The sequence below is a fragment of the Pagrus major genome, chromosome 10 (genome assembly GCF_040436345.1).
Source record: "Pagrus major chromosome 10, Pma_NU_1.0".
NCBI lineage: Eukaryota > Metazoa > Chordata > Actinopteri > Spariformes > Sparidae > Pagrus > Pagrus major.
In genome coordinates this window covers 15006046-15078134 of record NC_133224.1, presented here as the reverse complement: position 1 = coordinate 15078134, position 72089 = coordinate 15006046, and the positions used below count along the sequence as shown (strand labels likewise).

General features: G+C 40.3%; 3 protein-coding genes across 6 annotated transcripts; all 3 read left to right on the top strand.

The window, feature by feature from the left end:
• Positions 1–13594: 13594 nt before the first annotated feature.
• Positions 13595–28944, top strand: ache (acetylcholinesterase (Yt blood group)). 2 transcript variants are annotated; one of them, XM_073475357.1, is made up of 8 exons: positions 13595–14027; positions 15318–15541; positions 15640–15900; positions 17045–17267; positions 17869–18078; positions 22464–22653; positions 24922–25100; positions 28823–28944. In XM_073475357.1, the coding sequence occupies exons 1-8, from the start codon at positions 13595–13597 to the stop codon at positions 28942–28944; spliced, it is 1842 nt and encodes a 613-aa protein (XP_073331458.1). The 2 variants fall into 2 exon arrangements, with proteins under 2 accessions (XP_073331458.1, XP_073331456.1); XM_073475355.1 differs by having other exon boundaries at positions 17869–18114; positions 22461–22653.
• A 10809-nt stretch (positions 28945–39753) lies between these two features.
• LOC141003934 (schwannomin-interacting protein 1) lies at positions 39754–60327 on the top strand. Of its 3 annotated transcripts, none has more exons than XM_073475415.1 (7): positions 39754–39908; positions 42623–42882; positions 45224–45348; positions 49626–49743; positions 49893–50018; positions 56011–56128; positions 56307–60327. In XM_073475415.1, the coding sequence occupies exons 2-7, from the start codon at positions 42625–42627 to the stop codon at positions 56405–56407; spliced, it is 846 nt and encodes a 281-aa protein (XP_073331516.1). In that variant the 5' UTR covers positions 39754–39908; positions 42623–42624; the 3' UTR covers positions 56408–60327. The 3 variants fall into 3 exon arrangements, with proteins under 3 accessions (XP_073331516.1, XP_073331517.1, XP_073331519.1); XM_073475416.1 differs by having other exon boundaries at positions 39754–40071; XM_073475418.1 differs by lacking the exon at positions 39754–39908 and having other exon boundaries at positions 41660–42882.
• A 6577-nt stretch (positions 60328–66904) lies between these two features.
• LOC141004167 (P2Y purinoceptor 3) lies at positions 66905–68338 on the top strand. Its single transcript, XM_073475668.1, has one exon. The coding sequence runs from the start codon at positions 66905–66907 to the stop codon at positions 68336–68338; it is 1434 nt and encodes a 477-aa protein (XP_073331769.1).
• Positions 68339–72089: the final 3751 nt, after the last annotated feature.

Here is a 72089-nt window from a genome sequence, read left to right as displayed (position 1 = left end):
TGACAGTTGTTTTAGGGTTTTTCTTTCGTCATCAACTGCTGATGTTTTCCTTCGTCTACCAGTTTGACATCTGTTGCTGAGTACACCAGTGGTTTCTTTCTTCTTCAGGACAGTCCAGATGGTTGTACTGGCTATGGCCAATGTTTGTGCAATAGCTCTGAGTGATTTTCCATCTTCTCTCAGCTTCAAAATTGCTTGCTTTTCCCCCATAGACAGCTCTCTGGTCTTCATGTTGGTTACACCTGTTTAACTATAAATGCAGTCTGCAAAGGCAAAACCCAAAGCTGAAACTGAGAGTAGACATTCAGCACTATTTATTGTTTGAATAATCAATGTAATAGGACACACCTGGGCAGCAAAAAACACCTGTCAGTCACATTCCAATAGTTTTGCTCACTTGAAAAATGGGTGGGTTCAAACAAAAGGTGCTATCTTCTAAGTTTTGTAACAGATCTAGATGTAAATACCTGGAAACAAGACTAGGTCAAAACATTGTATATGGCCAGATTGTGAATTGTCAAGGTGCAAAAATATGGCCAATTCATTACTGGTGTAGTCAGTGGTAGAGTTTATGATACGATTCCTGGATATAAAGGTGGCATGTGCAAAAAAAAAAAAAAAAAATACTCCAGTATGTACACTGCTAAAAAAAAGAAAAGTTAACATTAACTATCAGGTGGTACCTGCAGCCTAATCAGGTTGTACAGATAGTCCAGCTCCTCCAGGATGGCACATCCATATGTGCGGTTGCAAGAAGGTTTGCTGTGTCTCCCAGCACAGTCTCAAGAGCATGGAGGAGATACCAGAAGACTGGCCGTTACCCAACAGCTGAACCGATATCTATTCCTTTGTGTGAGGAGGAGCACTGTCAGAGCCCTACAAAATGATGTTTTGTATCGGTGCATCTGACACCACCAAGTACCGCCACAGACTGTCCAGGAGCTCACTGATGCCCAGATCCAGGTCTGGGAGGAGATCACCCAGGACTCCATCCACCGACTCATCAGGAGCATGCCCAGACGTTGTCTGGAGTTCATACAGGCACACGGGGGCCATACACACTACTGAGTCACATGGTGAGTTGAAGTGATGGATCCGCCTGTGATTTAAATTTTTTACTTTGATTTTCGGAGTGATTTTGAATCCACCCCCCAATGGGTTCATGATTTTCCATTGAACAATGTTAATTCATTTTTTTGAGCAGTGTATTTCACTCATTATTAAAAACAGCTGTAGCCTAAAAAAATGTTTAGCTAAAGGTACAGATTATTTCCACTTGATTTAATTAACAAATTTCCATTTAAGCTTAATCATTCCCCATTCTGAGTTACACATTTCATGTTTCTCTTGTAGTATTGTCATTGCCATTTATAATTTCATCTAATTCATACTTTATTTTACTTTTAATTTCTATTTGGACATTGAATTTTAATAATGACCAAAAATATCAACCAAGATAAATAGTATAGAGCTGTGAATTTCTGGATGGAGGTGGATGAGGAGACATGAACTGCTTCTTTTCCGCCTGTACTGGGCCAGATGATGCACCTTTGCTAGGTCTTCGGAAAGATTTCTTGTGTTCCTGCCCATGCGTAACCTACTTATTGCACCTGTGGCAAAGCATTGTCCGCATTGTTTAACTAGATCTTGGAACGCACTCTCGTCAGAGCAGGGTCTCTGAAAGTGTGTGTTCAAGCTGAGACAGCTGCCCTGCCCCTTGCACAGTGCACTGGTGACAGCCTCATGAGAAAGAGAGTTCTCAGAATAAAATACAGTGGCACTCAGTAAAAACATTGAATACATGTTTCGAAATCCAAGAGGGAACAACATCAGCCTGAAGATGTTGCTCCACATAAACGTGTAAATGAGCCTCTCCTCTGTTACAGGTCTGTGTCTGAACCACATTCACAGGGCTCGCCACTGGCCACACAGAATGGACAGGCTGTTTTCACACGAAGTCCAGCATTAAAGCAGCACTCTTACACTATTGTTTTTTCCCTACACAATCAGGAAATAACCTTTTATTTTTCTAATTAACTGCTTTTTTGCAACGCTGCCACTCGCTCTCTTCATTCACTCTGTTGCTCGCCCGACCACTGCTGCTCTGTCTCTGTCTACCTTGTTGAGTTGGGGAGTCGGTGCCAACTTCTAATAGTTGAACAGATGTAGTTGTTTTAATAAACTGTGACGAATAAATCCTGCATTGTATGTAAGAAAGCATCATCTTCCACCTCCTTGTCATTTCTTCCAAGCAACAGTTTGGTCACTCCTCATGTTTTCATTGTCAGCAGACTTCTGTGTGTGATGAGAGGAGGGCACCAGCACTGTAACCTACGTGCATTTACTGACAGCTCAGTGGGAGAGTCCAGAACCTGGAAGAAAATGAAATGCTCCGAAACGCAAACTCTGACTAATCCTGTACCTTACTCACTCATGTACAAATGCGTCTGTAGGGATGGCCCCCACTGTTATGTGCTGTGGAATTTCGGCTCGCTTGACCATTCAGGAGCGACGAAGAAGACTCAGAGAAACCGATGACTTAAGTTAAAGTAGTTTGTACAAACTTTCAAGGAGGAACAACATCAGTACATCTGTCTGTACAGAGCAATATCATGTTAATCCTAACAAGTCTTCCCAAATGCTCAAATTATATCTATAGCTTCAGGAAGCATCCCTCCCATACATGGTTATCTGTTTAACAACATAGCAAGGGAAGTTAATGTAGATTTTCTCACCTCTAGCCAAGTGAGGAACAAGAGGAAAATAGGTCGCAGACAGTAAGTTCTGCCAACATAGATAGATCGAAGGCCTCCTTACGAGTTTTACACAAACAATCAGCTTTGTTTGGCTTGGTTCATCAGACATCTGTTCTGTAGACGTATCTACAGTAGCTCCAAATCGCTATGACCCCTTATCGTATGAAGACAGAATGTCCTGGGAGAATCATATTTTTCTCCCACATTATGGTCCACCCAAAAATAAATAAACATGAATAAAATAGCTGGATATTACCATAACATATTCATTGAGATTTCAATCTAATATCCTTGTTCTGGAAGGTGTTCCAAGCATGAGAAACTGCTCACTGTTACATATCAACATATGTATCCTCCCACCCTAAAACTTCTCACTATTCCACACAAATTGCATTCTTACTCCAAACAAACCACCCTGAATTTTTCAAAGAAGAGGACTGATCATCCATGAACAGTTATTTATTACCTGATAACTTTAATACATCTTAGTTTTGCTTTTCAATTTGTCAAACTGAGACATGGCATGGTGCTCTGAATAAAATGTTTGAAAAATACTGCACATCCATAGTGTGAACAACCTTCAAAATCCACTGCTTCTAGAACCCCAGGCATCCTTCATCCTCCCTTCTCCTCTTTTTTGCCTGCATCCTTATTCTCTACTTTCTAGAAGCCTCACCCCCCCTACTCCCTATTACATCCTCAGTGCTGTTGCACCTTTCACTGCTATTAATGATTGTGATGTATATCCCTGCCATTAAAACATATTTTCCTCTTACACTCCTACATTCTCTTCCCCTTCCCTCTCTCTTAAATGACACAATTGACAGGTATTACTGAGGAACCAAACAAGTGCATTGTTGAATGAATGAATTTACAGAAAACATTTAGCAGATCATCATCATCAGGTATGAGAGAGAGACTGCTGTTTCACTGATGGCGTCACCTGCTCAGCTGTCCTGCTTCCACACAGCGATATTGATGGGTGGTGGTGGTGCAGAAGGGTGCTCACGTTTTTCCACTCCTATGGGCGACACAAGTCAAGCAGTGCTTGCGGACAGTAACTTGTTTGTCTACTGTTTTTCAACAGCAAAAAAAGAGATAAAATTCAACACCAAAACCAAAATGCATGGGAAGTAGTAACGCAAAATTTAACTGCAAAACCGACAATCAACAAACCATAAGTGCATATTGAAATGGATGGTGTTGAAGTTTCTATCCGTGATCACCATAATCCCCACATTTGCTCATATACAGTACGATATCACTGAAGATGTATATACCTCAAGATTGATGTTGTTATCCTAAGTGGCAGCATCTCTGAACATTTGCCAGTCTGTGCACATTAAACAGTCCTGTGGGGCTGCTGTAGCTTCATCTGTCCACTGCTGGAGTAAGTAGGTAGGATCAGCAGGGAACTGAGGACGTGGGAGGGCTTTGTAGCTGCCAGGAATATATGTATAGACATGGTCCAGGGTATTTCTCCCTCTGGTGGGGATCTGGACATGCTGGTAGAATTTAGGTAAAACAGTTCTGAGATCTGTTTGATTAAAATCAACCGCTACAACAACAATTCCATCTGGTTGCTTTGTCATGTTATTACTTCTGGTCATGCTATACAATGTCTTTATTGCATTATCGAGTTTGCTTCCAAAGGAATGTACACTGCAAAAATACAAACACTGGTGAATTTTCTGGGCAGAAAATTTGAGCACCAAGCATTATTTATGTAGACACAGAGTCTGCCTCCTCTTCTTACTCACTGTAATCGTCTAAGTGAAGATGTGGGCACAACAATCTCTGAGTTGCACATCATCAACTTACGTCCTTACGTCTTACGTTTGGACATTAGTCAGGGAAGGGCTGAGTAGATGAATAGCATTAGGTGCAAGTCAGGTCAGCTTAGTTCTGATCCCAGCTCTCACAACCACCTGTCCCTAACCTGGGAACAAATGTGCAATCTCAATATTTATAATGCTCTGGTTGGTACCCCTCCCTTTCAGACAGATTTCCATCCTTCCTTGTTCATGTCAGGCCAATTATATTCATGTATCTAGTATGAGGCAGGTTCAATACAAAACAACCGAGATGCCTGCAAAAGGGAGGTCAGACAGCACAGAAAAATACGTACATGGAGCCAGAATATTTTCACATCTTACTTGTGAATCAAGGGTTTATCTCAACCAAACTAGAGTTGGGGATTGCTGTACTGGTGGAAAGACCATTTCATTTTTGCCAAGTTTGAATGATCTGAGTTTTATGATGACCTGCAAGGTAAAATCACTGTTTTTGTCAATGGAGTCTGGTGGGTTCGAGGAGTGCAGGGGGGACACTTGGCAAAAACAAGCATGTTTTATGGTGCAGCAAGTGGAGCCCATTAAGCAGCTGATGGCTGAGGCCTCTTGGAAATTACATTGAATTGAGACATTCCAGTAGGGCTGCCCCTGACCAAGGATTTTCTTGGTCGACCAGTGGTCGTCATTTAGAGCGATTAGTCGACTAATTGAGGCATATATATATATATTAAAAAATATATATATATACGTATATATATATATATATATATATATATGTATATATATATGTATATATATATATATATATATATATATATATATATATATATATATATATATATATATTGTAGAGAGATTTACACAATAAGTAAAACACAGTGAGCTGGATATTTTAGCTTCCCCAGTACACACAAATAGTCTAATACTAGCGCATATAACAATAATAAAATGTATTTATCTCTGCTTTCAAACGTTCGGGCCGCCATGGGCAGGTAGCTAGGCTACTTACATGTTTAAGGTGGTACATCATGTTCGTCGTGGAGGAGTGATAGGCGAAGTTTTTCTTGCAAAGTTTGCATGTCACCTTCTTGGGGTCATCCTTCTTCTTTTCAAAATGATCCCATATTTTAGACGTCTTTCCCGACATGGTTGGCTATTAATCGTTAACTGTATAATTGATGTCGAAGGGACCTGCCGTGTTAAAAAAAACCCACTGACAGTGAGTGAGTGTCACGACTTCCTGTATCTGGCCCTTCAAATTAAAAGCCCTCCAGCCTTTTATACACAGACCAGCCGCCAGTCACATAGATTCTGACTTAATTTTGACAAGACACGGCTCCAAATGTTTTTTGGTTTTTTTTCCTGCGACCAATCGACCAATGACATTTTGGTCAGCTAATGATTTTTTGGTCGACCAGTGCTTGGTCAACTATTTGGGGGCAGCCCTACATTCCAGGCTGATCCGCATTTGCAAAGTTGTCTGGCAATGTCAGGCTAACTAAACTTCCAGCGCTGTTCAGCCACAACATTACAGTATGCATGTCCTACAGATGTTTGTCATGTAGGGTACTGACTCAGGGTTAGGTATACATGTGATGGACTACATTATCTCTCATGAGTGCTTCATCCAGGTCAGGGTTTGAATCTGATCTGCACCATGCACCACATTACTGCAATGAACTCACACAAACACAGTGTCATACTTCATTTTGTGTTTGTATATAAATGTGCAACAATGCTTGGAGACAGTTGTCTCCCACCTGTCAGGTTTGAGACTGCTGTTTATGTTTTGCAATGTATGGTTGCCATAGTGACAGGATTAGTTTGGAGGTGCTGTAAGGGATAGGGGCAGCTGTGTGTGTGTGTGTGTGTGTGTGTGTGTGTGTGTGTGTGTGGGATACTATTTCTGAACGCAAACCTTCTCAGTTGTAAAGAGAATCTATTTTGGTGAACAAACAAGGTGATATTATTATCAATGGACTTTGAATATTAGGACTTGCTTTCAAACATGACAACATGGTGTGAGTAAAGGTAAAGAGGACTGTACTGAGTTACATAGAGAACTCCCACAAAAAATTCAGGCCTTGCCACTTCATGTCATATCGTCTTACCTAAACAAATGTCTCACAATATTAACATTGCCGTACTTTCACAGCAAACATTATCCAGTGGATGTATCCACTCTGACATGTCTGTGTAGTCATGTTGTACTTAGCTTACATAGAGTTTACTGATGACCATTAGTGATATTCTTTCTGCAGCGTGCGCTGATATTAAGGGTGCATTCCGAATTGCATACTTATTCTTTTTACTTTTAGTATGTACTGCAGCTGCCTTTACAAAGAACATACTGTTGCATGCAGTATGCATACAATTGGGACCTCCTACTTAGTCATAACAGTGCACCTGGAACTTTGACCCTCTTGCTCCTATATCTGTTGCAGCCTTATTGCAAAATTAGTACAAAGTACAAATAAAAATGTATTTACACTTGAATACACTGTCATCTGTTATTCCGGCATTTGTCATTTCTCTTTGTTTATCTTCACGCAACACACCATGACGTATGTGATATATCCTCCTCTGCGCAGAGGATTGTGTGTCAGAATAGCCAGAAAAGCATGTGGGGCTTGCATACTGCAAAATGTGACCGGATGTAGTTGGACATCCTGGTATTTTTGGCATACCGCATTTCACATACTTCACAGTGGGATACACTAAATCTTTTTCTGGCGTACTAAATAGTATGGTAGTATGGGTATTGGAATGCAGGGTCAATCTCAGTTAAGGTTGATACTACGAAAAACCTGCAGATGCTTATTTTCACAGCTCGAAGATCACTGGCAATGACCCCCAACAATGAAATTTTTGGTGGTTAAGAGCCTACGTATATGTTGCATCCATTCCAGACGACAATGTAAAAACACGTATAGAACATGAAGAGAATACACACAACAGGTGAAGGGCAGATTTTTCCTGTGCACACTCTTTTTCTCTCCCTCTCGTTCCCCTTCCCACTTTCTCGCTCCTTCAGGGGGGGTAAAGGAAAATCACTTCATCATATTTATTGATAATTATCAAAGGCAAGCTTCATGTAAACAGATAGGGTTAACCATCTTAACTAAAACTATAATTTCCATAATTTTCAGTGTCTTATAGTTATTAAGTTTCTTCCAAAGAGGAGATGAATATCTGGCACATGCCAAGTTCCACATTAATCCATCCAACGGTGTGCCATTTACTAGGGTTTTACTCTGATGCCTTTTTATAGTGCCCCTCATGGCCACACACCTGTCTCAGCCTTTGTTGCTGAGCACGAAGGGGCTTTAGACACAAACAAAGAAAATAACTTTCCCCTTCATCACAGTGGAAACTTAATCATCTCAGCCATTGTGGTGTGATTTATTATTACTACATATGGGAGTTTCTGGATACAAAGTCATTCCAGCAAGTTTCTCATTATATGCCTGTAATTTGACAGATACGGGCTTACCTTTCATTTCACAGACTTGAATGCATTGGTCATCACAGTGGTGTCTGGATGGCATAGCACACAACATATTTAATAGTCCTGAAAACATATCTACATTACAGATCCTCAAAGTCGTTGGTGATAAAATGTAAACTTGATGAAATTGTGCTTTTTTGGGAGCCAAGTCAGAAGGCTCACATAATATCCTCACAAGACTGGCCAGGTTAATGAGACTTTCCTTTACATATGACACTGCACAAGCAGAAGTTGGTCTACGTGTTCTGGATTCAGGGTGCATGCTGTTTTGTTTCTCGTGTTATGTGTTAGCCAACGCTAACAAGCTATCTGTGTTCACACATAAAGAGAAGTGAGTTACACTTGACATTATTACTGTGAGTTTGATTGCCGGAACACTTGTGTTATTTAAATTACTTGCACGAGTTTAACAGCAGATTAATTCCACAGTCAATACCACAGTTAGTCAGAATAACTTAATATACATAAGCCGCAAGAAAGCAAGCAACAACCAGCACAGAGGATGTGTGTTCCTGTTCAGTTCTGTTTCTGATGAAAGATAGCACTCACTAGAACTTTGTTTCTGTCTGATATCTTGCAGTGTCTTTTCTTTATCCTGTCTCTTCTCTGTACATGCTTGAAGTACATTTCCCCTCCATTCAGCAGTCAAATAAAAGAGTTACAGTAGGCCGGCATTATAGTGGATTGGCACCTCCACAAAATCCACTTTTTAATATAGTGCCGAAGTCACGCCCCTTCCAGTTCCCCTTATGAGACCTTATTGCTGAAAAAATATGTATGGACAAACAATTTTTTGATCCCATTTGTATTGTGCCATGAATCACACATATGTTGTTTGTCAATTTAAAAGATAATTTTCCAAATCAATAAAGTCATAGTCATAAAACTACAACTGTGAAAACACATAATTAGAAAGACTACACAGCCAAGTCGCATTAGTGATGTCATGTCGTTGATTGGTCACCAAAGGAGCCAATCCTGTATATTAGCAGCTCACAAAACTGAAAAACTCTCCTTTCACATAACTGCAGTTGTAAATATGCCAGTTAATGCCAACAAGGTCGTTCTTCAATCCAAAACAGCTGTGTTTGTCCCCCCAGTACAGTCTGTTCGTACAATTAACCATACAGAAAGCCATATTATTTGTCTGGTAGTTGTGTTAGAAAATTCTGAACACCACGAAAACAACGGAGAGGTCAAGATCAGTGACTGAGATTAGCTGAGGTGACGCCCAGCAGAGAGCTTGTGGCCAGCTGTCACACTAAGCAGCCACACCTCTAATCATGCATAACTTTAAGCCTTAATATAATTTAATACAATGAGTTGTATAAGTTCACCTTTCGTACTGTTGTCATTCACAGGGAAATCGGCTTAAGAGACCAAAACTTGATGCTTGATGTAAACACTTGCATTAACTGAAGATGAAAAATCTACTTTATGTGTGTGCACAGCACACTGTGAGAGTGGCACTCAGTCTTCGCAACACAATTCTGCACTTACCATATGAGGAGGAACCATAATGTCAATAATGAAGACTGACAAACAATTTCTGGAATGTGTGAATCATTTCAGAACAGAAGAAGGTATAGATCACAATTCTTTTGGACATTATTTTTTTCCTCACCCCAGCTCTGCTACTTTTTCTAGATAGATAAATCTGTGTTGAGTTTTAGGGTTTAACTGGCCCTTTCTATATTTTCACTGGCCCTGCAGCCAATAATTTGTAAATAACATTTTTTTCCCCCCACAACTTAATGATTTAACATTCTGAGAATATGCATAGATAGAACAGTTAGAAAAAAAACAACATAATGGCATAGTGAGGCAGTCCACAAATTTAGCAAGGACGGGAACAATAAATCAAACATACCCTAGGGACTCTGTGTGTTCAGAAAGTAGCAGTAGCCAACAACACCATCATTTTATACCAGTCACTGCCCATGAAAGTCTCATTGCTCGCTTAGACTGCTGTCTGTGTAGTTTGAATAAACTGAAGGCCATTCAACATCATGACTTGTTTGGTTTCTACTTGGGAGATTTGTGCAAGAGGCAATTGCCTGCCAAAATCCACTGCACTCATTAGACTAGCATTAGTGTTAGCTTAATAAAGTCACTGAGCAGTGAGCAGCTAAAACATATTAGTGCTAGACTGCTATATGTGATGACACACTCAATAACAGCCCCATAATTTATAAGCATATAAACTTATTGGTTATGTCGGACCCTATAAATATATTTGTACTAGTGCTGTAACATAGCATAGCAAATGTTGGTCACATTTTACAGTACAGAAATAAAACATAATAAGGTGTATTTTGGATCCAATTAGACAAATCTAGAAATAAGATGTTCTTTATTAGACAGTAAACAATCACAATTGCATCAAGTCTCGACAGTTACTAAATTTGGAGAGGTTCTATCTGTATATTGCGGTGGATCCATGTCATGTTATGTGATGTGATGAACACTTCAGCCTGCAGAGTTATTCACCAAACAGCCTTGAGTCCACAGTATGAACAGAAGCAGTGATATACAGTATGTTGTGTGATTCTTCTTTAGCACTGATATATTCATCTGTACTGTAGAGCAGCAGGACTCTGTCAGGCTGTTGTTTTCTTGGTGTTGTGATGAATATTTAATTAAGTAAGTCTGTTCTGGAAAGCTACAAACCTGCCTACACATCTCCATTCACTGTACTGCCCACTGATAACCTGCACCAGGGTGTGTAGACATCCTCATATGTCTTAAACTGAGTGCCTAAGACATGGAGAATCGGTTCAATCCAGCCTTTACATATTCATTTAAAAACTGATTTGATTAAATTATATGATGATATTGTGTTATAATTTTACAATATTCTTTCAAATTTGTGATTTTAAGCAATTTTCTAAAGTATCTAAATGAATCACAGTTATAATTCATTAGATAAACTCCCTTACTGATTTCTTTATAAATCATTTACATACATCATTTTGATTACTTGGACCTATAGGGCCACATCACATCAGATTAGTCTCAGTGAAATTACTCTGAGCTCACATTTCCAACTATTTCTTGTGTGAGAGAGTAATTTGTGAGTAATTTGTTTTGTGTGTTTCCAAAAGACATTTCCTTCAGGGAAGAAACATGGTTCACACAATGTGGATGCACTGCAGACGTGACAAGCTACGTGAGATCTATTTCATCCATCGTTGAATTCTGGAATGTGTCACCTGAAAATTTTAATGCAACACATACGTGCACTGCAGTCTGATCGTTGCGGCGTCCAGCCATTATTGCATGAAACAAAGAAAGAGAAAGCTGACCCCTTTTGCTTGGTCTAAAGTGCATGAAGGGCACGTCCAACTACCTTTTGCCAGTTAAACTGCAGAAAGTCTGGCATAAAGGAGCTGTATTTAGAATCTGAATTAGTAATGGGTGTGTGGGCATAACATAATTTAAACCAGTGTCATCTCCCATTCCCCTTAAGAGCCAGGTGCGCTAGGACCTGGCACAATGCTATCAAACAGTGGCACTCGTCTTTGCTGAGGGGCAGGGATGTGGTCCTCGACTGCTGGACCCTCGGCTCTGTCCCATCAACAACTCTGTTTATAGTGAAGCACAAGTCTCAATCCGTGGATCAGACTGGACGGGTCATAAAAATGATCATTCTGATCAGTAGCGGGTGGGATGCAGATGGGTCTGCTAATCTGTCTTTAATGAGGAAAATATTAATGACATTACCTGCAACGATCCTCCAGCAGCAGAAACCATATGTGTACCTCTCCCTTAACATGCGCATTTGCACTCGAGAAACAGCAGATAAGCTTCATTGATTATTTAAAACTCCAGACTCGCCGTCAGGATCATCAGTATTTCATGTTAATTAATGTTCTGTGTTCTTCTGCACATCACACACACAGTTCATACAGTAAAATAGTTTGGTGTGAAGCAGATTTCCTCCTGATAAATCCTGAGATCCTGTCTGAAAAAAAATCTTCTATTCTAATCTACTATTTTCCTTCCTGTCAAGTTTACAACTACAGCTTTTGATTTTGCTCATTAAATGTGCCACGTAATGTGTTACCAATCATCAGAGTGTTTTTAATAGGAACAGGAAAACAACAGGAAAAATACTGTGGGCTTGACTTTAGACCAGCTTTTCATTGGTCAATTTGTCCAACAGCTGACTGGTCTGAGATGTTTCAGAGATCCTTTATTAAAGAGAAGTGGGTTCACTCGTAGAGGAAAAACTGAACTGAACTAAACTGATGACATTGCCAAAGATTCTTGTTTAATGTACTTGAGAAGATGGTTTACTCTAGACAGGTTTAAGACACTAAACTTTGTGACAAACTGAATTTCTATCTCTTGTTGTTTATTGTTAAATCAAGGAAGGCTGGTAATTTTTTTATTGAACTCTGGAGTCTTTATTTTTGGTGATTATTATCTGAACTAGTCTAAACCTAACTTGCAAATAGCACCAGGATAAAGTCATACTGCTGTTGTAAATACCCCTACCTTTTTAAAGAACATTGTGAAAATGTAGATGACAGTTCTAACAATAGGATAGCCCTGGATAGAAAAAAATGAATTGAGAATCAAATCATGGACTTCGATTAAACAACTAAGTCAAATCGATTCGTGCTACCGGGCTGCTCGCCCTTCAGGCTCCTGGCCTGTCTGCTCTTTTAAGCAAAGAGACACTCCAGCAGTGAAGAGCTGCTCTGGAGGACAAGTATAACCCAAGAAGAGCAGCAGTCAGCCAGTCAGGAGGGACGGCAACAGCCGAAGAGTTCAGGAGGGAAACTACAGGAAGCAATCCCCTGTGTTAGCCCCTGCGCTAAGCACCGAAGGAGAAGCCCGTCACAGTTGTTGTGGTCTGCATCATCACACAGCAAAGGCCATGTATAGAATGGGCAGGGGATTGTTTAAAACATTGATAATGCTTGGAGTTGCAGTTTGATGTCTGATTGATTGATTGATTGATTGATTGATTGATTGATTGATTGATTGATCACATAGTTTGCTTCCCCGTAATCAATGAGAGAGCATGTTTCAATGTCAGGAAAAAAGATAACCTAAATTTTGATAAGCACCACCGTCAGGCAAATTTCCACTTGTACGAAAGCAATACAGTATGCAAATCTAAATGGCAGATAGCCGTCAAACTCTTTGATTGATTCACCACTCTAAGAGGATTTAGCCTTTTGGATGAATCTGAATAAAGAAGGTTTGATTCCATCTTAGGGCGAGAGATGTGTGTTGTATTACACATATAAAAAGTAATCTATAATTATGATATGGGCTCTCTGCCTGTCTCAACTAATCTTTGGTCTACCTTGATGACACTTCCAGACTTCCTACTTCCTACTGTTCCCTCATCTGATTTCTCCCTCTCTCATTCAGTCTGTTCTCAATCACTCTCGTTTACTGTAATCACATTACTCCCCCCCCCCCCCCCCCCCCTCTCTCTCTCTCTGTAGAGCAGCGGGGAAGCAGAGCAGACCCTACCCTCCTTGATTGGAGAGGAAACCACGACCACTGCTCCAGCCATCATGCAGACCTCCATCCTTCTCCTCCTTTCCCCAATCCTCCTCCTGTCTATCTTCATCCCCACCTGCTCATCCCAGAGTGAGGCAGACCTCATCGTTCAGACACGTGCTGGTCGAGTTCGTGGCATCCGCCTACCAGTGCCTGACCGCAGCTACGTCACTGCTTTTCTTGGCATTCCCTTCGCTGAGCCGCCTGTAGGAAAGCGGCGTTTCCGTCGTGCTGAGCCCAAGCATCAGTGGACAGGGGTGCATGACGCCAAGTCCTACCCCAACGCCTGCTACCAGTTTGTGGACACATCATTCCCAGGCTTCCAGGGCAGCGAGATGTGGAACCCCAACAGAGACATGAGTGAAGACTGCCTGTACCTCAATGTGTGGGTGCCCTCCTCACCCAGACCACACAATCTCACTGTCATGGTGTGGATCTACGGCGGAGGTACTTGGTCACGACTTCTGAATGATTCAAAATATAAATAGGTTAGACATGACTCATTCTTCCAGTGAGGACATTGGGTCAGCAGTGCATAGCAAAAAACAGAAACAAAGCCTCTTTTAAGAGCATTAATAGTATCCAGCTAATATTGACAATAGGTATTGAGAAATGCAAAAAACAAGACTCTCATAATCTCTAATAATTTGTAAGTTCATTTAGTAGACATGTATGAACAGGGCTGCAACCTTTTGTTCAAAATTCACGTTCACTATTGTTTGAAGGTGAGACGTATATGATCTATAATCATCTGTTTAAATCCACATTTTACAGTGTGTAAGTACACCAGAATGTGCCTTGTACTTCAGCAAGGGGTATAAAAGATTTAAAGTTAAAAGGGTAACTCCATCAATGGTACACATTGAAGTGTGTTTACAGGTCTACTACTGCATATGCAAAAAAGGAGCATAAAGCCTTTTGTGGCTGCGTGTAATCTTATAAATTGCCTCTACTGATGTGACTCAGTGGCTTATTGGCATTAGGTAATGTAGGCAACTTTTTATTAAGCCTCTGTGCTGATGATAGTCATAGCGTGAGGCATTATATTTTCGGGTTGTCTGTCTGTCTTTCTGTTTGTCCCATTCTTGGGAATGTAATATCTCAGGTATGCCTTGAAGGGATTTCTTCAAATTTGGCATAAATGTCTACTTGGACCCAAGCACCCAAGGATGAATAGATCAGCCAGTGATTAGAATTTGGTAGTCAAAGGTCAAGGTCACTGTGATCTCACAAAACACATTTGTTGGTCATAAATCAAGAATGAATTATATTGTATATTATTATATATTATATTCAAAAGGTTGAAGGTCAACTTCACTGTGACATAATGTTCCTCAAACAATTTTTTGGCTATTATTCAACATCATAGCTCACGAACAGCAACTTGACTGGTGCATGGAGGTGTACAACAGCAAGACTAATTCTAGTTTGAAAGCTGTTGGGTTATATGATTTACCATGGAGGAGAGAGTTTCTGTTCCTAGGCTTACTGGCTTAGGTCAGTTTTGAGGCTGATGTTGTAACAGTATTTCCAGGAAGTTTCATTTTATTTTAGGGTTAATGCAACAAAGTCTTTGATTCAGTCCATATAAAAACACATTTAGATACCTCTGTCAATTAGAAATGTACTGGATGGTGGATTCTAATGTTGGTCTCCTCCTGGTGTTTCAGACAGCAAAGTTTCTCTCTGTTGTGATACAATGGGTTAATACTTCACTGTGATACTTAACATGTCCAGGGTTCTACAGTGGTTCTTCTTCTTTGGACGTGTATGATGGCCGTTACCTAGCTCACAGTGAGACGGTCATTGTGGTTTCCATGAACTATCGGATTGGTGCCTTCGGCTTCCTCGCTTTGCATGGTTCCTCTGAGGCTCCTGGCAACGTGGGTCTGCTGGACCAGAGGATGGCGCTGCAGTGGGTTCAAGACAACATCCATTTTTTTGGTGGAAACCCCAAACAGGTTAGTTTCTCTCTCTCTTTTTTTTTACGCAAAAACACAAGTGTGAGCTAATTTTGATCCTGATCTCTCTATTTGCCCTCTGTTTACATCTCAAACAGGTGACTATCTTTGGTGAAAGTGCTGGTGGTGCTTCGGTCGGTTTCCACCTCTTGTCTCCAGACAGCCGGCCTACCTTCACCAGGGCCATCCTTCAGAGTGGAGTCCCCAACTGTCCCTGGGCCTCGGTCAGCCCCGCTGAGGCCCGCAGACGGGCCACATTGCTGGGCAAACTGGTTGGCTGCAACGGAGGCAATGACACCGAGCTGGTTGACTGTCTGCGCAGTAAAACTCCGCAGGAGCTCATCGACCAGGAGTGGCAGGTAATACAGACTAAATTAATAATCAGCCTGTGAAGTTCCATTCATTCTCCTTTTTAGGCCATAACACAGGCAGTTTCAGAAGGGAATGCAGTTGCTCACTTTCACAAATAATTTGCTGACATCGTTTTCAGTTTCCCCATTATAAGATGCATAAATATTATATTATTTTTAACCATGTAGACCCTGAGAGATGGTAGTTTGACCCATGTTGCTTTAGTTTGGCTAGTTATTGGTTGTCAAAATAAAATTGTGATTTTGTTAGTTGTTTTGTGAAGCTATCCATTAGAAAAAAATAAAAACACATCATTGAGACACTAGGTGACATATTCCTTTATTACCATCAACACTGACTCAAATAAACGACCAGAGTACATAATGTAGAATAATCTACTGATGGAAATAGTCCCCAACAAATTCACTATTTCCTCCTGTTTGAGGAAATTGAGATATAGTGTCACAGAAATGGTAGGGAAGTCAAAAAATATTAAGAGACAGACTAACACACTGTTGGTTTGCGTCCTTCCCTGAGAACTGTTGACAATAAGACAAGTATAGAATAACACCAAACTATTCCTTTAAATTCTAAATTACTGGGATTACTTGGACTTGGATTCAACTTCAAGAATACTTGTTTGTGTCTGTTTTTGACTAATCCAGCAAGATACATACCTGACAAATAAAGCATTTTCATCACTTTTAAAGATCGTATGAACATCAAATATTGTCATAAATTAGTCCTGATCATTGATTTACAATATTGCCCACAATATTCTAATATTACAAAATATTAAAGGGATAGATGCCTTAGTATTAACAGTTTATTGTCTCAGGGAATTAGATTGTCATATTGCCCACCCCAAACAAGAAACCTGAAGAAATCTAATTTGACAGTTCTTTATTTATTTCTGTTGACTTCTAAATCACATTTATTGCAGTGTTGAAAATTCAATAAGTTCAGTCTTTATATGCTGGAGACTTTCAGATGTCAATTTACATTTAACATTTAACCCATTTTATTCAACATTTAATTTCCCATTTTCGGTCATGTGACATTTGGTTTGTTGTGTGTTTGCATGCCTTAACTATTTCACAGTCACTCAGATTATCCCACTGGTACATGAACCTGTCATCCTGTTCTGATCAGGTCCTGCCGTGGTCAGCCCTCTTCCGCTTTTCATTTGTGCCTGTTGTGGATGGCGAGGTTCTGCCCGACACTCCCGAGGCCATGCTCAACTCCGGCAACTTTAAAGAAACTCAGATTCTGCTTGGGGTCAACCAGGATGAAGGCTCCTACTTCCTATTGTATGGCGCACCAGGCTTCAGCAAGGACAACGAGAGCCTCATCTCCAGAGAGGACTTCTTGGAAGGTGAAGCTCAGCCCAACTCAGCTGAAAAGAATGGATAGAGACACAAAGAATACTGCAAAATTCTGTTGAAGAAAAGGCTCTGCTCTAATTTGAGGTCAGGTTGAAGTAGAATTTGTGGTGCGCTCTACGAAAGTAAATCAAAGTTACACAAAGCTCATGAAAAAATGAGCATAGATTGATCCTGCGGTCACAGCAACCAGCACAGTGTTTTCGAGTTAATTATCCATAAAATAATTATGTGTTCACTACTTCCGTGTTCAATTATATGGTAAAATTTGTCTTATAAAAATTACATTTGTGTGTGCGTACCTTGGTAATTGATTTGGTGAGATTTAAATAGATGTGCCTTGGGTTACATGAAACAGTCACACACCACTACACCAGAAGTAAAGCAATAATTTATAAACCGCAGAGACTGACAGTTCTCTATGGTCATTCTGTTATGACATATCATTCAGGTGTTCGTTGACTCTGTATGACTTATAAGAGAGAACTGTAAATCGACAATCAATTTAAACCAAAACAATTACCGCCATGATTAACATCACAAATTTAAAACATCTGAAAATGTACCTTAAAACTTTAAACATCACTCTTTCAGGTGTCAAGCTGAGTGTACCACATGCTAATGATATTGGCCTGGAGGCGGTGGTGCTACAGTATACTGACTGGATGGATGAGAATAACGGGTTAAAGAACCGTGACGCCATGGATGACATTGTGGGTGACCACAACGTCATCTGCCCACTGGCTCACTTTGCTCGCTCCTACGCCCAGCACAACACCCTCAAGGCTAACATGGGTGGAGCCAGCTCCGGGGTGATAAACAGTGGAGGAAACCCACCAGGTAACATATGTGTATGCTCCATTTCATTCAGTTGTCACCAGTAGAGGAGTGTGGTTTTACTCTACAACTTTATGAGTGGAGAAATTGTAAAACCTGAAAGCTACTCTTAGGACAGAACTTTGTGCTGTCCTCTAGATAAGCTCGTGTATCAGCTCAGCTTATGTCAGCCTCTTCATGGCCTCATCAAAATCAAAATTTGTGAAAAATATTCATTTTTTTTCTATTCTTAAAGTAATTTACCATGACCTCTAAATATTTGTAATTTTAAATTAACTTCTACAACACCACTACAATATGACTGTATTTGAAAATACATGTACAGAGAAGCATATTAGTTAGCAGTTAGTAGGTAAACAAGACTAGCTCAAATCCCAGTATATGGCTGGAATATGTACACTGATCAGCCACAACATTAAAATCACTGACAGGTGATGTGAATGACATTGATCATCTTGTTACAATGCGAAGTTCTGCTGGGAAACCTTGGGTCCTTGCATTCCTACTGACACACACCACCCATCCAAACACCATTGTGGACCAAGGAACACCCACTCATAGAGTGGTGTAGTTTGTAGTCCTAAAACCTGGAAATTGATGAGCATTTTTGCATATCTGGTTCCCTCGTCTGAAAGTCTAAGAGCTTTTTAATTTGGTTTTCAGTCAAATACCTGAAATAAGGTCCTTGGTTACCACAGGGTTAAGATATTTACATGTTTTGTTTTAAGACATAAAATACATTACTATATGTCCCACAATGCATTTATAAATCACTAGCGTATCTTAAAAATGGCGGTTGCTAACAAGTGTCTAAATGAGACTACAGAGGTTGTCTGGGACATAAACGTCACCACACCGAACACAGAGACTCATCTACTCACTAGTCCGTCTTTACAGGTTGTGGTGATGTTTAAATCATGTGACCGCTATGTCGTCTGTTTATAGCCTAACATTAGCTTTTTTAATTCTAGTAATTTAACTTACGCTTCAAAAATCTCAAAAGTGGTGTTCATCTGTGAAGATTATCTTGATGAACAAAACCTCTTAAGTATTAAACTTATGCGCCATAGACCTTATTTTCAGCAAAAGTCCAAAATTCAGTTAAAAAATTCCAAAGGTTTTTGTCAAGGGAACCAGGGCAATGCTAACTTCCAGGTTAGCCCACGAAAAACGTCATTGTTACACCACAGCCACAGCACTTCCCGATGGCAGTGCCCCCCCAGCAGGACAGTGTCCAAATTGCCCGAATCGCAACCCAATCTAGAATTTGTTGGATGTGCTAGAACTACTCTGATTCCATGAAAGCCCAACCCCCCAAAATACAGGATCCAAAGGATCCACAACAAATGTCCTGGTGCAAGACACTGCAGGACACCTCCAGAGGTCTTATGACCATGCCTTGACAGGTTAGAGCTGTTATGGCTGTGCAAGGGGAAGCTGCACATTAGTGTTGTAGTCAACCAACCGAGACCAAGACATTACCGAGACCAGAGAGTACCGAGACCGAGACAAGGCCAAGACATTTGGAGGTCGAGACCGAGACAAGACCAAGACTTTTAGAGGTCGAGACCGAGACAAGACCAAGACCATATATATCAAAGGAAAATCATAACAAAACATCAAATGTGAGTTTTCTTTTTTTTTAGCTGGGGGAAATATTTACACTACCAATGATTTTTAAGTTATCAGCGGTGGTCTTGACCGGTCTCAAATGTTCAAATAACTGTCAGAATTCAAAATTTCACCATCGTGGCCTTTACCGTGTCAACTCTTCCTTGGTATTCACCATTGAGGGTGAAGAGTTTCTTCCTCTTGAAAGTATGATTTTTCCCAGTGATACACCGTGAACGCTGTGTTATCACTGTGTTTACCAATAAACAAGTGGAATATTCCGCTTTCGGACATCCCGTGAAAGCACCTTTGTGTCTAGCATCCAGAAACACACTGTAAAACTATTCTCTTTAGGTGCCTTTATTTTTTATGACTGCATTTAATAATAATGCTTCTTGTTCAGCATTTCTGATTAGCTGCTGTTTGTGATACCTAATTAAATTTTAAATGTCAAATTTCTAATGTTGCATTTGGTTAACACTCAAATATAATTTGTATTCACAGTAACACTTTTTTGCTTCCTGAGAAACTAATGATAATGATATTCTAACTGTCCAGTTAAAGGTACAGTGTGTAATATGTAGTGGCATCTAGCAGAACAGACTTGGGAGAAATGGAATATAAAATTATTAGTATGTTTTATTTAGTTTATAATCACCCAAAAATAAGAGTTGTTGTGAATTCATTACCTTACAATGAGCCATTTATATCTAAACAGGGAGCCAGTCTCTGTCCATAGAGGTCGTCATGTTGCACCTCCATGTTTCTACAGTAGCCCAGAATGGACAAACCTGTTGCTAGTGAGGGCCTTTGACGTTTCGCATGGGCGCTGGAAATGACCTGGTTGGAAGACGAAGAAGAAGAAGAGCGAGTGGCTGCTGTTTCCTGCTAAACAATCTGTATTGTGAGAAGTTTGAAATCACAATCTGATAAAGTATGGATGATCATACTAGTTTGTACAAGAAAAATGACAGGATCGCGAATCATTCTCGAAGAAACGAAAACTCCAAGACGCTAGAGATCGGGACAAGTGAGGGCATTAACAATAATAAACATTGGAGCTGCCTTTCCCAGATGGAAATCTCTGAGGATAGAGAAATGTTTACAGATGTGTACTGCTTTCTGCTGGACAGGTCAGAGTAACGTTAAAGATTACAACACACCGTAATATATATTTCCCTCCACTGCTAATGGTATAAAACCTACATAGTGTACAATGTTTAATAGCAGTACATTAGTTTCACTGAAAAGAAATGCCGGCACGTATAACGTTAAATATTAGCACACACTGTCTGTGCCTCTCAGAGAGCTGGTGGTAATGTTACGTAAGCAAGATTTATTTAGATGTATTCCTTGTCTGTTGCAGCGAGAGAACACATGGAGCGATAACTAACTAAGACATTTAGGGCTGGGAGTGTGCCAAAGACAGTCAAAGTAATGGCTTAGTGTGACAGATAAACTGACAAGTCAGCACATCACCGAGTTAATACATTCTGTGAATGATTTTTTTTTTTTTTTTAGTTATAACCTATAGTTTTATAGACTAAATAACTACATACATCTTTACCTCATCACTTGAATTAGTAGAAATACTCGACGCTGTTGTGAACGAGACCGTATTTAGAGAATTAGTTTCTTGTCCATGAGGGCCACCGTAGCTTTTGGAGCTTCGCCAACCTCTCCGGAAAGGGAGGGTTGAGCGAGTGAGTGTTGCAATCTAGAACCGCACAACTAGATGCCGCTAAATACTCCATATATTACACACTGTACCTTTAAATCAAATCTGTTATTTGGCATTCAGTGACATGCTTTTTAAGGCTTTCACAGAATAATAATAATGTAATAAGAATATAAATAATTAAAAAATAAATATACACAAATAATGACAAAAATATCAACATTCAGGGAAGACAATTAGCCTATATTTTATTTGATGGGGGACGGTAAGGAACTAAGATAATGGATAGGGGGTCGCTGGGCCAAAAAGGGTTGAGAACCACTGCCTTAGAATGAGCAGGTCCTCTTCCATGAAATCTGCCATGTTTCACTGTCCTGTTTCTACAGCAGCCCAGAACTGACGTACCAAGCACTAGCTTGAGAGAGGGCCCTTTCTCACATTTTTAGCAACCACCATAGGGAAGGCTGAGGCGAGTGGATATTCAGTTGGTTGTAGTATGTAAGTTCATCACTAGATGCCACAAAATCCTACATACTGGTCCCCTAATCTTTAATCCTTCAACAACTGAATGTGAAAGCACACTTTATGCATACATCATTCTTCATCAATGTACATGAACTGAACAGATGTAATATTAAGAATTTAAAAAATTAAAATCAATGAAAACCACTGTATATTATTGAAATATATCACATGGGTCTCAGTGTTGGCAGATACTCAATATCAAGGACTGGGTTGAGAACTGAGGTCCAAAAAAAAACGTACTTAAAAAAACTTTTCTCATTACTGTTTTCATTTCCCCCTAGATTTCTGACAGCCTTTAGCAATTTTACAATATTAAACACTCAACACAAGATCAAATTTTGGTTTTAAATTTACTCAGGCACTTAAGAAAAAGGTCAAAGGAAAAATAAATGATCAAGAAATGACTCATGCCTGTAGAGACAGTGATTTATCCACCAAACAAAAACTTTACCAGCATCGGCAGAAAATGGTGATGTCAGACTTTTGCAGTGTGTAAAAAATAACCACATGTCCTTTTCTCCTGCTCCTTCTCGAGGAGGTGTCTACCTGTACCTATTCGACCACAGAGCGTCCAACCTGGCCTGGCCAGAGTGGATGGGTGTGATCCATGGCTACGAGATTGAATTTGTCTTCGGATTGCCATTGGAAAAGAGACTCAACTACACCCTAGAGGAGGAGAAGCTGAGCCGACGCATGATGAAATATTGGGCCAACTTTGCACGAACTGGGTGAGGCATAACAGAATGGAAAGAATGAATCTGCTATATACATATTAACTATAATGAGCAGCAGAGAGAGTTGTGTACACAAGAGAGGACACACCATCCTGATTAGGTTGCCTGGCTACAGAATAGAAGGTGGTCAGTTACAGATCAGACCAGATGTTACACAGTCTGCTTCCAACAAAGTAAACAATTCCCACTGCTCATCTGAGTTGTGGAAGCTTCGCCAAGTCATATAGTCCAGAAGATTTTATCCTCAATTAAATCATCCTGTTACTTCTGGGGACTCCCATGGCATTCCCAGGTGTGATGGGAAGGCCACAGCATTGGTTGGTTGGTCAGTCCACCACTTTGGTCCATAATCAAATAGCTCAAAATATATTGAATGGATGTCTATGACATTTGACACAGATGTCTGTGGTGGCCTGATGATGAATTCGAATGAATTTGTTGATCCCCCCAGACATTCATGGTCCCTAAAGGATGAAGCCCGCTGACCTTTGTGATTCTCTGACTTCACCTTGAGTGCCACCATTAGGTTGACAGTTGGGGATCTTACTGAAGTATCTCTGTACATATTTAATATAGAAATTGTAACTATTGTATGAATTACCACAGCATTTTTTGAAGGTATCCATGGTGGCCTGACAATGTATTGTACTTAACTTTGGTGATCCCTTTAGCATGTTTAAATAATCATTGTGGACATGTTAGCATGCTCACATTAGCATTTAGCTAGACTGTGCCCAATCTCACCAAGCCACTAGCACGACTGTAACACTTGGTCTTGTTTTGGGTCCAATTAGAGGCCCCTAAATACTTAACAGGTAGATATTAAAGAGGCGGAAGAGTGAACCTATGAAGGGAAAACATCACCATTTAATAGGTCATCTGCTGAGCCCAGTCTGACAGATCCTGACATTATCTCATCTTTTGTGATCAAATGTTCAGGTCAGATACAAGTCAAGTCAATTTTATTTATCTAGCCCTAAATCACAACGAAGGTTATCCCATGACACTTACACTTGACACATGAAATATGACACAAAAACTCTTTACATACATTTAAAGAGACAGGAGCTAAACCAGAGCATTTCAGATGGAGGGGGAATATGGTGCTGCAGCACTGGACAATAGTAACCCAAAATAAAACTATGAACCTGGAAATTAGCATAATATCTCCTTTAACTGTGTCATACTGAACACAAGACATTTTTTTTTTTTTTAAGACAAGACTTTATAGATCCCTCACCCAGGAAATTCACTCGTTACAGCAGCTTACAGGTTGTTTGAAAGATGAGAAAATTGAAACAAGATAAAAGGCAAACATAGAATACACAATAGAATAATAGAAACAAATTCAATACTACTGTTAATAAAAAAAAAAGAATATATACACTCTATTCACTTTCCATGTACAAATATGACCAAGGTGGACAATTACACAGGATAATTGCACTCGGAATTGTAATACACACATAATGTGTAGTGAGAAAAAGTATATAGGAAAAATGAAGGCCACCACGGTGTCATGCAGGGGGTGATAGGTTGTCCATGACTGATGTAAGCTTGGCTAACACTTTCCTCTCACCCACCTCCTCTGTTGAGTCCAGAGGACGGTCCAGGACAGAGCTAGCTTGTTAAGTCTTTTTCTTCTCTTTCAGTACTTCCAGCTCCCCAGTAGACCACTGTGTAGATGCCACCACAGTATCATAAAATATTCTTAAAGTAATAATCTTGAAGATTTTCATGTAAATAAATATCTGCACTATCAACTTGGAGGAATAATTTATGCTTTAAATGTAATTATAACAGTTGTAGTGTCCTTTTCTTCCATGTCAAAGAGTCAATCACCTATTTTTAGCGGGTTCACCTGTATTTGAAAAATAACCCTCATATTTTTGGTGTAAAAATTGTCCTTTCCTACCCAGACAATCACATGTTCCTTTTATAGGTTTGCTCTGTGCCATGCCATGCTTGTACATTTGTTGTAAAAACCTGACTGATTGTTCAGGTTAGCGATGCTGGTGGCAAAATTATACCATAAGTGAGTAGACTAAGTGTTAGCACTGACATTGCTTGGCTATACGGCTAATTCTTGCTGAATTTGACAACCTCTGTTTTTAGCTGAGTGGACTTAAATAACTGGCGACTGAGTGTAGTTTAAAAGTTTAAAATCATTATTTTATTCCATTTTATCTATTTTCAATTGTATTATCCCTCCTTTTTATAACTGTGTCTCTTTTACCTGGCCCTCATTCTCCCTCCTTTCAGAAATCCCAATGTGAACCATGACGGGCTGGTTGACAGCAAGAAGCGCTGGCCTGTGTTCACTATCAGTGAGCAGAAACATGTTGGACTCAACACTGAAACACTAAAGATCCACAAAGGTCTGAGGAACCAGATGTGTGCTTTCTGGAACCGCTTCCTGCCACGCCTCCTCAACATCACTGGTAAACACGGCTTCTTAATACTGCTACTTCTCAACACATGACATCTGAGAGGTGTACTACAAAGCAAGATTAATGACTTAGCATGGAATATTAAGCCTAAAGCCTTAGTTTTAAATGTCACAAAGGTGGCTCTGTTTTACCTGGCTAGATCACCATGGTAACTTATGCTGCACACTTGTTTGCTCTGGTTTTGTTCAGAGTTTCAGCTTTGAAATTGGTTAAAAAGGTGCCTTTTACTAATTAAACAGTTTGGAAATAGTGTCACTTTATAAACAATAGTCATGAGCCAATAGTCATATCCTCTGCTGAGGGAGTACATTATTTATGCAACAACTAAAGGTCAGAAAAAACACACTATACTGAGTTTTTGCTGCAAATGTTGATGCTGAGAGTTAAAAAATCCAATAATGATCAGCTAATATTAATTTCCAATATATACACATACTGTGACATAAATAATTGCGAGAACACCTGGTTGTCACATGATCAAAGAGATGATGGGCTCTTTACCACTAACACCACCTTTTGTTGAAAATCCAAATTTTCTGTCTAATTGTTATACTTGATATATTAGATTTTAGGCTATTAGTCTCATGTTGTGCAATGAAGGGTCAACCTGTCAGCCAGAGAAGTGGAATATGTTCAGTCTTTACTAAGAATTCCATCAATTTTAACAATTGTGACACAAACTGTATTCAAAGAATATCACAGTTGTATGAAGTCTAATTATTTGAGGTAAGGACACTTAAGCCTTGCGCCTGATTAGACAGTCTGAAGGCAAAAGGTTAAAGTATCTCTCTGGAGTTTTATTTAAAATGTTTGTATTTTTCACTTCACTTCTGAGAATATTTTACGTAAGACACAGGTTTCTGTGTCTGCGGGGGTAGCTAGCTAGCCAGCCAGCTAACTGCCCCCGCCTTTGATTCTAACTTATTTCATCTCAATACTTTGTACTTAAAAATTTAAGTGTGAAATGCAAGCAACAGCCTTCACCATGTCTCTTTACCTTTTATCTCTAGTTTGCCTTAGAATAGTACTGTAAAATATTAGGCTACATTGAGTGGCAGAAACAATGTTGATTTAAATTTATGATAAACGATTTTCATAAAATGGTCGCTGGCACATGGATGTATGGAGACAGTAATGTGATTGATTAAGTTATACAAAGATGACATATTGCTTCAGTGTACATCAGCATGAATGGTCTGCTGGTAACACCATACTCAAAGGTATAGTCATTTATTTTGGGGAAAAACTGTTGATATTTGAATTTGAGGCCAAACAAACGCACCCATCCTATGAATGCTCATTCAGAAACTCTGTCCCCAAATTCATGGCCGGTTCTGTGAAACATAGGCTGTGTCTCAATTCAGGGGCTGCATTCTTCGAAGGGCGCATTTGAAAGCAAATTACGTCACAACCCCGCGCGAAGGCTGTCCCAATTCGAAGGCTCCTCCAAATGCACCCCACAAATGCGGCCTTCTTTTCCCTCTTTTTGGAGGATGCACCGCTACTATCCTTCGCGGCCTCCCATTTCCCAAGATTCTTTGCGCACCCGAAAAAGAAGAAAGACAGAAAGAAAATGGCGACATCAAGTGGTGTAGATCGTCACTTTCACGGGCCTGGACGGCAGAAATCGTGATGTAAGGGTAATGGCGGGAACATCTGGTGACGCAACCAGGAAATGCTCCGAAGGCTGAACCATCCCATTTAACAACGGTGGACGCGGCTTTCGAAGGTACCTCCGAAGGACTCACCTTCGAAAGGCTGGGTCCTTCGAAAGATGCAGCCCCTGAATTGAGACACAGCTATAGCCACACTAAAACTACCCACCAGTCAGGCAGAAACACAGCAACCTCTGCATCTGTCTGCAGCCCTTTAACTCTCAGAGGTCTCTCCACCTTTTAAAAGCCTTCGCCCTGGCCTTATCATAGTCCTTATTTTTCAATTTTTGTTCTGCCGACCTTGACCTCTCTCTCTGTCTTCATTAAACCCGTGTCATATGTAAAATATTCTCAGAAGTGAAGTGAAAAATACAAACATTTTAAATAAAACTCCAGAGAGATACTTTAACCTTTTGCCTTCAGACTGTCTAATCAGGTGCAAGGCATAAGTGTCCTTACCTCAAATAATTAGACTCAATTTCATACAACTGTGATATTCTTTGAATACAGTTTGTGTCACAGTTGTTAAAATTGATGGAATTCTTGCAAAATAACAATAACAACAAATAGCATTCTGTTGTAAGTGTTTTTTTATTGTCAATGTGTGTAAAGACTGGGTGGAGGGAAGTGGATATGGCATCCTATGTGGATCAGTTGGTGTTGGATGCATACTGGTGAGGGTCCAGGCTGGCAGAGAACTTCAACAAATTCCTGGAAGCACTCTCTGAGAGAGTGAGATGTTAAAAATGTCAGTAATAACATCATCTGGCTAATTGGCACATGTTTATAGTCTACAGTCAGATATGGGAACAGGACCAGCACTGTTATACATATATGTTACATTTGTAAGATTAATTAGTAAATATCACAAACCACATCTACCCATTAGGATGATTAGTACAGGGAATTTTAGGTGCAAAGTACACATCTTTCTATTGCTATACATCACGTAACAGTGGTAGACTACAGATGATTTTTAAGAGAATGTACATTATTTGTAGTATCAGAGGTAGTATCAGAGGCGCAGCACTGGCGAACCGAACCTGTGTGAATGGATAAGCCGGCGGCGCGGAGCGGGGGCGTGTCGATCTGACAGTCTGATAACTATACAGATCCTTCACTCAACAAAATAAAGAGAAATGTCCCACAAAACAACGTTACAGGACCAAACAACAGTAACGTAGTAACAGGTAGTGTCTTTGGCAACTTATATGAGGAAAAAAATACCGCAGTTATACATGGAGAAGTGTCTGTCCTCCTGTCTGTCATCCTGTCTGTCCTACCGACTCTTCATCACATTTCTGCCCGAAAAACTGCGTCTGTCCCCGGCAAAAAACTTTAACTCACCAAGTGTGTTTGTCTTGGATCTCAATCACAAAACATTATAACAGCATCCATATGATTATAAACAGTCAGCGGGTACATGTTTAGATTAACAGGAGGATACCGGGGGAAACACGTTGAAAAAAACACTCAGACGTCATCATCATGACGTGTACCGTCACGCCTCTTTTGGATCCGCAGCGCTGGCTTTCTGTATGAATTACACACTGGTGCAGCTGAACCTCCGCTGCGGCGATAATGCAGCGTCTCTGTGTGAAAAGGGCTAGTATCTCCATGTCTCCTCTAGTATGTGTGCCTTTATTTCAGTAGCTCATCACAGGTGTAAGCAACCTTAGTCTCCAGGTAACCTGTACCCCATGAGTTAAAGTTAACAAAAGTGTTAAACACCACTTTTGGAACAGGTTGCTTACTGCTTGGTCCCAAGAAGTAGGATGAAGGATAAGCTGAAATACTTCAGGGATGACTTTTATGACAGTTATCAGTATTTGTCCATCACAGTCACAGTAAAACATTGCTCTTTGCTGTCCTCTGCAATCTTTTGCATTTATGTCCTCTCAGCGCCCTGGCTCTTTTTACTTAAACCCTCTAGAGGTTGGCAACATATCAACACAATGGAGAACCTGTGATCATGACACATTAGTTCAACTCCAACACGCTATAAAAGCTCAACTGTTAACCACTCTTTCTGCTGTGTTTCTGTGTTTCTTCTTTCAGACAACATAGATGAGGCAGAGCGTCAGTGGAAGGTTGAGTTCCACCGCTGGTCCTCCTACATGATGCACTGGAAGAGCCAGTTTGACCACTACAGCAAGCAGGAGCGCTGCACTGACCTCTGAGAGCCTCGGCAGAGAAATGAGAGAATGATGGGAAGAAAGGGGGAAGCAGAGAGAAGAAGCGCGGCCATTTTCCTCCATAGCCCCTCAGTGAAGTCTAACTTCATACAAGTTTTTTTGTTTTCTGGTTCATTACACACACAAACACAGGCACTGTTAATCTTTATTACTATTATTTATACTATTTATTTATGTGTTGTTTATTTTATTTATGTGTGTCTCTGTGGAAATGTAGGGCTATGGTGGGAACTTGTCCTCAAAATAGTGTAATATTGGAAATGTCAAAGATGTGTCAATACCTCGGGTGTGTGTGTGTGTTTGTTTGTGTGTGTGTGTGTGTGTGTGTGTGTGTGTGTGTGTGTGTGTGTGTGTGTGTGTGTGTGTGTGTGTGTGTGTGTGTGTGTGTGGCTTTAAACCCCCTTGTTTAAGTCAAATCTCAACAGACCCATAACACTGCACCACTACCACTGCTGGTTAACTGTAGAGTCTCTTGTCTTTATGTTGATCTCTTACACTCCTCTTTTGTTTTCTGAGGATTCCATCTTTACAATATATCAGGGTTTTGTTTTTTGGACTCAACAGCATTGTTTATTTCTATCTCACCTTTCTGTCAATGCCTTTTACTCTTGTTCTTGTTCAATACTACTGTTATGCCCACTATCTGCATTACCTGTCTTGTTCTGCTTCACTTGGCCTTGTGTATTTCTCATGTGGTAAAGCCATAAGCTGGGTTACACTGAAGTGTTGTAGACTTTATGCTAGTTTGATGTGAATGTAGGTTTGTAAGATAGATCTTTCCATTTGTACTGTAATTGGTGCATGACATTCAGCCTAAATGATTGGTGCCTAATTTAGATTACATTTCAAAATTTCACTTTAAGTCACCTTGAAAGTTAGAACAGGAAATACCTACTGATACTGCAAAAAAAACTTCAAATATAAAATATTTAAGATAAAATATGCCTACAAATGCATCACATGTACAGAATAGGATAACGGCCACTTTAAAAAATAAGTTCTGCGTTTAAAGTCCTTTGATTTTTTACAGTGGGCCTGATCCTCTTCTGTACAAATACAAAGGGGAAGTGATTAAAGGAGTTTAAAAAGATTGTGAAAATGTAGCAGAGAACATTACAGATATCTATCTGGTTCAGGTTTGAGCTCACTGAGGTCATGTCATATGTATTTTTTTCTGGGAAATTGGGTCATTTAGCAATCTAGAAGAAACTTCTTAAATTAATCCAAATTAAATAATAATGATAATAATAATATTAATAATAATAATAATAATAATGCATAGTGTGAATTGTATATGCTGCATTCAGTATTTTAAACTCAATATATTTAAATGTGACTACAAGTTAAAAAAAAATCAGTATTCCACCACCAAAATGTTATTATAGATATTTAGTGTGGAAAGGTCTGTTACAGTAAACAGCATTTAGAAATCCATGTTTCAGAGTTAACTGAATAAATACAATATGGGACTCATGACCTCAGTCCTTCTAAAAATCTTGGACCGAAACACTGCACTGAATTTTGTGTGTTTGTGTTTGTGTGTGTGTGTGTGTGTGTGTGTGTCATCCTCTCAGTGTTGTGCACAGCTTTGCAGTATTACATTATCATTTCTGTATGACACATTTCCCTCTCTGCCTCATCTCTCTGTCCCGTCATTTATCTTACTAGTCCCCCCTCTCCCTGTTTCTTTTCCTTCATTCTGTTTTTCCACCAACTGCCCACCCCTCTCTTCCCTTTCCACCATCTCTAGCTAATCTTCCCATCCTCCATCCCTCCTCCATCTCCTCTGTCCTCTGTTCTCTTCCTGCATCTGTTCCTTTCTCTCAGTCACAGTCCTGTTGACCAGCCCCTCGCCCTGCTTTTCCCCAGGCCACCCTCCTCTTCTTTAATCTTCTCCACTCCGACTCTCATCTTCATCTCTAATCAACCTCCACCCACCCTCCTGTCTTTCCTGTTCACTTCCTTTCATCCTTCACTCCCTCCTCCTCCTTCACCCTCTTACTCTTGTGTCAGACCTCCTATTCCCACTCTTCTGTCCTTTCTTTATAGCCCCTCTCATTTCTTTTTCTCCTTCCACCTCATCTAACTTTTCTTCTCTTCATCAGCTCTCTCATCTCTTTCCTTTCTCATCCATCTCTCAGCTGCATCACTCTTCCACTTCCTCCCCTTCCCCCTCGTGCTCTCCGTCCCTGCCCCTTCCCCCATCTCTCTCCATCCTCCTGCTTTCTCGTTAGTCTAATGGAGGCAGAGTAATTCACTTAGCAGCAGGATAATGTGACAGAGTGCTGGCTCAGCCTCTGCCCTGCCAACCAAAAGGACAGGATGGATTGATGGATGAAAAATGAAGTTGGAAAGGTAGAGAGATGAAGCAGGGAGAAAGTGACGGGGGAGGAGGAGAGAGAGGGGAGATGGAGAAGGCAGAAGGAGAGGTGGAGATGTGATGGAAAGATGAAAAGACAGTCAGAGAAATACATCATTACATAATGCCAGTCCTTCTAAAGACTGTGTGTATGTGAGTTCAAGCTTACACATGTGGCACTGATAATGTAACAAAACATTAGAATGTTATTAAAAAAAAGTTGGAACACTCCAAATGACACAAATTACCAGTCTATAATAATAATAATAATAATAATAATAATAATAATATAAACTATAATATCCTGCTCAGATTTGGGTTTCAGGGATGAACCATGATTTTATGGGGCTCCACCCAGGTTTTGTTTTCCCCCACCCCACCTCAAAACATAGCTGCACTGGGTTACATAACTTGATTGTCAGTGACATTGAAATATAACCCTGGTGACTTAAAGGGTAACTCCAGCAATTTAGTGTGTGGTTACCTAAAAGTAACACAACAAACAACCAAAAAAAAAATACATACATACAAAACAATTGGCTAAGGGTTACATTTTTTGCTCATAAAGACTGTACTTAAATTTATGGAAACAGGCTCTCAACTTCAATTCTCATTTTTTTTTAATTATACTATTCTTTATTAATTTCTACTGTATCATCATTTGCAAATAGTAAAAAAAATTTGTAAATTGTGCCAAAAGCTGAACAAAATATTCAACGTGACACAATTTCCTCATGTCAGGGCACCTAGGTAGCCCGAGCCACCGATTACTTAACTGATACTAGAAGCTGATATGGATTACTACACAGCCCTGAAAGATTATGTGCATATCTTATGTGCACTAGATAATTACTCAGTGCAGACAACTCCCATATACTGTGCACTATCATGTTCACACATGCTCCATTTGTGTTACGCATAAGTTATTAACTTGTGCTGACAAGATAGTATACTTTAGCTGTTGGTTCCCAAAACATAGATCTTGTGTCCACAAAATAATAATCGCACAAAACTTCCAAGTTCAGTTCTGTGTATGTTATTGTTTCCAGGGAACAAGATCTATACATGTACAAAAGTTATTTTCATGTATATGTTGATAAAAGTACTTGATAATAATTAGTTAATAACACTTCTGCTCTCATGCCATCATCCAATGAAAATATATTTTTAAATTAAGATTAGTAAATATATGATTAATCTTCAAGGACTGTGGGCTTTTAGAGGAATTCACATTATCATTTGCTGAACAGGAATTTTGCCTTCTCACTCCAGCTGAGTGTGTAGTTATATTGTATCACTTGGCCACCTGTGTCTGCTATGCTCAATATCAGTGTGTGAGTGTGAGTGTGAGTGTGTATGTGTGTGTGTGTGTGTGTGTGTGTGTGTGTGTGTGTAATGTAATCACTTTACCTGTTTGTCAACCTCTTAGCCATTTTTAGTTGAACACTGGGAGGGACCTGAATCAGTGCTCTGATTGGCTAATGGCTGTCCCAGCGAAGTGTCTCTGTCGGCATGTAAAGCTCCTATTTATGGACTGGAGTAGTGTAGTCTAGCTTTAAAAAGAACTTAATATGAATAAAGGATTGTACCTGAATACCAGTGAAGAATGCATGTGTGAGTGAAAGCTCCTCCAGCTCCTCTCATCCAATGGGAGACCCCACTTAAGCCCCACCTCCTTCCCTACCCCTCCTATCAAATCCTTATGCATGTCCTGAAGTCGACCCTATCCCCAGTATGTCCTACCAAACTTGGACTGTTATTTTCTGTAAAATTTGTACTTTTGAACAAAACTATTACTAAAGTAAGTAATATATCTCTAATATTAGGTAGTTTGATGTCAGCAATAACGTAAATACATCAGTAAAGGAATATATTTGATATTTAAATGCAGTGAAAATATAACGTGATAAAACAACAATGATGATGGATAGAGGTTGTGTTTTAAAAGCAATATTATTCTAAGTATTAACTAAAAATGAGTGCCATAAATATTTTTTTCTTGTATTTTTCTTTGGCTTTGTTTCAGTCCTCTGCCTCATCGTTGTCTGTTCCAGTCACAAGTACTGTAAGTGTTAAAGGCTTCTGTAGCTTCCCAGTATGTCTCTGTGTATCAATAATGCTGACTTGGTTAAGCTATGGCAACAGAAATAAAGACAACCTGCTGCTTCTGTCCACCTCTGCCTTTTATTGAGTCTCAACATGCACCATCAGCCCAGACCGGGAAACAAAAACTCATTTTCATGATATAAGAGCCAAGGCTAAAAGGCTACACTTTCAAATACTTTTGATGCACCCAGTTAATCAGTGTATCACATGCTCACTGAATTGTAATCTTTGTTGAAATGTGGTCATTTTATCAAGATCAAAACAAATAATGTCTCCAAATGCATCTTACAGTAGTCAGTATTTGAAATGATGGGCAGTTAGAATGACTTTTGAACTTCCATTTTAATTACTGAACATGTTGTTTTCCTGTTGATATAGCTAATAGGGTCTAGAGTCTGACTGTACATTACAGTCATGACCTCCACCAAGGAAGTTAAGTTTTCACCCATGCCTGTTTGTTTCTTTGTTGGTTGGTTGGTTAACTGAAGCTCATCATAGTGAAGGTATTTTAATTTCATGTGCGCCATTGTGTTAAACACACTGCACACGTCAATTCTTGTTGCCATTTGAAATACTCCTTGTCACTGTAATAATAACAAATACCAACTGCTTTGGGCGTACAGAACCAATTTTTAGGTACAGAGTACAGAATGGAAACAGCCACAACATTAAATTGTCGAACAGGTGAAGAAAAATATTATTGATTTTCTTGTTACAACACAATTTTCCTCTGGGACACCTTGGGTCCTGGCAATCATGTTGTATGCCACTGGACATGCAACACCCACTCAAACACTGCTGCAGACCAGTACACCCCCTCATGGCAAAGCTGCTCCCTAATGGCAGTGACCCCTCCAACATGACAAGGAACTCAAGGTGTCGCCTGGCCTCCAAATTCCCCAGATCCCACTGAGATTGAGCATCCATACTTGCCAGAACAACTCCAATCCATGGAGACGCCACTGTGGATGACTTGTCGAGGCATGAATACAGGACCTCTGGGAGTATTCTTTGGTGTCTCGCACCAGGGCAGTGCTTTCAGTCCTCTGGATTGTGAGGTGGGGCCGCCATACAAAAACTGCTCTTAATTATTTAGTTTGAATATTTGGAAACTCATCTCTTAGCAGAGGCTGTGACACTGAATTTCTTGCAACATTACGAAGTTCTGCTGGCACCTCAATTCAGGGACTCATTGAGTCTAGTGCCACCTGCTGGTCGATCTAATCTGAACTCTTCAAAAACAAGCCTCAGATTGATCCTAATGAGTTTTTCATTTTTGTATTGTAAGGAATTAGTACAATTAAGTTAGATTGCAATAATTGTATCAGAGATTGCCATAATCATGAAGTGAGCAGAAACTCAAATAATGTTCTGCCTTTCAGATGTGAGCTCCATGAATAACACTGACAGGAAGCTTTAAAGTTATTAAATTGTTGATCATAAGTCTATTATGTATGTTTTTTAACTGTATTGACTGAAGATCTGTCATCTAAAGCTGATAAGCTTAAAGGTTTGTTATGTATTTTATCGTCCACAATTTTAAATGGGTTCTATTTCAGTGCTGTGTTAACTTTTATTATTGTCCAAAAAAAAAATCTATCAATCAAAGACAACACCAAAATTTTAGACAGTGTCCTTAATATTTAAGGCCAAACATTATGGTTTTGAGTAAAATGAATCAGTGAAGCAAAGCAGGTCACACCCTCCTCAAGAAAACAAACCATCTAGGGAATTATCTGATTGCCTCTGATTAGGTGTTATAAAGGTGAGGCCACATTGTGTTGTTTGCCGTTTAGAGCCCTGATGAAGACCTAGTGGTAGAAACGAGAAACTTTTTTCAATGACTGGCCTTTTAATGATTACCAACAACATCTGATTTGTGATATCCAACCGTTCATAACAGAAGAAATGTTATATTAACTGTAACATTTAAGTGAAAGACAGTGTGTTGTTCTTAACACTGGAGTAGGATCTTATGACTGTGAAATAAATGACAGCACAGTAGGAGGAAGCTCATTTTCCACAAAACAAACAAAATCTGTCATATTTGATATCAACCCAGGGCTGGGCAATATATACGATATTGTTATGGTGATATGAGACTATATGCTGTCTGAGTTTTGGATATCATTATATTGTGATATGTCATGAGTGTTGTCTTTTCCTGGTTTTAAAGGCTGTCATTAAAGTGATGACATTTTCTGAATTTACCAGACTGTTCTGCTTGTTTTAATCTTTACCCATTTACTCATTACATCCACATTGCTGATGATTATTTATGATAAATCTCACTGGTTTTCATATTTTGTGAAAGTACCAATAGTCATCCCTACAATATTGTTACAGTATCTATGCTGAGGTATTTTGTCAAAAATATAATATTTGATTTTGCACTCAATCCTAGTATTTATTGAGTGCTTATCACGATACAGCCTAAAAATGTTGTGATATTATTTTAAGGCCATATCGCCTGGCCCCATACCAACCAATTGTTCATGGCAGTAAGTTAAAACTGTTTAGGGTGATCAGTAAATCATTGGTAACCTAGCAAAAAGTGTTCTGCAGCATAAAAATTGAATGGAAAGGATCTTGTTAATATTCATGACAGACAGATCGTGGTTATGAAATGTCTTGTCAAATTTTGTTAGTAAACGACAGTGTATACAGAGGTCTGAAATAGGGATTCAGATTGGAAATCCTAAATACAGTTGGAATTATAGTATTCTTAAAACATAAAGGAAACTTCCCCAATGACACGTGATAGATGCAGCGTAAAGGGTATATAGTTTCAGACGTTAGCTGGAAACCATCCTCAATGAGCAAGATGATTTTTGTGCATCTTGCTGACGCTTGTTTAGAGTACAAGTGATCAATGGTCTGGCTCCTCCTCCATTAAAACAGTTCATAAAATTACAGTCAGATAATGGGAGGATAACTAGGGCAACCAACAGAAATAAACCCTTTCTGTTAGTGACCATTTTTTGGAACTCATTACCAAGTTACATTAGAGGGTGCTACAGCTGTGTTATGGTGTGTTGTGGTGTTTCTGTTTCTATACTGCAATGTTTATTTTCTCAACAGACATTGTCTCTGTCTCCTGCCCAGGGACTGCAGATGTAAATTAGCTTATAGCCAGCTTTGCTAAGAAGCTGTGCACTGCCCCTGTCAAACAAACAAATCATCATATACTTTTAATGAATTTTTCAAAACAGAAGCGCTTTGTGGTAGTGCCATGGACTGTCTAAGAAATGCACCAGATTCAAGCACAAGATAGTGGTTTTCGAATCCAGATTAGCATACATAAAAGCTCCTAAACTTACCCCAATATTCATTTATTTGATGGTTTACAGATCGTTATTTCTAGAACTGTTTGATGAAGAGCATCTGTGCATGTGTAGACATTCTGCAAAACACAGGGGGTCTTAAATTAAAACCAAGCACTCCCTGAAAATTTTTTTTGAGAGATTCAGATATTTAAGGTGGCAATATTTCATTGATCTATGCTGTAAAGTTCATTTGTATGTTGAAAGATATGTAACATACATAAGACAAGATGTATACATCAGCATTGTGACTTCTAGAACCAGCCACAGATCACACTGTAGGAAATGTGAGAAAAACTGCAGTAAATCAGCATTTTGTTACATGCTGATGGAATCACCTTTGGTGCTCAGTGGTACACCTTGGTGATATCAGCTGTTGCTGAAGGTCCTCCTCCTCCTCCTGATGTATAATAAAGGCAAATGTCATAATACATTTAAATCATGCTAGTTAGGCCACAGCAGTCATCTGATATGTGACAGCATGAAAAGCACAGCTGTCAATTGTAAAAATGAGAGATAGCTGGATTCCATTTCAGTTTTAGGCTGTACTGTGCATGCTGGCTCCCTGTCACACTGTCATGGCTAACAGAGACTTGAATAGAACCAAACCATTTTCAATGGTATTAGTTATTAACATCTGCTTTTCCTATTATGACAAATCAAAATGTGTGACGTGGAAAAGGACTATCATGGCTTAGGTCAGGCAGTGTCCTTACTCAACCACTAGAGGGTGGTATAGTAACTCAATTTAGCTGCTGTACTGCAAACACTAAAACCCTTCACATTGTAGGAGTGAAAAAAGAAAATGTTGTGTAAATCCCACCACCAAACTGGTAGTTTGAATATGAACTCAAGTTTCAATAAGCTGCATCTGTAAGGTCAATTTGAGCACATGCCTAACTGGTTAAATCTGAAGACTCACCTGCTATCAGTGTGTGGCATACTGTCAATAGATCCACCAAGTCTAACTCAGTGGATTACTCGATTAATCGAAGACAATTATGCATTTGAATTCTGTGTGAAAGCAACCCAAAAAATGCAGGGTCCTGTTTAAAGCAAACAGATGACACTTTCACAGTGTAGGCCTAATGTCACGGTTTAGATAGAAGGTGAGGACCCAAACGCAGAAACACAGGGGAGACAGGGAACTAAAGATAAGCTTTTAATGAAAAGCAACCAAACCATGTCATACAAAAATACAAAGTAGCAATCAAAAGCTAAGACAAAGTACCAACTAAGACAAGCAAAGTACTAGTAAGGAAAAACACAAGAAATAAAGCAGAAAAATGATGCTAGGAACAAAAAACAGAAAACATACCACGGGAGGAAGAGGGGACACTGGAGGACACAGGCTCAACTGAAACACAGAAAAGACACGGAAGAAACACAGGAGACAACGGAACCATCTGACAAAGACAAGAGGGAGCACAAAGACCACACACACACACACTAACGAGGGGATGAGGTGCAGGTGCAGTGAGACGGGGACAGGACAGGTGAGGGAAAGGAATGGAAAAACACTGGAAGGAGGGAAAACAGAGCAGGTGTGGACAGCCAGCAGGAGAACAGGAGGGAAAATGACACTATAGGAGGAAATAAAAAGCAAGACACGACACATGACGGCAAAATACAAAATAAAAAAGGAAACCATGAACACAACACCAGAATCATGACACCCAATGCCAGTCAAAAGTTTAATTTCAACAATTGTGCCAAAGCAAATAAGAAAGTATAATCTGTGAAGCGACAACAGAAGAAACTGCTTCCTCAAAATCACTGACACACTTAAGGTTTCAATTCAGCAGGTGTTGACAACAGATATTCACAACTATGGACGCAGACATGGCAGACTATGAGGGAGGGCAGCCTGCATCACCAGCAAAACTATGTTACAGTAGAAAATCAAGAACAGGAAACATACACAAAGAATTCAGGTGAAAACAAATACAGATCAAATGTAAGAAAAGCAAATGTACATATGGAACATAAACTTTACTGATATTTACTACAACAACAACAACAAAAACAGAAGAAAAGAACAGAGGCACATAAACAGGCGGGTCTCTGTTATCATATGAACATACAGTCTTTAAGGTTAGTCACAGTTTTCACAGGATCAGCTTGGTGTCATGCCATTAGACTTCACTCCAGATGAAGAGAAACTTCCCACACTTTATTTTCAATATTCTTAGACACGCGTATAAATGACAGAATATCTTACGATATAACACTGAGCCGTGTTCACACCCACAGCAGACTAATGCCTCTGAGCTGTCTGTGTGGACCAGCCCACCAACCGTTCCTCCTCCACACGGTTCAATCTCACTAAATAGAAGAAACGGCTGAAATAAGACACCTCCGTCCACCTCCACCTCCTCCTCCACCTCCTGCACCTCCTCCTCCACCTCCTCTTCCACCTCCTGCACCTCAACTGCGTCAACTCCACACAGCTAAGAACATGGTGTGACCGGAAACACGCTGAGCTGGGTCAACTGGGTCGGACTCTCCGTGGTTTAGTAGACTAGATCACAATTTCCACGTAAGCAATCCCTTTTGTCCCTTTTCCAAATCGAAAGTTGGCAACCAGTCCGCGAATATATATATATATAAATATAAATATATATATATGTGTGTGTGTGTGTGTGTGTGTGTATGTAAATATATATATATATATATATATATATATATATATATATATATATATATATATATATATATATATATATATATATATATATATATATATAAATTACTAGTCCAATAATGATCACCCGAGGCTCGACAAGAAGCAGCTAGCAGTAGTAGAAAACAGGCCCCGGACCCAGATTAGCTTGTATAAATTCAGGAGTCGGTGAGCTGACAGCAGTCACATTATTCTGCTGTTAAGGTACTGTTAGCTAGCTGCAAGAAGGCCTTTATTTTGAAGGGAGCGACAGGAAGTTTCTGAGCTGAAGTTTCACTTGCCAACTTGTTCCTGTGCGAGAAATTCCTCAAGTTTTCGTCTTTTGTCTGTGTGTTTGGACCCGAAGTGAGAGGACACATGGCAGGAGCACAGTGAAACAGATGAAACCAGCAGGGCACAGCTTTAAGTAAGAATGCAGACTCAGACGAGTGAGACCTGAACGGCGCCTGTGGATATATTCTGCGCTTCTTTGTGCTGGGTGAGTAAGAATACTGGGAGTGAACCTCCTGATGGAAAACAGAGGAAGGGGGAAGATAACCAGGAGGAGCTGAGGAAGGAGCTGAGCTAAATATGTGGCAAGTCTCACAACTATTTCTGTGACAACGAGAGCAGTAGAGCTGTGTTATACTTCGGTCAAAGTGGTAAGTCACTCTTTTATCCACCAAACACAGTTCGGTGTGAAACTTTGTCGTCTCTGTGGTCAGACAGGCCGGAGATTTACTCAGTTTTCAAATAGGCTAAACTCCCCCCCCCCCCCCCCCACCTTTTATAATCTGTGTTCTCTGTGTTTTCTGTTTAACAAAAGTAGCTAAGTTCTCAAATTTTAAACATTGTCTAAACACAAGCAAACATACAAGCACTTTATTTTAATTGAATATTGTAAAAAAAAACTCAGTGATCAGTAAATATGAGCACATTAATAATGTGACAGCACAGTCAGCTCTCTGTACCTGAGATGTTACTGTAAGTATTCTGTGTTATAAACACCTCTTGGTAAGTACTTAAAGAGTACTGAGGTTTGTTTAAACCATCATATCTTTTGTAACTTTTATTTCACTACATGAAGATCAACATGCTGTTTGAAAACAACCCCTAGTTTTATGCCTTTTTATGTTTTACAGTTACAGTCGAGACACAGACATTGGTTCTTTTGAGAAATAAATATGTTTAGAGAAACCAAGGTGGTTGAACAACCCCTGCTGCTGCTCTGAAGGTATGACTGGATTCTTTTGACCGCCTGGATAAGGGCACAAGGGTGTGACTGTTTTGGTCACACATACACCCAAAAATCTGTCAAGTGCAACATTTTCATTGGTTGCACCGCCTGAAATTTAGCAGGTCAGATTCAAAATGTATGTATCTGTGGATTACATTGTAAACTTTTCTATCAGTTAATGTAATACCCCAATAATATTTGGGTTTGCAAGCCCTTCAACACTTTGTAACCATATTTTTGAAAAACATTTATCTGCACGTTTATGAATATTAACAATGATTTATATGATAAGTTATGAAATGAAATTAAAATGTGCTATTGGGTGCAATTAAGCGCTGGTGAAAATGAAAAAGTTAGGCCCACCAGTCCAAGCTGTGTAAGAAATCAGCCCTGTGGATAACAAACATGATCTTGTCTTCTGTGGTAAAACATATTGGTAATCTGTTTCCCAAGATGAGTATCCTACTCTTTTCTAATCTAAACAAAACACATATGGCAGCTAGAAATCAGAGGCTGCATTCACAGACATTCTGAGAATTATCTCAGGGAGCTCCTAGCTTAGCCAAAAAAATCTTGCAATGAGTCTTAGCTTAGGAGTGATTTAGGAAACTTCTTCTCTGAGCGAGGAAAGGACAGAAACTTTTATTTTAGTGAGGAGACATGGTTGACCCTGTTGAAGACATGGTGTAAAGCTGAATATATTTTGTGATGAATATCTCTGTTGAATAAATTATAAGCGATACTTAAAAAGAAGCCTACAAAATGTTGGAAAACACAGGCCTACATGTGCAGTAACCTGTTCACATTTTGATAGTTGCTACCATGCTAGTCATTTTGGTAGGCCCACTTAATCCATTTGATATTATTGTTTTTTTAAAGGAGCGCACCAGTAAGGATTTTTTGGCACTGAAATTATTTGTGTGATATGTGATCACCCTGTTGATGGGATGTTGCTACAGAAATTACTTTTGCATTTTATTTTATTTTGTTTTATTTTTTACATTTTTACAGTTATCTGTAAAATCACTTACTATCTTAGTGTTGTGATCACTTTAATTTTGGTGCCATTGCATTGGGTCCGGCAATATTTCTTCTTCCTCATTGTCTTTGCACCATTTTCTCCATTAACCCTAACATTTCCTCCTCCCTACTCCTAACAGATGTGTTACCTCAGGCACTCTCTCTTAGGGGCTAAGATGTTTCGTGAATAACTTTTTTTCTTTCTACCAGCATCTAGTCTTAATTTTAAGCAAACATTTTTAGAAAACACCATAGTTCTAATAATTTTCATCACTAGGAGTGACTCACAGTACTAGGAAGCTTTACGAATACAGACCCAGGTATGTTCAATCTGAACTAAAGTTAGAGTTTTATTAGTTCTAATTGTCCATATTGATTGTTAGATTGTCATGTTATATTTTCATCAAAACGATGTGTGTGTGTATGCACGTATATTTTCTTGTGTCATATGACAAGATAATAGTGATACAATAATCACTACTTGGAAAACAGGTTGGAAATCCTTTTTTTTATTATTACTTTATAGCAGAAAAAAAAATCATGTCCGGATTTTTGGATGGAGCAGTAATACATGAGCGGCACAAACAAGGGCTAAGTTAAAGAAATAATCTGCCAGATAAATACTGGAGCCTTTTGTATCTTTTTTATTTCACTAATGGCTGTGACATTTAAATGTTATCAGTTGAATAATTGTAGAATTCAAAGGTCCCCCAAGGTTGCTAAAAACCCAAAGTCCCAGAGCAAATACACAGATCATGGCCTCAGTGTCTTTAATAGTGGCTAAAGTCCTTATTTTAGACTGCCTGCTAACATCTAGTTTTCTTTTCATTCCTAATTCTAAATCATTACAGTCTTAAAATAATTCAACACTTCAAGCATCAGACAAATTATTTATAACCTCCCTGTCCCAGACACGTAAGAGTTAAACCTTTATCCTGCCACTGCCACCCCTGCAGAGATGGAGGGAGAGAAGGAGAGACAGAGGCAGCAGCGAGAGGAGAAAGAGAGTAACGAAGCAGAAGACGACACGAGGAGTGATGACGACACTGACAATGAAGAGGAGGAGGATGAAGGTTCTGAGAGTGCAGCGCTTGTGTGGCAGGAACGTTACGGCGAGGACAATCTGGGCCTTCCCATCATGCACTGGGAAGCACTGAGCCTGCGCATTGCTGAATTGGAGAAGCAAGAAGAGGAGAAGAAAGAGAAGAAGGCAAAGGTGGGTTCATAGTCTGGGAAAGGGGAGTATTATGTGAAGTCTTGGGCTGGGAACACTTAGTTTCTTCTGTGAGGACTGTATTACTGAGACAATGTATTACTGCATTTTAACTGTGTAGCAGTGTGAGGAGATATTGTATCTTTGAAAGATAGATCCTTGTGGAAGCATGTGTAAGGTGAATAACTTGGGTCCTAAGATGGAGCCTTGGGGTACTCTGCAGGAGAAGAGGATTCAACTTTTGACAGAAAAAGTTAGTTAAGAGGCCGACAACTTAACACCCTCGATGCCACCTTGATGTTTGAGACAATTTGCAGAATAGAATCGTCAACTGTATCTAGCAAAGTAAGTATGGCACAGAGACAACATTGGTTGTTGGAGACTTGAAGAGGAGCTGACTCTGCTGTGAGGTGCACTGATATTTCTCCCTAGATAAACACAACAACTTAGAAATAGGCCAGAAATTATTTTATACGACTGCATCAAGATTGGGTTTTTTAATAATAGTGTGTACTACTACACACTAAGAAATAGCCATTATCTATACTATTGTTTAGGATGAGTGAAACTGTAGGATCTACAGTGTCGAACATGTCCTTTAGTAGGAATGTAAGAATAATATCCTGTGGGCACGTTGTTGACTTTTCGTATAAGACTATGGGCGTATATCATCAGCTGTCTGATCATCCTGATCAATGACGGATGGGATGAGAGGGTGAAATACATCCTCAATGAGGAAAGTATTAATGACATTGCCTGCAGCGATCCTCCAGCAGCAGAAACCATACGTGGATATCTACATTTACATGTGCATTTGTGCACGGACAGATGATAAACATCTTGAGTGATTGTTTAAAACTCCTGACTCGTTTCCTTTCAGCTTTTGCTGATTAAATGTGCCACGATATTTGTGACAGTACATGACTGCGTTCATGGAAATGTTTAAAATAACTGAAAGCAGCCTGTCAAATCCTAAAATCAGAGTGTATGAACGGTGTGAACACGCCTGTGTAGGAGCGTCTAATGCATCCTTTAATTATCAGGAAACAGACTGCACCTTGACTTTAGACCAGCTTTTTGTTGGTCTATGGCGCTGCCACTTTCCGCTGCCTCTAGACAGCAACCCACCATCAGTGCACCTGACCACACCTTATTGTCAGACCAACACGCCCAGGAGCACACAGGTGGGCGCAGGTACATTTGCTATTTACACAATGTGGGCGCTAGACGTGAAAATGAAAACTGCGTTGATCTGAAACTAGCAATGACACTTGTGCTGCTGTGCACCGCTTTGAGCCAAGCATAAGATAGAGCCCAATGTCTTTAATATGAGTGACGGGTACGGGTTCAACCTTATTGAGGACAGCAGAGCAAGGAGGACAGAGGGGCTGTGGGCAGACGGAGGAATAAGTTTGACATCTCTGACCTGTCCTGTTCATAAAGCCATAAAGGCCTTAAAAAAAAGATCTGTTTTCTCAGTATAAAGCAACACTAACCTCAGCTAATCAAAGCCCCTTTAACATATGAACTCAAGACAACATCCAGAGAATTAGATTACACGACAGGAGATTGTCCTTTCAGACGTGTTCACACATGTAGAAAATACTCCGTATGGTTTGGGTGTGGGGCGGTGCCTGGGAGGACGCTACAGACTTCTCCAAAGTGATCACTGTTTTCACGTTGATATCAATACTACATGTATTTGGACGTATCAGCAATATCTACGAAAGAGTGGAAAGTAATATTCCGGCAAGCAGAGAAGCGGTACGAAGCAGCTACACTCCGTGCAGAAAGATCCCACCGTAGAAAGAAACCTGCAGCATCTGTGTCCAGTGGCAATGTGAACATGCCATATGAAAGTGTGAGAGATGGAGCAGGGAAATATTTTGGGAGAATTTTTTGCAGAACTTTGAAGTTTAAATGCCATTTTCGCATGTCCCGGTCTTCATTTGAGTATGTGTTACAGCTGATTAAACCAGCACTAACATGGAAGATTACATGTCTTTGACACGCCCTCTTGCTCACTCTGGACAACTGTCTGCTCTATTCACACATGGGGCTCAGTCAGACTTAGGTCTAGGGAGCTGGCAGGGTAAAGTCTGGGGCAAATAATGCAGACATTTGTATTCACACATACAGCTGCTCATATAGTAACTCTGGATAAATTGAGAGTGACGGTGCATGTGTGAAAGGGGCTAAATTCAGCAGGCTGTTACAGTATAGTCATTTTAAAGAAGTTAGACAAGCACATAGCAATCACATCAATGAAAAATATATTTATATTACTGTCCCAATCTGCTGTGTCTGCGTATAACCTGTGTAACACAGGTGGTATGTTTTTCAGAATGGAGTTTCTCTGGACCAAGTCAAAGCTCCAGTGAGCTGGGCTGAGGAGAGAGGGAGGAGAGCAGAGAGCTGGGAGGATGGAGACGACGCCTGCAACAGCCACGTGCTGGCACTCACCTCCCGGTATGTGCGCACACACACACACACACACACACACACACACACACACACACACACACACACACACACACACACACACACACACACACACACCAAGAAAACCAAGTATTAATCTGGATTTGATTTGCCATCTACAGAACTAACGGTCTTAAGAGAGAGAATGACTGGTTGCTTTATTTCACACAATGTAGGTAAAAATTGTGTCTGGGGGGAGAAAAGGGTAATTCCGAAGAATCGAGGAAGAAAATATTAAAAAGACTTCAATGAAAAAGTCAACATGTCTCAATTTTCCCAAATTTTCATTGCTATTGTATTTACACAGGACAGGACATAACAGCTAAGATTAAGGACAACAAAGCTGCAGGTTAGGTTAACTGGTGACTCTGAATGGCCAGTAGGTGAAATTGTGATGAACTGGTTGTCTGTCTTTATGTGTCAGTTTTGTTGTAGACAGGTGACCAGTCCAGAATAACTCCTCCAGCTCCCGATACCCTGCAAAGGATAAGCAGGATGATGGAAAACAGTATTCTGAAGGAGGAAATTTGCTGGTTATAGCTCTCCCTTAGGGCGCACTTGCTCCATACTGTGCTGAAGCACGATTGTCCCTCCTTCCCAGTCCTCTGCTGGCCTGCACTCACATTGCTCCGACCCAACCGGGCCGGTTTCCTCTTGTACATACGTCATCACGTCGTAGCGCGGTCGCAGCACAACGGAGAACAACACGGAGAGACTGACTTTACTGACTTTGTAGTGGCTTATTTTGTGTGGTTTTGGTCACAGACGGCTCTCACATTCCTGGAATTGTTGATTATGCAAGGCAGCATAATACACATGATTATATTTCATGTTCACGTTACGCACCCATGCTTGTGCTCGTGCATGAGCAACCGTACCGTGCCGAAGCACACCTCTTCCAACCCTGCCAGGGCCAAGGAAGTGTACTGTGCTTGAGCTCACACTAGTCAAACAAACTGGACTTTGGGGGTAAAACGTGCTTTGGCATGGTACGGATGGCCTAGTGTGAGTGCACCCTCAGGTGATTTGAAATTTACTTTACTTTTACTTTAGTGAAGTATCTGCAGCCTGTATCAGCTGTCTATAAGTTCAAGCACAGCCTAGTTTGAGTAAAGTGGGTGAGTTACTCTAACTGCTGATCTGATACTAGGGTTTTGCTATATCATATTTTTCACAATAATAGTGGTGCAATATAATAAAACTTGACTTGTTGAAGGGTGACGTAATCATGTCATTCCATTACACACAGCAACAAGCATGGATGAAAGCGAAAGTAACATTGCTACCCGCTCCATGGTGGATGGCGTGTGGAAGTGGTTTGATGACCAAAGATCGAGTCCATCCTCATCAGAAAAATGACCATATAGGTTGAAAACAAACGCAGCTTATTATGAGCCATATTTACATTTGTTGTTAAGTGGTGATCTCTAGTGACTGTACTAATTACTACAGCAGTGAAGGAAGTGAGGAGAAGTAGTACAAAGAGTGAAAAGACCATATAAGGAGGAGGTCGGGGATGGGTGGTCGAGATGGGTCAAACAAGTACGAGCTTTCATTTAGGAGACAGCTATTCATGTCCAGTGTGAAACCAAAGGTCAACGGTGTGTTATTTTAACTATGTAGCTATGTTACGTCATGTACATAACGCAACGTACATAAATAAGTGCAGTCAACGTATATAAATATATATACATATAGATGTAATTCTCCCTGTACATTCATGTGGAAGCCCAGTGTAGTGGGCCATCTGATGTTTGTTGTGAGAGACCAACCACTAGCAAAATCAAGGGAACGTTATTTGCTCAGTTTGTAGGGATCAACAGAGTAGATATTTGGTGGATAATACCGAAGCTTTGACGCTTGTTTCACACCTGTGAGGTTCGCAAAGCTTTGACTGTTATTGCTGCTTCAGGGAGAGTTTCATTCAGTTTGAGAATTGTGAAAGTTTTGCAGCTAAATAATGTTGGGACATTAGTGGTTTAAGAAGAGAGCAGAATAATTGCAAAATATGTCTCTGTACACTAGTAAGACATATACAAGTATTACACTGCAAAAACTCAGTCTTACCATGTTGTCCCCCTACTCATACTATATAAGACACAGTCCTGTAGAAAGCAGCATTTCAGTGAGGTATAGGACACAATTTTCAGTGGTTCCTTTGACAGATTTCTTTATTATTTTATTTATTTATTTATTATTTATCTATTTTTTTCCAGTGAACAAACATTTTTATCTGTAAAATGTAAAAGTAAGGGGCTAATTTAATGAATATAATTGTCCAGTCACACCACATTGTGACTCATGAAATGTTAAATAAATAGAAGCCGTAAACTCAAATGCATCAGTCCACAGTGGCACTGTACACTACACCAATAAGTTCCATTCATGTTTCATGTCAGCAAAAATATTTTATATTAAGACTTTTTGAACAATGCATTTGCCAATTATTTTACTGTGACATGTTGCAAATAGAATGGAGAATGAAAATCTAAATCATTGAACCTTCCAGGAACCCAAAATGACATAAGAACCTATAAAATGTTCAAATCTTTACTAATACTCACTCATAATATTATTATAGAACAATTCTGGGTTATAAAGAATATACTATCTATATTTATATACAAACGCAGCAGAAATAACACTGTCATAGTCTGTGTACATGTTAAGTGATATTAGTCAACTAATTTTTTGGCCTTTTTCATTGACAGTCTATGTATGCTTGTAAATCACTGAAATTATTAATAATAATAAAGCCTTTCAACATGTTTTCTCTACATAATATTATATTAATAAAGTAAATTTACTCTTAATAAAACATGTTCACCAATGAATAGACAGACTCAATAGGGTTAAATCAGCAAGGTGTGGCTGTGCTTCGGCTCCAGTCTTGAAGACCTGCTATAAGTTTTGAAAGCTACCAGATGTCACTGTGCTGTGTTCAAATCTAATAACGCTTCATCCAGCCATCACTACAATTAAGTCACGTCTTGGTCTAAAGCTGCTACTTCACTACAATCAGAACTTATTTCTTGTCAGAGGCAAAACAGCAGCTGGGACCAAACACGTACAGGACTATATTCATTGTGTACAGGCCTCCAGTAGGGGTGTCGCAATATTGCGATATTCACAATAACCGTGATATTAAAAAATGAAATATTGATATTGTGTCAATAATAAACATATGATAATATTAATGATAGTTGATAATAACTGTTCTTTTTCTACCTTTTTTTTCTTTTTTTGTTACAATTAAAGTTACAGACTCTCCCTACACTTGTATTTTTAGGGATTGTTCAGATTTCTATAGATGACAATGTTAGTTGCTGTTATTTCGTGTGGGCTAACCAGAGCCTCCAGTATACACTTTTGTACCATTGTTTGACTAGACTATCTAGATTTATAAAGATCAACACATCATTGGTTTTATGACCTGACAGCTATCATTTGCATTTTCATATTCTTCTTTAAAGGTGCACAATGTAGTTTTGGAGAAGAATTTCAAACTCAGAATTTTAGTATTTACAATAAAAATATTAATTTGTAATTATACAAACTTTAAAAATTTTTTTTTTTTTTTTTTCATAAGTGAATAAACAAGCTGCTCTTGGAGTGGAATAAAGTTCCCAGAACACTGTTTGAAGCTACAGGTGGCAGGGTCCGCCACATATAAACAAAGTAAAACAGTATAAATTGTGTTGTCCTTTTAAGGTCAGTTTGTTTATCCGGTTTATTCAGTCACAAAAATGAAGACAGTTGATTTAGTTTGTGTAGGCAGAAATCAGTCAATGAAGATCTTTCTCTTCTGATTAAAATGTCTTCCCCAAAACTACTGGGTGCACCTTTTAAAAGAGAGGGGTGTTTTACAACAACTGCTTGAGTTTAACCTGGTGGCTTTTTGCAGGTTAGGGTTAGATAAGTTCAAATAGTATTTGCCAAAAATAAAGATTCCAGAGTTCAACAAAAAACACCACCCTTCAGTGATTCAACAATAAACAACAAAAATAGAATTTGGTCTGTCACAAAGTTCGGTTTCTCAAATCTGTCCTGAGTAAACCCTCTTCATATACCAAAGGATCTCTGAAAAACACAATAAACCCAACATCTCAGATACTGTTGGTGTTTTCTCCAGTCAGGTCTTCCAGTCTTCATGCACACAGGAACAGACACAGTGTCTGGAAGTGCAGCTGCAGGCTTATGGTGAGCTAGCTGTGTCGTTTTGGAGTGCTGGTTTCTTCTTTTGAAGTATGTCGTGTATCTTCTAGCCTGCAGACACAGATGAATCTTCAGCTCTGCTTCATCAACAACAGTGAAAGTGAGGAGGAGGAAGAGGAGGAGAAGAAGAAGGGAGAGATCAGCAAGAAGGAAAGCAGCAACACACGAGTAAGTACCCCTAACACAAGCTGAGTTAACTCTAAAAGGAAGTAGAGTATGAGAAGTATCTACAGTGCCACAGACTTGTCCTGTTAGTATAATGTACAGTATATCTTCTCCATGTTCTTCCACACTGTTGTCAATCACTGCTGATGAAGAGAGGGACTGTTCAGGTCCATAAGAATCCTCAGCCTCCTGCCAAGCCGGAGAAACCAAAATCCAGAGGCTTCAGGAACACTTTGAGGAACCTACGAGACAGACTGAGAACAGACCACAAAACTCTGGTGAGGGTCAACTATCTAATCCTACTACAGTGACTTTTACTCCAAAATATAGTTTATCACAGCTCGCCTCGCCTCGCCTCTCCTCTCCTCTCCTCTCCTCTCCTCTCCTCTCCTCTCCCCGTCTCTCTTCTCCTCTTCTCTCCTCTTCTCTCCTCGTCTCTCCTCTCCTCTCCTCTCCTCGTCTCTCCTCTCCCCGTCTCTCCTCTCCTCCCTCTCCCCGTCTCTCCTCTCCTCTCCTCTCCTCTCCCCGTCTCTCCTCTCCTCTCCTCTCCTCGTCTCTCCTCTCCTCTCCTCTCCTCTCCTCTCCTCTCTCTCCCCGTCTCTCCTCTCCTCCCTCTCCCCGTCTCTCCTCTCCTCTCCTCGTCTCTCCTCTCCTCTCCTCTCCTCGTCTCTCCTCTCCTCTCCTCGTCTCTCCTCTCCTCTCCCCGTCTCTCCTCTCCTCTCCTCTCCTCTCCCTCCCCGTCTCTCCTCTCCTCTCCTCTCCTTCCCTTCCGGTTTCCGTTTCCGGTGAGCATGAGTGGTTGGTGGTGGTGGATGTGTGAGTTTATCCCTGTTTATCCTGTTCTCACCTGTCCTATGTGCATGATCAGGTAAGGTTTCTGATACTTCTACTGAGTGTTGATCGACTGATCGGTGGTTTGTCTGGTGGTTTTTGGAGGGATGGCGTCTGCCGAGACGCCACCTCCGTCTATCCGGCAGGGAGTGAGGATAGTCCCGCCGGATAGTAGCGTTAGTGTGGAGGAGGTTCTGCTGGCTGCTGGTGAGGAGGTGGGACAGGACAAACTCTGCTTTGCATCGCGGATGCACAAAGCAGTGGTTGTGTTCGTTAAAGACGAGTCTCTGGTTCATCAGCTGGTACAGAGCGGAGTGTTTGTCAGAGATCTGTTTGTGCAGGTGTTCCCGCTGTCCGCTCCCTCCACACGGACCACCGTATCCGGTGTCCCACCGTTCATTCCCAACGAGCTGCTGGAGAATGAGCTGCGGAGGTTCGGGAAGGTTGCTAGCGGTTTTAAAATGTTGAGTTTGGGGTGTAAAGACCCCAAACTGAAACACGTCCAGTCCCTGAGGCGGCAGGTGTTTATGTTCCTGGACTCGCCCACACAGACACTTGAGGTCTCCTTCAGAGTCAAACATGGTGACGGCTCATACATGGTGTATGCCAGCTCAGGACAGATTAAGTGAATGTGGAGATGTGGGACATAAACGCTACACCTGTCCACACAAACAGCAGTCGGCAGCTCACGGCACCGATGCGGTGGGTGGCACAGATCGGGACAGGGCCGCCAGGTCCGTGGCCGGTGGCGGTGCTGTGCGCGGTGTCGCAGCCGGGGGTGCTGCAGTCCTGCCCAGCGGACCCGAGGCCGGTGCCAACGACGGTGTGGTGGGCAAAGCTGGCCCTGCTGGTGAACAGTCCAATGAAACGGACCGAGAGGAAGCGAGCCAGCCTGAGAGCCGGCAGGCTTCTGTGGCTGCAGAGAGCCTGTGCAGCTCTCAGTGCGCAGCTGCTGAAGCCCAGGCAGAACATGTTGAGGAAGAAGCATCCACAAGCTTTACAGACACACACAACAGTGAGATCACTGGAGAGGGACTGGGTTTGTTCAGCAGCCAGGTGTCAGGGGAGGGAGATGATATGGAGTTTGACTCTGAGTCAGATACCATCTCTGATACCATCTCTGTAGGTGAAACATCCACTAAAGCCACAGACCTCTACTCTCTGGAAGAGATAAATCAGTTCCTGGATGAAACCTTTAAAAAATCTGTAAGAGTGAGTGATTATTTCAGTGACACTGATAAATTCATTAAATCGGTTGATGCCCTGAAAAGATTGGTCGGCTTTGACCTTTTGGATGAGAAAAAACGCTTTCGCCTCAAAAAACATTTAACAACTTTGAGGAAAGCAACAAAAGGCAAAATGGTCAGAAGAAGGACCAGAAAGTGATACAAGATCATGAATCATCACATGGTGGTTTTCTCTTTCCACTGTTCTCTGCTAGCTTTTTCCTGTCTTTTCTCAAACCTCTTCATGCAGAGCCTAAAAATAGGGTCTCTTAACATCAGTGGGGGGAGAGACGGACGAAAGATGGCTCTGATTTCTGAAGTTTCCACATTATAAAAGATAGATGTGTTGTTCCTGCAGGAGACGCATTCAAATCAAGCAAACAAAATAGACTGGAACTTATGGTGGCAGGGTCCATGTGTCCTCAGTCATGGCACCAACTTCAGTGCAGGAGTAGCTGTTTTGTTTAGAACATTAGCAAATGCAACAGTTATCCTCCACTGAAGTTGTGAAAGGCCGGCTGCTCATTGTACAGGCAGAAATACACAACAACGTGTTTTGCTTTGTCAGTGTTTATGCTCCAAACCATGGAGCAGAGAGGGTAAGTTTCTTCAACCTGATGAAAAATGAGCTGAGAAACTACCAGCAGGACCAGCTCATCATCGGTGGAGATTTTAACTGCACATTGGATTTCAGTGTAGACAGAACAAGTGAGGAGCCTCATCCTCAGTCAGCCCAAAGCCTAAATAACATCATTACACATCTGGATCTATTAGACACATGGAGGGTAAAACATCCACAGTCCAGACAATACACATGGGTGAGGGTCAGTAACAACAGGGTCAGTGCTGCACGACTAGACAGGATCTACATTTCCCAAAACCTAAGCTCCAGACTAATTCACTGCCACATATACCCAGTTGGGTTCACTGACCACCATTTTGTCAACTTACTTTTGAACATCTCGCCAGGTGAAAGGGTTAAGTCCTACTGGTTTTTTAACAACAAGCTCCTGCAGGACATCACTTTTTGCCAGCATTTTCAGTGTTTGTGGCAAAGGTGGAGACTTCAGAAAGCTAACTTCAGTTCTCTGAAGCTGTGGTGGGAGGTGGGTAAGGCACAGATCTGTGTCTTTTGCCAGCAGTACACCTCCCATTCAACTGTTAAGATTAAAGCAACAGTTCGGAACTTGAGGCAAACATAAAGAGCATGGAAGAGGAGTTACAGGGAGACTCCGATCCAACCAAGGCCATCTGCTGAAGGAGAAGAGGCTGGCTTTGAGCTCCTTCCTACAGGAGAGAGTGAGGGGGGGCTCTCGTAAGGTCTCGTTTCCTTCAGCTGAAGGACATGGATGCCCCAACCTCTTTCTTTTTCAACCTGGAGAGGTTGGTGGCACAGAGGAAACAGATGACCTGCCTTGAGCTGCCAGGAGGAAGAGTGACCACCAGCCCAGATGAGATGAGGAGCCATGCAATGGACTTCTACACAAATCTCTTCGGGGCAGAGCAATGCATCATGGAGGGCTGTGAGGAGCTCCTGGAAGGGCTTCCACAGCTCAGTGAGGGAGAGAAAGCTGCTCTGGACTTTGAGCTGACTTTGGAGGAACTTACGGTTACGGTCAACCAGATGGCATCGGGACGGGCACCAGGGATCGATGGGCTCTCCACTGACTTTTTTAAACACTTTTGGAATATTCTTGGACCTGATCTGCACTGTGTTCTGTTAGAGAGTTTCAGAACAGGATCTCTTCCGGTTTCCTGTCAGCGTGCAGTGCTTTCTCTGCTGCCAAAGAAAGGAGACCTGGCCTTACTGAAGAACTGGAGGCCAGTTGCTCTCCTTTGTACGGACTACAAGGTGCTTTCCAGAGCCTTATCAAACAGGCTTAAAGACATTCTGGACATAATTGTACACCATGATCAGACCTACTGTATTCCTGACAGGTCAATCATGGACAACATCTTTCTCATTTGTGACATAATAGATGTGTGCAAAGGTGATAATGTCAGCGTTGGCATTGTTTCGTTCGACCAGGAAAAAGCATTTGACAGGGTGGATCACTCATATTTGTTTTCTGCACGTTTTTTGGCTTGGGTGAGTTTGTTGTACAGGGATGCACAGTATATGGTGAAGGTGGGGGCGGGGCTGAGTCGACCAATCCCTGTGAAACGTGGGATAAGGCAGGGTTGTCCCATCTCGGGCCAGCTGTACAGCCTAGCTATCGAGCCTCTACTATGCAGGCTGAGAGATCGACTCAGTGGTCTCTCACTGACCGGTACTTTCAAGCCTGAGCGTGGTTTTCTTGCCCTTTCTGCCTATGCAGACGATCTTAATATTTTTGTCTCCAACCAGGGTGATGTTCAGGTTTTGAAGGACACCCTGTCACTATATGAAAAGGCATCGTCTGCACGGGTGAATTGGGCAAAAAGCAAAGCTTTGTAGGTTGGTCACAGTGCCAGGTCTGCCTGGAGGACTCGAATGGGGGAAAGAGGGATTGAAGGTGTTGGGAGTCTTTTTGGGCACAGAGGGCTTCCAGAAAAAGAATTGGGAGGGAGTGAAGGAGAAAGTATGTGCTCGGTTGTCTAAATGGAAATGGTTGCTACCCCAGTTGTCATATAGGGGAAGAGTTCTGGTTGCCAATAACTTGGTTGCCTCGACCCTCTGGCACAAACTCATAGCATTGACACCACCGAGAGGCCTGATAGAGGACATCCCAAGAGCCATCCTGGACTTTTTTTGGTCTGGGAAACACTGGATCCGTGCTTCGGCCCTCTACGTACCTGTGGCTGAAGGGGGACAGGGACTGATCAGCGTCCAGTCTAAGATCGCCTCTTTCAGACTCAGAGCAGCACAAAAACTTCTTTATGACTGTGTCCCAAGCTGGTGCGACACTGCTTGCTGGCTGCTGAGAAGAGCTGGACGGCTGGACTATGATAAACACCTGTTCCTCTTAAAACCTGAAGAAATGGACCTAAGTGGATTGGCTCCTTTTTACACCTCGGTTCTGCAGGCTTGGCAGATGTTTAAGATCAGGCGTGACACTGAGGAGACTCCGGGGCTGTGGCTGTTTGAGGAACCTCTGTTCTTCAACGGCTTTATCAGCACTCGAACTCTGCAGTCTGCCAGCCTGCGAGCCAATCTGAGAGGAGCTGGCTGCACCAAACTGGGCCATTTAATGAGGATGACGGCGACATCTGTGGACAATCTGAGGAACAACAGCAACATCACCTCTATCAGGCTGATCAATAAAGATGTGGAGGAGGTCTGTGCTGCCCTGCCTCAACAACTGTGAGAGACTGCAGAAGATCGCACGCTGTGTGATCAGTGGGGTGAGGAGTGCGAATACAGCTTTCCCTCTCTGTTCATCACCCCAGCTGTGGGGGAGTGGCAGGAGGGAGGAGGTCAGCTGCTGTCATTCGAAACCCCTGACCTGGACAAGTTTCAGGCTGTGGGAAAGAAGGCACTGTATCACATCAGCGTCAAGACCCTAAACGTGCAGTCTCTGGCAGGGATGGAGGAGTTGAGGTGGACTCGTTTTTTTGGCCCAGATGTTTCCCCGAAAGGCAGCTGGCGGTCTCTGTACAAGCTGCCCGTTGAAAAACGGACAGCAGACCTCCAGTAGAGGATTGTACATGGGGCGATAGCTACAAACCGATACAGAGCGCACCTTGATCCTGAGCTGGGGGAGGGGTGTGGTTTCTGCACACAAACAGAAACACTTGCACATTTGTTTGTTGAGTGTCCTCGACTTACTGGAATGTTCCAGTGTTTAAAAAGGTGGATTGAGGGACTGGGGGAGGATTTCAGTTTTGTTTTGTTTATCTTTGGCCCAAACTATTGTGCAAAAAGAAAGACTGTGCACACCCTGGTGAACTTTCTGAGTGCATCTGCTAAGTTAGCCATCTGGCTGACTCGCAGGAACCTTGCTCGGGGCGTCGGCAGTGTGGAGCTGCTGCCAGTCTTGAAGGGATTGGTGAAGGCCCGACTGCATGTCGAACATGCTTATTTTAAAATGGTGGACAATACTCTGGCTTTCAGTCAGACCTGGGCTGTGAGCGGAGTTCTCTGCTCTGTGGGGGGGGGGAATAATTATTTATTTCTAAAACTTTTCTGCTGTAGCCTCAAATGATGAGGTGACAGTGACATGTCTCTCCTGAAAACTGTAAATAAAGGGACTTTGAAAACCAAAACCTCTCCTCTCCCCTCCTCTCCTCTCAGACTGCAGCTTGTAGTGATCCTGTCGTCCAGAGAAGACATCTGGAGCGCAGTGATTTACAGAACTTCAGTATTAAGGATCTGAATGCTCTTTCCACTTCTCTAAGCAAGACCATACAAGGTACTCATTTACACACAGTAATTATTCTGTAAATTGTTATTCAGTAAACACTCTGAGCTGCAATCCTAATCAGCATGTAAAAAAATGTGAATGTCATTCTTCCTCAGATGCACCCCCGTCTTTTGTGCTGCTTTTCAATGTAAAACTGCATTTTGAACTTTTCATCTGTCCACATCAGACCTGAGCTCGGAGCTAGTGGGTCGCCTCCAGGTTCGAGACCAGCTGAGGACAGAGCAGGATGCCATGCTGCTGGAGGTGCAGGATCTGACATCACTTTGAACCTGCCATTGCTTCCGTATGAACTTCACCAGTTGAGTTCGGAGGGGTCATGTCACACAAACATTTGAAGTGTCACAGTTTTTGAACATTGTTGTGAGTCAGACGGTCCTCCGCAAACATCTCAGTCAGTCCCTCCCACTGTTGGTCTGACCAGCCAATCACTGTGAAGAGTGTCACTCCAGTACTTGGACTTTCAGTTGTACAGTATTTTTTTTATGTTGTTGTCTGTGTTGTATATTTATAAGGGAAACTGTCTCACCAAAAGTCAGTGTCCACCAGCAGCTGTTTTAAACTGGCATAAAACAGAACCAGCTTTGTCAAGCGGTCACAGTCCCAGTGTCAGAGTCATATGGTACCCAAAGCTACTCAGATGATCTGGACACAATAATCAGTGGATGGTGGCCTCAATGGAATATCTTTTGGGAAATGTGCTCTTTTGCCTTCTCACTCTTCATCAGATCAGATGATCTGTACATCTCCACCTTGTCAACAGCAAATAAGGGTGTGGGCCATGCTAACCTCAGCTTAGCACCAAGACTGGAAACAAGAATTCCCACCATTTCACTCCATCCTAAAAGACGCTCCACTGGGTCCAAACCAAAAGTCAGATGCAAAAAAGTAAAGAATTTGGTTGAATATATTTTGCACATCAAGTCCAAGTCAAAATTGTACAGTTGTACACTGTTTTGTATTTAATTTTCTTCTTATACATCTGATCAGCATCAGAGTCTCAAAGCTTCAGCAGTGCAGATGATATTTGAGTGGTTCGTAAAGGAAAATGTCAGTCAAAAATTAAAATTTAGTCATTATCTACTCACTCCCATGCCAGTGGAAACTTGGGTAAAGTTTCATGGTCTACAAAACATTTTTGGAGCTTCACAGCAAAATGGCATTGCAGCATTCTTCTACACAACTGAAGTAGCTGGAGACTTGTTTTTAAACATAACAACTGAAATAAACGTAAAATGGCTCCATACAGCTAGTCGATTGCAATCCATGTCTCTGCAAGCCCTGAGATCCCAGATTGATTTGAAAAGACAGAATTTTTATTTTTGGTCTCACTGTTTTTTCTTTAACAAAAGAAAAATATTTTTGGGGGTTCAGCCAATCTTAATGAAGTGAGGAGATGTTAGTGAATTTAAGGTTAGATCATATTTTTTTGTTTACAGAGCCATTCAGTCTGTGTGAGTGAAAAGAAGATGTTTTCCTTCTTGTCACTCACATCTAACCGCCAGGATTTGTTGTTGCAGGTTCCTCAGCCAGTGCTGATGACTCACATCGTGCACAAGAACAAGAAATGTGGAGTGTGGAATGTGGATAATGAAATTTATGAAGACAGAACAGCTCCGAAATAACTAATGCAGAAAGTGTAGAAACTAAAATATTGAACTACCTTATTTGAATACTAATATGTCTTACTCAGCTCAAATTTTGTGTGTAAATATCTTTACTCACACCAATCCATGGTGAACTGTAGATGTCTGGATGGTTGAGCAGATACAATACAATTTTTTACAGAGCTAGACTAGAATTTTGCCACTGGTTCTAGTTTATATTAAGTATGGCTGTGCAATATGTATACGATATATATCGTTATCGTGATATGAGACTGAAAAGTGTCTGGGAATTTGGATATCGTTATATAGTGATATGACATAATGTTGCATTACAGGACGGTGATGCAATTTTCTGAACTCCCAGACTGTTCTACTTGTTCTAATACATGTCTTTACCCACTTAGATATTATATCCACATTACTGATGATATTTTATCATAAATCTTTTTGTGTCAATGTTTTGTGAAAGTACCAATAGTCACCCCTACAATATTGTTGCATTATCAAGGTATTTGGTCAAAAATATTGTCATTTGAGGCTTAATCCAAGCATTAATGAGGTGCTTTTGAGGATATTTCAAAATATCGAGATGTATATCATGTATCACGATGCAGCCTAAAAATATCATGGTATTATTTTAAGGCCTAATGCTAAGGCAAAAGAGATTGATCAGACCATTAAAATCAGTAGACTGCTATAGACACTAATACTGATCATATTTGAGGGTTTGGCAAGCTAACATGCACATTTCAGAGTGTTCATGGAAAGGATTCATCCAGTGTTGATGAAAGTTGGCTTCATTTCAGCCTCTCTACCTTAAAGTACCCTGTGGACTTCTTGACCACTGGTATGCCATAGAGCAATATTTTGTCCAGAAGAAAATTAGGGCCACTGAAAAAAAATCTTTGAGTTGTGACTTTTCTCAAAATTCTGACTTTAATCCCAGATTTGAGTTAAAACGTTTTTTTTTTTGTTTTGTTTTTTTCTACAGTAGCGCTAATCTGTTATGAATATTTCTGCTGATGGTTTCACAGTACTCCACTGATTGGCAGTTAGATGCCAAGAATCCTCCCAATGAGCTAACAAAGGCAAAGAAGAGAACACCGCTACCTTTTAAACCAAGTCATTTTCCAAATGTTTTAGGAGGAAGGAAGTCCATTCAACATTAGTCTTAGACCATAAAGTGTGTTTTGGATTGTAGCAACACAGAAACCCAGTTTGTTAACTAAAAAACTCCACATGGTGCCTTTTTAAGAATGAGAATAAGATGTGCGCAGTATTATCCAGATGATACAGTGAAACAAGAAAGTGGCTAGTTTCAACACTGGAGGAATTCTAACATGTTGTTGTATATGTTGTTGTGTTTAGCATCTTTTCTAGGTTTAAACTGCAATATTAAAGGGATTTCTGATCAGAAAGTGTTAATTTTATCAATTGAGCAATCTGTCTTTGTTTTCTACTTTGTTTCAGTTGTAGCTATGGTCTATGATCTTCCCAGAAAACAGTTCATGCAGTTTATGTAGGTGATGTCAATATCCCAACCAAAGTGCTTTTTTTTTGTTTTTTTATGTTTTTTGGTTAGAAACCAATAAAGGGGAAATTAAACAGTAGAACAAGGTGATGTTAGTTGTGTGTAGTGTTTATAAGATGTTGCCGTGTTTGTATGCGTCTCTGTGGGTTGGGGTAGTATACTGTATATACAGTGGAGTAGGGGTGTGATTCAGAGAGTGAATGAAACTCGGAAATCAGTAAGCACATCCAGTTCGCTCGTCTCAAAGTCTTAAGAGTTTTTTTTATTGGTTTTCAGTTAAATGTCTAAAATAAGGGGTGTGGTTACCACAGGCTTAAGATATTTACATGTTTTGTTCTAAGATATAAAATACATCATTAGATGTTCCTCAATTTAATTTTACAGCAGAAAGTAGTCAGTCTCAATGACTGGGACCCATAGCCCTCACCCCAATAGCCAGCAAATGTGTTGAGAGGCTGATTAAATCCTTCATCTGCACTATGCTCCCTTCTACCCTGGACCCCCAGCAATTTGCATACTGCACTCACTAACAGGAGCACAGAGGACACCATCGCCCATGCCCTTCAAACCGCCCTCCCCCACCTGGAAGGAAGAGACACAATAAAACTGGAATATTCAAGTCTGGGTCTGTTTAGCCTCCTCTGGACTTGGACACCTGCACAGAATTGACTCCACCCTGACCAAGAGGAAGTATCACTCCATTGTTCAGAGACATGCTCCAGCCTCTGGTTTGATCTTTGTGGAGAAGGATTCACACTGCAGCAGGATAATGAGCCCAAACACCTCAAAGCTTTGTAAGAACTACCTGAAGACCAAAGAGTCCTGACTGTCATGGACTTTCCTCCACAGTCACCTGACCTCAACCCATTCAACATTTATGGGGGCACTTGAAGAGTGAGAAAGTCAAACATTCAGTGACATCACAAGAAGCTTTGTGGAACATTGTCAAATCATGCTGGAATAACATGAGCCATCAGGTTAGCACAAACTTGTGTAGTCCATGCCAGCTCAGTACATGCTGTCATTAAAGAAAAATGGAGAAATACCTAATACTGAAATATTCTGAAATATCTTATTTCCTTTTTTAAAGATTCAACTTTTCACTCAAATTGTATTGCTGATGTTATCATTTATAATAAAAAATAATAGTATTAATTACAAAACAAATGCAAAATAAAGGTGACTATTAACTAGTGGTCTCAGACTTTTTGATCCCACTGTATATATGATTTATGTAGGCAAAATAAACAAGAGTTTGCTGATGCTATCGCACTGACCTATATTTCACTTTAAGTCAACTTGGATCCATTTTTATTAATTGCTTCCCATATTATTGTTCATGATTGATAAAAGTGGAATAATAGCCTGACATTCAGACGATTCCTGTATGACCTCCTGTCATTTCCTGCTGGTAGCTGGAATAATATTTATAATAATAATATATCAGAATAATATTTACCTAAAGGTCCTATTTGTAAGACAAGTTGATTTTTGAGTCTTATTCCCAACTCGCCAAACACTGACGCTTTGGGATTGTAGATCATCAGTATTTGACGAGATGGGAATGAGACTCAAAAATTAACTTTAGAAGACCCCTTGGTAGTTTTCTAGAGCTAGAATTTACTTTCTTCTTCTTCTTCTTCTTCTTCTTCTTCTTCTTCTTAGTATTATTATTATTATTATTATCATTATTATTATTATTATTATTATTATTATTATCACTGTTAATGTACAGGGACTGAAGGAAGTGATTCAAAAGTACACAAATGTACATGCATTGGTGGGATCTATTCACGTGTCTGTGTTCTCAGAGTGACCAGCCTCCATTGCAAAACATCCAGCTCAGTTCAGCAGGTGAAAAGAGAAAGCCTCTCTCTCTCTCTCTCTCTCTCTCTCTCTCTCTCTCTCTCTCTCTCTCTCTCTCTTCACACACACACACACACACACACAGAGGTGAAGCAGGGAAGAAGAATTGGATGACACACAATGACGGACAGAGGGAGGGACTGAATTACCATAGAAACTGGTCAGACTGTTCAGAGAAGCAATAGAAAAAGGTGAAAGCTGAAGTAGTCGAACTGTCAAGGTCATCGGTCACCCAAACGTCTGCCACACTGATCACTTTTTACAGCTGATGTTTGCTGGGCTTTTTAAATAACCAGGAAAAGCTATATTTTCAGGCTGCTGCCCTATAGCTGGACAACAGTTAAAGTCTTTTGGATGTTTTTGTATTTTCTTGTGATTATTCTGATGGGCAAAAGAACAGAAGCCATATGGAGTGAAAGTCCTTGCTGGCACAGGTAAGCTCTTTGTCTAATATCAGATTGCAGTGATGCAGGTATTTATGAGTGCAATGCTGTTCCCTCTACACCAACACTTAACTCCTAATGCATCTCTCAAGACTTGACAGTGGTTATTTCAGGAGTCCAAAATGTTTGCCAAAGTCATAAACTTTTTATTTTCAAACAGTACATTGCATTCAAAACTTGCCCTGGAAATTTTCTTAATGAGACTGCATATGAATTCAGAGGCAGATGATACATCAGGTGGGTGATTGTGTATCCTTGGTTATATCAGATACTAGCTGCTCCTGGAGAACAACCGTTTTTTTTAATTTGGCCTCAATCCGGTCCAGAAAAGACTTTGCCATTCTAATAATAGGTTATTTGTGACATTGAATTTGTCAAATCTGGGTGTCTGTATGCCCTTCAATTCAGTTTAATAAATCCCAGGCCCTAAAAGTCATGAAAATGTCTTAAACTTGAATTAAAGATTTTATTTTAACAACAAGGTTCTATCTAATGTGTTGTTAGATAGAACCTAACAACACATTGTAATGTGTTGTTACGTGATTTGAGAGGCTGTTGTTCGAGAACAAGTATGATCTGTATGTAAAAAGTCTTACATAAAAAAAAGTCTCCAAATCATGTATGTACACACTGACATTTTATGATGTAAATTCCATGTGATTTGTTGTAAATGTTTTTCTACCATTCCAGACTGCTGTTTGTTTCTTTTTCTGTTTGGTGTCAAAACACATTAGTCTTGAAACATGAGTGAGCTGTATAATCCATCACAGTAAACATCACGTCTGCCTTCATTTTCGTCAATCATTGTGTTCACACACTTAAAAAACTTGGTTGCAGTTTGCATTGTGCAATAGCATGTTTTCTTAAAAATCATGTATACATGAAACCCAGTTTCCCTGATAGATTTCACCAGAAGAAAGCTAATGCATGTAGCCTACAGATGGAATCAGATTTGTAATCTTCTAAACTTCACACTTGAAATATATCACTGTGACAGCAAAGCAGCAAGGTGAAAGGAAAGATTAATAAACATAGCAAAGCACAGGTAATTTATGTTAAAAAATAATTCAATTCAAAGTCAGCCCAAAATTTAAGGTTGGTACGTTTGTTTCCACAGCTAAACATTTGATTGATTCAGATATATTCATGCCATAATCTAAACACTAAGCTCTGCACCGCTGTTTGCTAGTAGTTAATGGGCTAACTCTTGCAAAACATCAACTGGCTTCCATTCATTTCTCTACAATATAAAAATCTATCATCAGACTCTAGAAATGTGCTTGCAATGCAGAATCCATCACAATGAACATCAAGTCATTGCACACATGATAGACTATTCACACTGTGTCCATTTTCTTCTGATATCATGTTCAGGGTGGGCAGCGCAAATGTCATACTCCCATGTTCCAGGTTGCAAGTCGAATAAAAATGGGGAATCTGACAAACCGTTTCATTTCAATTTTTCCCAATTAGAGGGAAATATTATATATTTCTATTCTATATTTCAAGCTGAAACAGCATATTTGATTACCCATTAACTACCATTAGACAATGGGTAGGCCTTATGAACTCAATACATTTTGAGCTAACATTACCTTTTGATAGTGTTAGGAGGAGGCGGGAAATAATTAGGAAATATCAATGTATATCTAGGACACATTTATTTAACCTAAGCCTCAAAGTGAAATGCACTTGATGTATTATCAAGCTTGCAACGTAAGCTAGCATAGCATAGCATAGCGTAGCATAGCATAGCGTAATGTAACAAAGCAGCTGTCTTTTCATGCCACCCAAAAAACTCACAGCTTGAACACACTTTAGTGTTAGATGTAATCTTTATGAACATTACAGAAATGGGTTACGGTGTCCATAATGTCATTAATATTACTAACTTAACCAGAACACCTCTGTGGTCTGATGAAGACAGAGACAGCAAGACAGTTAACATTGCAAGCTTGATCGCTTGCAGGCTTTAATAGATGTATCCAAGATGGCTATTGATATTCCCAAATTAAGTTATGCCTTTCCTTAAAATGTCATATAACACCTGTGCCATATGCAACTGAGACATATTCTTGATTAGAAGTAGGTGGCTATATTAGCGAGAGTGGTGTAAAAAAAATGCTGCTTTATCATAACAATGGTTTGTATATATGCAGTATTGATTTTAAAATTCAACTAGAGAGTGTACCAAAGATCCCGCCCATCAGACCAATGAGAACCGCACGCCTGGCACATGTGGCAAAAAAGTTTTCTAGCTTCCAGCTTTAAATTCCTGGTTATGCAGCCCCGTGAATACACGCAGTAGAGTTTCTCCCACTAGTATTTCCTGTTCCTGCTCTGCCCATAGACTTCACACTGGGATGTCATCAGATTTTTGGGTCAAGGAAATTTTTACAAACATAAAACACAGAATATAAACAAAGATCAAAACATCATAACAGAGAGAGTTATTATTGACCATGTTTGCATTTTGAGGTGTCCTGTCAACTGTTTTACAGACGTCTCTTTTATAATGGTGGTCTATGGGGAAAATGCCACACTCTTTGGCTGCATGGGCAAAATTGCCACCATATCTAGGTCTATTATACATTCCTGATCTGCAGTCCTGAGGCTTCTTGTTATACTTTTTTGGATAACAAAGACAGACTATCACTACCTGGTGGTATGGAAAGTTATTTCCTCTCACGCACTTGGCCATTGGCTGTATCTTTGAGGTGCGTTCAAGAGCAGCTTTTTCGCAGAGACACAGGCAACATGAGGGCAATGCAACAGTCAGCCTTCATTGCCAGCAGTTCATATCGGTTTGGTGTGTCTGAGCCCTAAGAGGGAACGCAGTACAGATTTTTCAAAACATTTTCCATTTTGACTGCATTACCATATGATAATGCAACACTGACAACAACTGATGCAGACTTGATGGTAACCACAACTCAAGCTACTTTTGAGAGTCCACCAGTTGATCTTCGCCAACTTAAAATGTGTATTACGTATTGCATATAGTCACAACTTTTTGTTAAGGAGCTGAACTTTCAGATAACACTGGTCATTAAAAGGTTAACACTACCTGATGCTAATGGCTGTCTTAACGGTTTACTTCATTAATAGGAAATTATTTCATTAACCATTAACAGTGAAATCAGTTACACACCAGAAAGCCAGTCCAAAAATGTTCTTGTTTTTAGTTCTGACACAGAATCATTAAACCTCAGCTGACAAATGAGAATAAGACAGGATGTTGACCTTTTATATCTTATTTATGTTGTACTGTTAATATGTCATGCTGCTGGTTGACACTTATTTACTTGAATTATTATTATTATAGTAAAGTGGTGGTATAATCTGCAGTTGGGTCTCTTACACAAACACACATAGTTGCACTGGCCTGTGTGCTAATCCTTGTATGCAGGGGTACAGCTGATGGTGAGGCTTTTAACTGAGAACTGAGGTGTTGATTTTAATGATACTGTAGCTCATCTACTGTATGTGTGACAAAAATTCATTCAATTTTAGATTTGTGAAGACAGCAATGACAAGTTATTGTGAATATAGTCAGTAGAGTGGGACCAGGACCAGTGTACAGCACAGAGGGGTGCATGAAGACACCCAGGGGAAGTGTGGTTACTTATTGCTGAGTTAATGGGGTGAGAAGAACTGAATCAGCAGCATACCCTTGTACACAGGAAGGCAAACAAGCACTAAGAATCAGCAGCATACAACAGGAGGTCAAACAGATTGTGCAAAGGCCCTAGTCAACAGTGAAAGAGGAGGGGGAGGTGGGGTTATTGGAAGCACTGCCTCTTTCCACTCCTCCACCTCAATATGAGCCTAGAAAATAAATGTAGTGTAATATTTACCATGTTCACTATCTTTGTTTTATTCTGATGCATTCTAACATTAGCTATGTAGCTTGGACGTACAGCTAAGGCTATTTAAATAGAAATTTTGACCTGTTGATTATGCCAGAGGAAAAGTAAAGGGGCCACCAATGTCATTCATTGGTCAATTCATCCTATTCACATTTCCCAGTGTTCCCAGTGATTTGAGAGAGTGGTGAATATGACACGATTGTTGTTGCTGGAAATGCACATTACACCGTGTTTGATATAGGTCTGTTAAATAAAGGCCTGGTTGTCTCTGCAGCTGAGGTGAAAGAATACCCCAATCAGTATTAGACATTTGCAGAATCTGAATTTGGAACATTTTGGGAAGTTTTGGAAAGCCAAGTACAGAGAGTGCAACCTGTAGGTCAAAGGGCCTGTGAGATCAGAGCACCTCAAGAAAAACATACATAGATATTAAAGTCTCAGCACCCATTCAGGTAACTGAAGACTACATGATTTTGTGAAGCAGTACTTACAAATCCCAAGTTTCTTAGTTAAACTTTATTTAGTCGAAGATCAAGCATTGCTATTAAAGCCCAACCAATATTCGATTTTTGGGACAGATGCCAATATCAATGTTAGGGTTTTAAAAATTCTGATATAGATATATCAGCCAACATACACATATTTTTTTAAGTGATCCTTGCAATGTGGTGATTAAACACTTACAACAGTGTAACAGAGGCAGGATATTTGACATTTTAACAGTAAACTTTCAATCTAAAATGACACTAAATGTCACTGGGAATTTAATCATCAAGTGTATTTTCTTATTATAATCTCCAAAAAAATCAGCACAAATTTGGACAAATATAAAAGTAAAACCTGAGAACAAATTACAGCACAATCAAAAATATTATCAAATATCAGCAGATAGAACTTTTCATTTCCTTGGAGGAATGATTGTCTTTAACTCAATATGTTTTGCAGTTCATCATAGGAGGTATATTGAACCTAACTTTAAAAGGTGATCAATAAAATCTTAAAAGCAATTCTAAAAGAAACAATGTATGGACTTACTTAGACTAATAATTATTTTGTTACAAAAAAAATAAACTACAAAAGAACGATTAGATGTGAACCAGCTGTATGCAGATTCATCAAAACCAACTGAAAGTAACCACTTATATAATTATTTTGTGCAATGGGTAACTAAAATACTATTGATTGCACTGATTAGCTGAGATATAGCTTATCAGAAATAGTATGATCCTAAATGACAACAGATGGATGACTAATTTCTTTGTCTCTCTATCTCTTTATCTCTAGGTGAACATCTGGCATCATCTGAAAATCTACTGTACAGGATCATACAACATGACCATTAAACGGTACCGAGAACAAGGATGACTGAGAAGAAGCCTGACAGAATCTCAAACATACAAGCCACAGCCTTTTTCATCCTCTTCCTCACATGAAAATCAATTAATCTCACCATGTCATCAAGAGGTGGTGTTCCTCCCAACACCAGTGTCTCTGTACTCCAAGACTCCCTAGGCTCCTCGTTACCTTCTCCTTCCACTACCCCTCCATCTCCTTCTTGCAGCATAGATGAGTCCTACAAGTACATCTTTCTTCCCATCTGTTACTCTTTTACGTTCATCTTCAGCATTTCCCTTAACTCAATCATCCTTTACCGCTCATTCCGCCAGACCAAGCGCTGGAATGCTTCACTGATCTACATGGTCAACCTGGCCTCGACAGACTTCATGTATGGCCTGTCACTGCCATTCCTTGTGGCTAGTTATATCATGCGTGACCGCTGGGTCTTTGGTGACTTCATGTGCCGTCTGGTCCGTTTCCTCTTCTACTTTAACCTCTACTGTTCCATCTTCTTCCTTACTTGCATCTCTGTCCACAGATACCTCGGTATCTGCCATCCGATGAAAGTCATCACACTGGAGACCAAGAAGGCTGTCAAGTGCACTTGTGTAGTTGTTTGGATTGTGGTGTTTGCTTTGACCTGCCCTATCTTCCGGTTTGCACAGACTGGTCACGTGACAAGATTGGCAGGGCTTGGCGGCAATGCAAGCAATACTGACAACCGAAGCCATGAGGTATCATTGATAAATTGTAATGCCAGCTATGGTAACTTGGAAGGGGTCATTGAGAAGTACCAGAACTGTTGGGACGATGCCATAGATAAGGAGTTTCCTGATTACGTACCCTATGGTATCATACTCCATTTGCTGGGCTTTTTTGTGCCTTTTTCCATCATAGCTTGGTGTTACTCTCATGTTGTGCTGACTATATTTAGGACTCTACATTCTCAGCCTTCATCACGGAGAGTTCAGAGAGACAAAGGACATGAAGGAATAGAGAAAAGAGAGAGAAGTAGCTCTGCAATAGCTGGAAGAAAAAGAAGAGGTAGCAATGGAATGTTGAGGACACTAGGAAGACAAGAAGGGACTATTTTCCTTGGCGCCCACTCCCCTTATGCCAATCGCAGACGTAAATCTATCAAGACCATCATCACCATCACCCTTTTATTTGCTCTGTGTTTCTTCCCTTTTCATGTTACTAGAACCATCTTCCTTCTGTTGAAAGTCACCAAAGGAGTTCCCTGTCACACTATGACCATGGTGTCCATGTGCTATAAGATCACGAGACCTTTAGCATCATTCAATGCATGGCTCAATGCCCTCCTGTACTTCCTGACGAAAGACAAGGGGGGAGCTAACTGCTGCCAAGCTGTAAACACCACCACCCAACAACATGGTGGACTTCTATTGCCACTGAGGATGATGGGAAAAGAGGAGGATACAGCGGAGGGAGGGATCGAAGACGAAATTGACAATAAGGACAATAAAGTGTTTCAAAACTGTCCGTCATATATGAACAGAGCAAAAGTCAGATATATAGTTGAATGAATGTTTTCATAAGGAATGAAATCATGAGTTTTAGATGCACGGTAGATTGTCCTAAACTAAATATTATATAATATACAATATGAGCACTGTAGGAAAAGCAATGATTAAAGAAGACCCAAGCAAGAATCATGATATGCTTTTTATTCTAAGTTTATGTACCTATTGCTGTTCTGCTACAAGCCATACCTTGACAGTTACCTGGTGGATAAATGCAATCCCAATCTGATATCGCTGTGTTAGTGTTGTTCCTAGAAATTCATAATTTATGTTGTGAAAGGGTCTATTTAAATAAAACTATGTTTTCCTACACCAAACCAAGTATTTCAGTTGCCTAAACCTAACCAAGCAGAAACACAAAACTGAAAAGAAACATAAATGTAAAATAATAAGTTAAATTAGTCTACAAAATATAAGTGAATAGTATAATAATATGTTCCAAGCAGTATATAAACCCCATTCTCCTGAGTGAGAGCACTGTGCTTGACCCCCTCAGCCAAGACTGCTTGCCACAACTGTGCTTTTTTTGTTGAAATAACAGTCCTGGAGAAATCATTAATTATGATCAAAACCAACATGCCCCGCTAAGCAACTGCGTTATTGGTCAGTTGCAATGATGATCCTGGAACAAAATAAATCATTGTGCTTCTAGAAACAACACCACCACAGCAATATCAGATACAATGTTAATGCAAATTCAAATGTGACACACCATTTAGGAGATAATCTGTTTTATTTCAGGAGGTGTATGTTTAAAATGTGTTATAGATTAAACGTGCTACACTAGGATCACTGATTTCCTTTTCAGGCCAGAGTATGCTTGGAATTAAATTGTTTGTACAATGTGTCATCCAACCAGGTCTCAGGGCAAAAGGGTTTCTATGAAAAGCCTGTGGTCATGGTGGTCACATTTAAACCCTCTATACATTCACATCACACATTGTTGCGGAGAGAAAAGTGTTGGGGCAGGGGGTTTCAGTCGCTGTTAGACAATCTGACAATCAGCACTACATTACAATTTACTTTAGTTTCGTTACTCAACCCAGCTTAACGCTTCTAAGGCTGGGTTGAGTTCAGTTCAGACTGCAGGGAAATCAGACTTTGTTTCTCAAATCAGATGTTTAAGACAGACTGTCCGCACTATTATTTGCAAATGATTGGATTGGAATTTTGTGTGTAACTACATAAACATGCTTTCCAACAACAGAAGCATGAGAAATGGAAATCCATCATCTTGTCCTCCAAACAATCATGCTGCCAGGTCGTGGAGCAGATGGTTTATTTATTTCAGCGTGATCATTCTTAGACGGATGTTCTCTGTGTAGTCTTCCATACCGCTCGAATAGTAGCAACATGTATTCTGCTCTGTTGCACTTCAGTCTCTCTGGATTTGACATCGCTGTTGCGCATCGTGCTGAAGATACTTTGAAATCCGATATGAGTGGCCAGAGCGGCAGGACTGAGACACATCTATAGAAATAACATTTTAATCACCTTTCAAATCGTCTCCAAATGTGCTTTAGATCAGATTTGCAGAAATTGGATTTCATGTGGCTTTTTCCTTTACAAACCTCCTAAAATGGATCTGGATACAATCTGGATATTCCAAAAGATGGATTTGGGCTGTCAGTCTGAACAAGGCTTTCATTAGTGCAGTCAGACGATAACTACCCAGTGCAGTGTTTTTTCAGCCGGCTGCTGAGGAAATATGACTCTGGGCACTCTACTGTTGTTGTGGTGCTACATTCCATAGGTCAGTGTTTTGTAAATATTCCATTGACAGTGTGCTGGTGCAGTTACTTTCACCTTGAACATAAATGCCCTCCCATTTATTTGGAGAAACTCTGAGATGGCAAAATAAAATGCAATAAAATATATAATATACTATACATATCAATCTTCTCTTCCACTAATCTGATACTGGTACCATATGTGAAAAAATAAAAGCAACTCACTCAACTGATGATTCACAGTTATACATGCCATTTTAATTCAGCCAAACACAAACTTTCTTTAACTTGATAGTATGACTTGATGATGATCGTATGGACATATGAACCACACATGCTTCAAAGGAATTGCATTGCAGAGCATGGAACAGCGGTTGAAGCCCTTTTACCTCCCAGCTCTCTGTCATCAGACTTGGTTGGGTTGTGTCAGACAATTCTTGGTACTTCCCAAAATCGACAAACCAATATTCATGGGTACTTAATACAGTGATTGACCAGGTGTGTAGTTAATTTTTGTGTGAACAAATGAGAGCAACACTATGAAAGCCTGCAAATAGAGACAGAAAAGAGTAGACCGTTACCCGGTCTACAAATGTGCACCTTTTGGAACAACTTTTGCCTTTCAAACAGGTTCAGACTAGATAATAGCACTATGACAATAAATAATATCTAGGCATGCATGATATTGGATTTTTTGCCGATATCCGATATGCCCATATTTTACAACTCATTTGGCCAATAACCAATACCTATATTTGGGGGATTTTCCACTTTCCAAACATTCCGTCAGTCTTTTTAAGTTTTTGTCATCCATTGTGCCATGAGGCTCAGCATGCTAACAGAGCTAACACTTAATTTAAAAATTAACCCAAATGACACTGGCAGTGAGCTTCTCAATGTTGTTGTACATGAGTGCTTGCAACTCAGGTAAGACCACATCAGAAAAATACCTCTGACTGGGGACCGTGTAGCAAGGCTCAATGTCAAAAATCGATGGAATCCGATGTCTTCAACAAATGAAAAATGGCAGGTTGTCCAGAGAAATACACTCCATCAGTTTCTGTGTGGTGCCTTTTGCCCTCAAATGGTCGCTGCTGCATTTCCTGGCTTTTTTCAAGGACTGGAGAAGATACTGTTTTTTCGCTGCCAGTTACCTGTTGTTTCTCTTTTTTCGTTCTTTGCTGCCACAAACTCGTTGCAACGGTTGGGATGACAGTTCTTGAGATGCATAATTAAATTTGTAGTGTAGAAAGAATTTTGTCTTGGCTCCTCCTCCCATCCCCAACACTGAGCAGTCATTGCAAATAGCAGTTTTGCTATCCGTTTACCACACCTTAAAAAACTTCCATGGCCTCTCCCTCTCTCATGCTGCAGGTAGACACACGTGACGTCATCACGTCAGGCTGCGCACGTCATCCTCGCACCGGGGACATGACATGGAAGTCGTGGGTTTAATCAAGGAAGCAGCAGTCTATTATTTTATCAGTTTTATTATTATAATTATTATTATTATTATTATTATTATTATTATTATCATTATTATTATTATCAGCAGTTATCGGCATGTTGGCCGATGTCACATAGTTCATTTTAAAGCCAATATCAGCCGAAAGCGATAATGTGCCGATAATATTGTGCATCCCTAGTTTAATCCTGTGTAGTGTACCATAGTGCATGATAACCCACACCACAGCTAGGACTAACAATGAAATGGAGAAAAGGAGGCTTCAAAATTTTTCAGCCGTCCAGCCAAATGTGCTGTAGTTAGAACATTGGTTATGTGCTTACTAATTATGTGTTCTTTAAGTAATTTTCATGGCTTAAAAATTACAAATTATTTGACCTATGACCCCCAAAATGTAGATACTGCACTTTGATTTTGTATTACTTTTAACTGATATCTTGTGAATGCAAAGTTGCCGTAACCACATGTCTTATTCCTGATGAAATCTAAATCTGATTAGATTTTTTTTAATTAGAATGTATCTTTTCTTGATTGTTTTATGGTTTGCATGATATAAGCA

Bases quoted from the DNA above. Each gene is read 5' to 3' on its own strand.
- ache (XM_073475355.1), top strand. From the start codon at position 13,595: ATGCAGACCTCCATCCTTCTCCTCCTTTCCCCAATCCTCCTCCTGTCT. The intron at 17,268-17,868 runs GTGAAGCTCAGC...TCACTCTTTCAG, and splicing joins CAGAGAGGACTTCTTGGAAG to GTGTCAAGCTGAGTGTACCA. The intron at 18,115-22,460 runs GTAACATATGTG...CTCCTTCTCGAG, and splicing joins CAGTGGAGGAAACCCACCAG to GAGGTGTCTACCTGTACCTA.
- LOC141004167 (XM_073475668.1), top strand. From the start codon at position 66,905: ATGTCATCAAGAGGTGGTGTTCCTCCCAACACCAGTGTCTCTGTACTC.
- LOC141003934 (XM_073475415.1), top strand. From the start codon at position 42,625: ATGGAGGGAGAGAAGGAGAGACAGAGGCAGCAGCGAGAGGAGAAAGAG. The intron at 45,349-49,625 runs GTATGTGCGCAC...TGTATCTTCTAG, and splicing joins GTGCTGGCACTCACCTCCCG to CCTGCAGACACAGATGAATC. The intron at 56,129-56,306 runs GTACTCATTTAC...TGTCCACATCAG, and splicing joins TCTAAGCAAGACCATACAAG to ACCTGAGCTCGGAGCTAGTG.